A 70,876-nucleotide genomic window follows, 5' to 3' on the forward strand; every position below is an offset into this window, starting at 1 on the left:
AAGCTGTATGGCTTCTGTGCGCGGCTGGATCGGTCTGCCGACCGATCCAGGAGCACACATCGCTTCTGTATGCGGCTGGATCGGTCTACTGACTGATCCAGGAGCACACTGATCGGTCGGTAGACCGATCCAGTGGCTCTAACTCTTCGACTGGATCGGTCAGCTGACCGATCCAGTGGCACAACTCAACTCTGATTGATCGTAGATCGATGCGGGTTTCGATTTGAACGGAACCCAGATTTCAACACTATTTCGTGCCTCAATCACATTACATGTTCTAAGATGGCTAGGAAACACTCTAACAACCACAACTAACATTCTAACATCATAAAGAACAATGTTCTAAGCATAATAGAGTGCATGGTTAACTAATTCATAGCGATCAACATACTAAAGTGCAAATTGCTAAAACACTAAAGAGTACTAATGTTTAAACAAAGCTTGCTAGAGTTCCCTAAGATCTTCTTTCCAAGTTCCTGCCCACACACATCTTCGTAGCATTGCCCTCCAGTCTCCGCTAGTCCATCTTTCCTTTACCTTTATCTGCAGTATAAGGAAAAGAAAGTATCTATAAGCTTTCGCTTAGTAAGAAACCATCTACCTCACTAAAACATGCATTCGATGCAATATGCTTTTAAAACATGCTATTTGAAAGTGCACTGATTAGACTGAAACATGGCATGTTATCATACCTAGAAATCAAAGCTAGTCATGGTATACTATCATCTAAACATGTGTAATAAAAGCTGAACATGAACACCAAAGCATGGCATACAAAGCTAACCATAACTATCATGTGTAACAACAAGGAAAACTGAGCTGAACATGAATTAAACTAGTCTGGAACTGAATTCAAACTCAACTAACATAACTGATCTTTGTGAGTTTTGAAAAACTATAATATAATAGATTAAAATACATAATCATACTGCTAATGGGCCCGTCAACTGTACATGCTATGCGCGCATCCTTAACTAGACCCGGGGTTGCAAATCCCGAATTTAGTAAGGTTTACTAGGTTATCTAAACCTAGGGACCGACTATGGGAGCCCAGCCCAATGGATATCTAATCCTGTACAGTGCCCCTACTGGAAGTAAAATACTGGATCATAGCTAATTAATTTATCATGCTTTTACTAGGTTATCTGAACCTAGAGGCGACTATGGGTGCCCACCCATTGGACCGTAGTCCCATATATGCTGTGGCAAGGCTAACTAAACTATTTAAATGCTTCTATTGCATTTACTGAGCTATTAAAATGCCTAAGTTGCATTTTTCTGTGCTAAATAATTTAATCGAACACTTAGTATGCACTAATTCGCATCCTTATGCCGAAAGTCTACATATTACTAAACTAAAACATGGAATTCACACGAAAGCTACTTATACTGCAGGTGAGGGGTTTCTTACCTTCTGTTCGGATTTTCTTACGATTCTAATCGTTAGATTTCCGGAGGAGGCGATCCTTTCGACGATCTTCTCGCGTCTATGCGTTCCTCTCGCGGAGGGGAGCGTCCTCGTGTCGAAGTCGTCGCTGGAAAGTGTCCTTGGGCCGAACCTCAGCCTTCCTTGTGGTTGGCGCCGAGAGAGGGAGGGGAGAAGTGGGCGGCGGAATTAGGTTGGGGTGGAGAAAGCTACGATCCAAGAAAATAACTCTTCACCTAATTATTTCCTATTTATATTAAGTGATAATTCCGGCCCAACTCCAACTTAAATAAAATTATTTCCCTTTCCTTTCAGCACGGCCCTGCTGGGTTCACTTGGTTACCATGGTTCACCATAAGTCATAGGACCCAATAGGTCTCGGGTTCAATTCCCGCTTAAGCTATTTTCGTTTTCTATTTATTTTTGCTACTTCCGCTACTCTAAAAATTCCATAAAATATTCTAAAATTCCAGAAAAATCATAGAATATTTCTAAAATAGTTTTAAGAATTTTCGGGCGTTACACTCACTGGGACTTTCACCTGGCTTCACTCACTAGGATTTCCTTCTGCCTACCTTCACTCACTAGGACTTTCTTTCTGCCTTACTTCCCAGTTAGGACTTTCACCTGGCTTCACTCACCAGGATTTTCCCGTCAAGTATCCAGTCAACCTTGACCTACTTGGCTATCCTTTACAATCTCACCACATGAACAATTGCACCTGCAATCTCCATGTCTTGTCTTTATGTATTGTCAAACATCGAAACCACAACATCAAGACTCGAGCTTGACTTAATTCAAGCTCAGTCATCACAGTCAACCTTGACCTGGGGAATATTGCACCAACAATCTCCCCCTTTTTAATGTTTGATAATACCTTCTTTAAGTTATGCTAATCTCATAGCCTCAACCTTCTTCATGCCACTAGGTAATGAAGATGTAAGTTAAACCCTACATTCTCCCCCTAAGAGGGCAAACTCCCTCTTAGATAATGAAGGCATAACTTAAACCCTTCATTCTCCCCCTATTGGCACACATCAAAAAGAAACTCTCCCCCTGAAGAGTTACTCACCGTTGTTCACAACACGATTCAAATAAAGGTCTCATACCCTTTATTTTCATCAAATGCTCATCCTTGAGCATATACCACTTGGTATATTCACACACGATTCAAATGAAGGTCTCATACCCTTCATTGTCATCAAATGTTCATTCGTGAGCAAACACCAAATGAATAATGAAGATATCCACTTTTCATTACATTCAAATGTCCAACCTTGAGCATTTTCACTAAAAAAGGTTAACCACCTTCCAAGATGTATGAAAAATAAATTTTCATGTCCTTAAAGAGTAACCCCCCTAAAGACATGCACGTAACTTCTGTCATTGCACCAACAATGACTTGGAATCCCTAAACTTTAGGAAACCCAAATTTAGAAGTTTTGAGGTTCAAAAATTCAATATTGAAACCAAACCTCAACCTAAACTTTGACTTAGTCTTCCTTAACCAATCCATCATTGTTTTCATCATGAAAACTCCCCTTAAGTGTGTATAAATATGTTTTGAGAGGATAGGAATGGTTACCTAGACTAAAGATGGTCCAAAATACTGAAATCAGGCTTTACCAGCCAAAATCAGCATTCCCAATCGATTGGAGTTGGGTCCCAATCGATTGAACCTGCTTGAATCGATCCACTGATCGATTCAGGAGGGCTGGATTGATCGGTGGATCGATCCAGGAAGCTTCTGTTCATGAGAAGCTTGCTCTCAATCGATCGCCCGATCGATTGAGACCCTTCAATCGATCAGGTGATCGATTGAAGCTCTGAAAAAGCTGAAATTCCATTTAAGTCAATTTCAGAAACCCCTAGAAAAATCTACAAAATTTCAAAAATCATAAAAATCGTTGTAGACATTATTTAGGGCATATAGTATCATGGAAAAATAGTTTTCTAAGAAAATACTTCATATTTTCAAAGATTGACACAAACTTGAAAACTTGTAAACACTCTAGTGTTTTCTTCAAGTCTGTGCTCAACTATTCAATGATGATTACTATCAAAAGATAGTCTTCACCAAGGTTTTCCAAAAGCATTTTAAAATGATTTTCAAAACCAATATCCAACCATGTTCCTTGGGCTCAATGCACATGACTTGTACATTAGCTTTTCCAATGATTGAAAAACACATAACTATGTGTTTTGATGAACATAAAACTCAAAAGAAAGCACTAAATCGCATCTTGAGTTTTGTTCATCATCCTAACATCTCACTTGCATCTAATGTGTACAAAAACACATACAAGCCACCTTATAGTTCTTTGTGATATGTAAGTCTTGGTTTTGCCCTAATCTAGAGATCATGCATATCTACCTAGGCATTTTGAGGTTATGAACATTCACCAAGGATATTACTTGTTAATAAGTGTCATTAGTCCTTAATTGCAAGGAATAAACTAATGCATGATAATGTTATGACATACATCAAAGAAAAATAATTTTCAAAAGAAAATTTGCTATGACTATATGATGTATGTATGACATGACATGGTATTTTTTTTTAATATTTTTCATAATAAGGTATGAATGCCAAAGCAAATAAATATGATGTAATGACATATAAAAGGCAAACAATCATGGCAAGTTTTAGCATAAATAAAATACCTAGATTACCTATCTAAGTATCCTAAAACCTTGGCTAACTTAAAGTTTAAGTCCTAGATTGCCCTTAAGTCCTTTAAGATTACTACCAAAATATCAACTTGGTAGTTCTTATTATTGTCCCAATTGTGCCAATTTAATTTAGAAACACAATTCCTCAAGGTTTGACACATTTTATTCTTACAAGAGTAACCATTTAAAAATAAGGCCTAAATTGCCCATAACTTTCTAAGAAAATGTCAAAATCCTAAATTGGCATTTCTTTTACTCTTATTTTGTTGTGCCATTGAAAATACATCAAAACTTCTCAACTCATAGCACATATTACTCCAATTAAGAGTAAATAATGATCCTTTTCATTTTTAAAGATTAATAATCACCTTGAAAATGCTCCTTGAGTGTCAACTTCATCATGATTAGGTTAACTACCCATTCAATTTGAGTTGATACTCTCTAACCCATCTATGGGGTAGAGAAAATGCTCCTAGGAACCCAAAACCTATTGGTGCTCCTTGGATGCTCTAGGTACTCGCTAGGGATAACCTCCCTAGATACCTTCCTAGTGACTTTGTTTGGCTTCTTAGAAGCCTTGGTCACCTTTTCTAGGTCAACCCTAGGGATTTCTTCCCTTGTGACCTTTTCAGTGACTTTGTTAGACTTCCTAGAAGTCTTAATCACCTTAGTTGCAAAAATACTCCTAGGGATAACTTCCCTTGTACTTTTGACATGACCCTTAGACCTAGACTCAGTTCCATAGCTATATGGAACCCTATGGTAAGAAATTACATCCTTCTTAGCCTTAAGTTTGTATCCCAAACCTCTATGGCCATTGGATGACTTTTGTTGTCCTAAACTTAGGTTTTGCTCATTTTGTCCTTTTAGGATATTTTCCATCCTTTTTAGGGTCTTTTCCATTTTATCACGTCTTGACTTCAAGACTTGATTTTCTTCCCATAAATCCCTAGATTTTGATTTTTCATTAAATCCTTGAGCCTTTTTATTTTTAGGCTTATAACTAAAATCCTTAGAATTATTGCCTAAATTTTTAGCTATGTTCCTAGACCTAGGTATGGTATTTTTAGCATGAAGAGCTACATGTTTTTCTTTAATGCTATCATGCTTACTATTTTCATGGTAAATAGCATTAAAATGATATAAATTAGAACTGGCATGCTTTTTACCATTATTTAAAGGAGTATGCTCAATAAATGATACCTTTCGTTTTACCTTGGAGGCTCCCCCTTTACTCATGCTTCCTCCTTGAGCCTTGACCGCTTTCTTTCCCTTGGGACATTGACTCCGATAGCGTCCCTTTTGATTGCAAGATAAGCACACGATGTGCTCCTTGCTCTTCTTTGTTCCGAGAGCGGTCTCTTTGGGCTTCTCCTTGCCCTTGGGTGCCACTTGCCCCTTTTTCTTGACTAATTTGGGGCACTTGCTCTTATAATGCCCATGTTCCCTACACTCAAAACATACAATGTGATTTTTATTTTTAATTGAAACATTTATACCTTCATGTGTAGGAATGACATCTTCTCCTTTAGATCCGGAGGTAGATGCTTCCTGTTGATCCGAAAATGATACTCCTCCAGTAGATTTGACTTGACTTGTGGAGGTGGAAGTTTCTTCATCCTCTTCTTCTCTTGACCCGAATGTGGAGACTTCTCCTTCTTCTTGATCCGGTGTCACAGAAAGTTGCTCCCCTTAAATCCTAGAGGTGGGGGCTTCTTCATCTTCATCTTGTATATGGAACAAAGAGTATGCTCCCTCTTTGCCCTTTTCATTGTACTCCTTTGAAGATGAGGCTTCTTGGACTTCTTCTTGGGAAGTTGAGCATCTCTCAACTTCGGAGTCTTCCTCCTCTTGGTCTTGCTCCAATGAGTCGCCCTCTTTGGATTTATCTTGAATTGATACAGTGGAAGGTTCTTCATGAAGCAATGCTAATTTGCTCCATAGCTCTTTGGCATCTTCAAATTCTCCAATTTTCTCCAAGATGTTGCTCGGCAATAGATTGACCAAAAGTTTGGTCACTTTGTCATTGACCTCACATCTTTGGATTTGTTCTTGGCTCCACTTGCTCCTCTTGAGGATCTTGCCCTTTGAATTTCTTGGAGTTTCGAAGCCTTCCATTAGAGCAAACCATTGCTCTATCTCCATCATAAGAAAATTTTCGATTCTTGATTTCCACAAATCGAAGCTTGTTGAAATAAATGATGGAGGCACCCTTGTATCGAATCCAAGTCCGTCTTGGAATTCCATTTGAAGTTGTGCTTCTTGTGATGAAGTCTTCGACTTGTAGAATTGCTCCAACTTCTTCACCCTCTAGCTTGTTGACCCTTCCGGTGATGATTCCGGTGAAGAGCGACCTCGCTCTAATACCACTTGTTGGGACCGATTATGTAGCTAGAGGGGGGGTGAATAGCTCGGTGTGCTCGTCGTGCTCTTCGTTGCTTGTTTCTTCAAGATATGCAGCGGAAAATACAAAGAAGCAAAATACACAACGCTAACAAGAGGATTTACTTGGTATCCACCTCACAAGAGGTGACTAATCCAAGGATCCACACACTCACGCACCCTTCACTATGAAAACACTCCTTTATGGTAACTACCAAAGGTGGAGAAGCCCTACAAGTTCACACTACAAGAAGAAGAGGAAAGGGAATAAAATACAAGCAAAAGCTTACAAGTTTGCACAAGAAAACCCTAACCCTAGATTTCTTCTTCTTGCTATAGATCAGCCTCTTGACTTGGAATAACCTCCAAGAACTTCAAGAACTGGCGGTGAGAACTCTGTGGAGAAGTTCTGTGAAGAGAAGAATCGAAGCCGTGGAAGTTCTACCGAGAGAACAGCTCGCCAGCAGCTAAATACGACGCCAACGGTCGGATCCCGATCGATTGGATTGATCCCAATCGATCGGGAAGGTTTTAGATCGATCGGCTGATCGATCCAGAGCGCCTCTGTGCTCTCGGGAAATGCCTGGATCGATTGGCCGATCGATCCAGGGCTTATCGCGCGAAGTCGCGCCTCCCAATCGATCCATTGATCGATTGGGGGCTCTGGATCGATCGGCCGATCGATCCAGAGCTATTCTGTGCGATCGCGCACTTCTCCCAATCGATCCACTGATCGATTGGGAGGAGGCTTGTCACGAAGACTCGCCTAATCGATCGATTGATCGATTGGGCATGAGCCAATCGATCGGTTGATCGATCCAACCCATGTAAGACTTGCCAAATCAAGTCCAAACGTCCCTCAAACCACCATCCGGTCAACCATGACCTGTTGGTACATCATGCCTAGCATCTGGTCACCATTGACCTGCTAGGACTCCCTTACCAAGCGTCCAGTCAATCCCTTTGACCCATTTGAACTTCCACCAGATGTCTGGTCAACCTTGACCCATCTGGATTTCCTCGTGCCAAGTATCCGATCAATCCCTTTGACGTACTTGGATTTCCCAACACCAGATGTCCGATCATCCTTGATCCATCTAGATTTTCCTTGTGCCAAGTATCCGGTCAATCCCTTTGACCTACTTGGACTTCCCAACACCAGATGTCCGATCATCCTTGATTCATCTGAATTTTCCTTGCATGGCTTCACTCACCAGAATTTCCCTTCTGCCTAGCTTCACTCACTAGGACTTCATGTCTGCCTGGCTTCACTCACCAGGACTTCCAACTGCCTAGCTTCACTCACTAGGTCTTTCGCCCGGCTTCACTCACCAGGATTTTCTTCTGCCTAGCTTCATTCACTAGGACTTTCACCTGGCTTCACTCACCAGGATTTTCTTCTACCTAGCTTCACTCGCTAGGACTTTCTTTCTACCTAACTTCCCAGTTAGGACTTTCACCTGGCTTCATTCACCAGGATTTTCTTCTGCATAGCTTCACTCACTAAGACTTTCACCTGGCTTCACTCACCAGGATTTCCTTCTGTCTAGCTTCACTCACTAGGACTTTCTTTCTGCCTTACTTCCCAGTTAGGACTTTTACCTGACTTCACTCACCAGGATTTTCCCGTCAAGTATCCAGTCAACCTTGACCTACTTGGCTATCCTTTACAATCTCACCACATGAACAATTGCACCTGTAATCTCCATGTCTTGTCTTCATGTATTGTCAAATATCGAAACCACAATATCAAGACTCGAGCTTGACTTAATTCAAGCTCAGTCATCACGGTCAACCTTGACCTGGGGAATATTGCACCAACAGGGAAATATAGCTAGAGAGGGCTCGTCTTGCTGAGGTGTAGTTGTCATGAGGGAGGGAAAGCACGGTGAGGGAGGGTTGTAGGCCTTTGGCGAGGGGAATTGTGAGGGTGAGAGAGAGTTAGGGCTTTGATGAGGAGAATAGTGGCCTCGGTGAGGAAAAGATATATATAGATATATAGTATTTTTGGACCTTGAACAGACCTTGGGCCAACTCTGTGGTTCGAGGTATCCGGGTCTTCTGCTCCGGTTTCGCTAGCATTGGTCCGGATCTTCCGCTTCAGTGATTTCGGTCATCCGGAATAGGGCTCACCCGGGCCCAACTCCCGGCCTTCTCGAGCAAACTTCCGTTTCGGCTTCTCGTCCCTCGGAGAACGTCGCACACCTCCTTTTTATCCGCACGCGTATTCTTTTGCAGCACCTCATACCTCAGACACACCGAACCAGTCGGTTCTGTCCCATGCCATCCTTCTCGTTAGTTGTATCTTTCGCTCGACTTCTTGTGCTCCTAAGTTTCTGCACACTTAGACACAGGAGTTAAATACCAACAGGACCTAACCTCACTTGGTTGATCACATCAAAACTACCTTGAGGTACTAACACCTAATCGCAGTTAGGACTTTCCACCTGCCTAATCGCAGCTAGGACTTTCTTTTGCCTAAGATCACTTAGAACTTTTCTGTACACTTAGTCACACTTATTAGATCACAAGACAATTTAACTTTGAATCTCTTTGCCATTATCAAAATACAGGCTCGATCGTCTAGTGTTCCCTACACCAACAGTATCAAGATTCTTTATTTAAAGGAAACTTTAGAATATCTTCTCTTTTTTAAGACCTCTTTCCATGAGTAAATATCTTTATATATATATATATATATATATATATATATATATATAAATAAAGATTATCTCAAACTCTTGGCTCAAATATGTTTAAATCATATCTAGGTGTCAAACATTGATATTCATTTATATACTCATCATCACAACAATTATCAATATATTTAGTTTTGTGAATTTCAGTTTCATTCAAATCATTATAATTTATATTTTTTTCTCATTTTCTATAAATTCATTCCCATTACTTTGGTTTCTCTCAAATTCTTCACTTTCATCCTTCTTGTGCTTAACAAAATCTTTATTTGTATTTTATTCATTAGTTAAAGTTTGAACTAAGATTTTCGTTCTGTTCTGTAGTGATAAGATGAAAATCGGTAAAAAAAAATGGATGTGTTTTTCTTCTCCATAAGATTTAAGGATTTCTTGAGTTGATGTAACTGAAAATAGACGGTTCTTAATCATGCAATTTTTAAAAATGATCAATAGGAAACAACAGGTATGAATAAATTTTTCCACATCCTGGCAGCATCCCAAAGCAAATAGAAAGGCCGGATAAAATAGCAGGTGAGAATCTCACAAGGACGCAAACAGAGGCTCACTGACAGTGCTGCATATAAAATTGGAGTTAGAAACACGCCCCAGATAACCACGCTCGGCATGAATGCGGATTTTGTTCGCTTCCAACAGTTTAACAATTCTTTTAAACGTCTGTAAAAAAAAATAAGACAAAACCTTTCTCTATTTTTTCAACTAAGATTAATAGCACTATCATAATAATTATAAACTCAAATAAACAACTAATATAATTAAAAGAGTCTAACAGATTTAACTTGATTACAACCAAGGTGATTGTTAATCCAAGGCGGTTGCAAAACTCCACTAGAAATATCTCCCTCATGTAGGCGGAGAAGCCTCTTACAATTTATGAAAACTCAGAAAAGACTAGAAAATTGATTACAGCAGTTGCTACATATTTCCTAGGTCCAGAGGTCTTTTTATAACCCCTGGAAAAACTTATCTGTAACTTGAGGGTGCCTCCAGCGAGGCGCAGTGGATAAAGTTTTATCCACTGCAAAGGCTACTTTGATTGGCCGAAGATGACTTCCATACTCATGGAGGGCGTCTTCCATGCTTATGGACAACACCCTCCATGCTTATGGAGGGTGCCTTTCGCCTGAAGGTGGCGGAGGCACGGGCATGCCTCAAAGGCGCCTTCAACTCTTGTTGAGGGCGCCTCCAACAATCTTTACAGCTTCTCTCTGTTCCGTTGCTACTCCGATTGCCTGAGTGATTGAGGCCAACCGAAATAGGGCTCACTCGAACCTAATTTCTTGCATTCTCCTCGAGCAGACTTCCGTTCCGGCTTCTCGTCCCTCGAACGTCACGTACGTTCTCGTCCACCGGTGTACTCTTCCACAGCACTTCGTCCCTCGGATGCACCGAGCCCGTCAGCTCCCTTCTCGTGTCATCCTTCTCGCTAGCTACATCTTTCGCTTGACTTCTTGTGTTCTTAAGCTCCTGCACACTTAGACACAAGGATCAACACAAAATAGGACCTACCTTAACTTGGTTAATCACATCAAAACAACCACAGGGTCCAACACATGTATGAAGGAATTATAACACAAAATGACAAAAACAAAACATGATTAACAAAAAAAATGAAAAGCATGAGTGTTTACCGGTAAGGGAGCTTTATCGCGGCGAGGGAGAGTAGGGTACAACGGGGAAAATCAACAGGGGAAGTAACTTTTTGATTTGTAAATTTAAATTCAGAAAGAAAATTTGCAAATTAAAATTTAACTAGTTTTGTCTTTTAAAAGTTTTTCCTATCTGGAATTTATGTTTACCGACAATGGAACTTCGTCACGGTGAGGGAGGGAGCTGGGAGGTGCAAGGAAACCGTAGCTTCGTCGCGGCGAGTGAGGGAGGCTTGAGGGAGGGCATAGCGAGGGTCGACATTGCGGGGGAGCTTCGAGGAGCTTCGTCGCAGTGAGAGAGGGCTGAAAAACCTAGATCCACAGGAGGGTGGGGAGATATAGCTAGAGAGAGCTCGTCTTGCTGAGGTGTAGTTGTCATGAGGGAGGGAAAGCATGGTGAGGGAGGGCTTCAGGCCTTTATCGAGGAGAATTGTGAGGGTGAGAGAGAGTTAGGGCTTCGATGAGGAGAATAGCGACCTCGGTGAGGAAAAGATATATATAGATATATAGTATTTTTGGACCTTGAACAGACCTTGGGCCAACTCTTTGGTTGGAGGTATCCCGGTCTTCTGCTCCGGTTTCGCTAACATTGGTCCGGATTTTCCGCTTCAGTGATTTCGGCCATCCGGAATAGGGCTCACCCGAGCCCAACTCCCGACCTTCTCGAGCAAACTTCCGCTTCGGCTTCTCGGCCCTCGGAGAACGTCGCACACCTCCTTTTTATCCGCCCGCGTACTCTTTCGTAGCACCTCATACCTCGGACACACCGAGCCAGTCGGTTCTCTCTCATGCCGTCCTTCTCGCTAGTTGTATCTTTCGCTCAACTTCCTGTGCTCCTAAGTTTCTGCACACTTAGACACAGGGGTTAAATACCAACAGGACCTAACCTCACTTGGTTGATCACATCAAAACTACCTTGAGGTACTAACACCTAATCGCAGCTAGGACTTTCCACCTGCCTAACTGCAGCTAGGATTTTCTTTTACCTAAGATCACTTAGAACTTTTCTGTACACTTAGTCACACTTATTAGATCACAAGACAATTTAACTTTGAATCTCTTTGTCATTATCAAAATACAGGCTCGATCGTCTAGTGTTCCCTACACCAATAGTATCAAGATTCTTTATTTAAAGGAATATTTAGAATATCTTCTCTTTTTTAATACCTCTTTCCATGAGTAAATCTCTTTTATATATATATATATATAAATATATATAAAGATTATCTCAAACTCTTGGATCAAATATGTTCAAATCATATCTAGGGGTCAAACATTGATATTCATTTATATACTCATCATCACAACAATTATCAATATATTTAGTTTTGTGAATTTCATTTTCATTCAAATCATTATAATTTATATTTTTTTCTCATTTCCTATAAATGTTTCATTCTCATTACTTTGGTTTCTCTCAAATTCTTCACTTTCATCCTTCTTATTTTTAACAAAATTTTTATTTGTATTTTATTCATTAGTTAAAGTTTGAACTAAGATTTCCGTTATGTTCTGTAGTGATAAGATGAAAATCCGTAAAAAAATGGATGTGTTTTTCTTCTCCATAAGATTTAAGGATTCCTTGAGTTGATATAACTGAAAATAGACGATTCTTAATCATGCAATTTTTAAAAATGATCAATAGGAAACAACAGGTATGCATAAATTTTTCCACATCCTGGCAGCATCCCAAAGCAAATAGAAAGGCCGGATAAAATAGCAGGTGAGAATCTCACAAGGACGCAAACAGAGGCTCACTGACAGTGTTGCATATCCAATTGGAGTTAGAAACAAGCCCCAGATAACCACGCTCGGCATGAATGCGGATTTTGTTCGCTTCTAACAGTTTAACAATTCTTTTACCAGAACCTTAAAATTCTCAAATGCCATTGGCCCTTGTTCACGTGGACTTCCAGCCCCAGCTCCGTTCTTCTCCGACCGGCCCACACCTCCCGCGAACCAGCTTCACGTGGTGACTGTCTTCCGGTCCCACCGGGGCGGTGGCTCCTCGCTGACGGGGCCTGGATCGGACCGATATACGTTGGTCCCACCGAAGAACAAACTGTTAGCTGGGCTACGCCACGGTCACGAAAGAGCCACGTCAGCTTGATGAATAGCAAAAACCTCCTTCGTCTTTTCTCACCCATCGTGTGATTTTTTTATTAAAAAAATGTTCACCTCGTTTTTACCTTTTTCAATAAACTACTTAATAAATGTGATTTCACATCGAAACTTGTGTAAATTAATCTGGGGGATAGTTTGACGATAACAAAGACATCTGGTGTTGAAATCTGATTCAATATGTAAAAATTAAGGCGTGTAAAGGTAATTTTCCTGTTCACTTCGTAGTTACAAAGGTAAAATTTAGAACATTCGAGTTTGGAGGGAGATAAATGAAAATTTTCCTCGGTAGAGTGAGTCAGGCGATCGCTTTCGCTAGGCTTTAAAAACAGCAACCGAAGACGGACGAGGCGGATGGGGAGATTTTGGCTGCGAAGGTAAAGTTTTTGCTCATTTATATATATATTTTTTTGATCCGGAAATCATATAATCCCTACTGGCTTTTCTGTTTGGAAAGTTGGATCCTGTTGATCGATTTTTTTTTTGTTTTTTGTTTTTTGTTCCCGTCAATCGTCTGGGTTTGGGAATCTGTTGGCTGCAACATCCAAGGGTAATTGTTTGCGTTCGAGCGGGAATCCTCTCCGCGATCGATTTTGTTCTTGCGGAGCCTCGAGGTATGTACGGTGACTAGGGTTTTTCTTCACACGGTGCACTCGGTCTTGGTTAATGGAGCCAATCGGAGCCATTGGCTCCACTGTTTGGCTCAAATTTGGTAGGAATTTGATGGTTCTTAAATCTTAACAATCTTTTTTTTCCCTTGTAATTGTTTGTGCAATCACATTGGAGACAGGAAAAAAGGTAGCTGTTGCAAAGCGTAATGATAATCTTCCTCCCTTCGGCCTCTTTATGTTTTTAGTCATAGCGTTGCCCTCGATTGCGCCTGTTGCATTCAACCATGTCAGCATTTCTTTATACTTGGTAATTAGTAAACATAGTGAAATTTTGGGTGGCAAGAATGCTTTTTCAGACCACTATCATAGACTCATTCTGCTCTTGGTTCCTCTTTTGATTGCATGGATGCACTTATTTTTTTTCATAGTTCATTGGGGATTGAAGAGCTTAATGTACTGGTAAATCCTCTCTGCCTATCTGATAATTGTTATGTAGCCGTTCCCAGTCTTGAATTTAAATCCAAAATGTCTGTCCATTTGAAATATTCTTCTAATCAATCTTTCTGAAAAAGCTTTGTTTGGTTATTCTGATGTTACTGGGATCCCTGTTTCTTCCACAGTTTATGTCTTCAGCGATTAAATAACCTGATGAAATTGCATGGAGGGGAAAACTGAAGCAACTGAAAACGCAGATACTGGTAATCCGAATGAGGCTTCTCATATTAAAAACATAGAAAGTGATCAGCTACCACAACAAGACAATGGAAAAGCACTTGAAACATCAGGTCCAGAAGTCTCCCAAGACTCTGATTGGCCTGAGCAATTGTCTCTGCTGCAGTCACCTGAGATGAGTCTTCAAACTGTCTCTGGAAGAGAGTTTTGTGACAATATGGTAAATCGGGACCATTTTCAAAGGCCGTGTACAAACTCACGGCCTACTAACTTAGCACTTAAAGTGGGAGAGCTGACTTCGAAGAATTATAAGAGCCCTAACTTGTCCTTGGATGGTTGCTCAACTAGTGGAAAATCCTCCACCATGACACATTTATGGTCAAATTTTAAAATGGTTGCTGGCAAAGCAAAGGAAAAAACACTAAATGAGTATTTGCAATTGGGAAACAAGGATGCTGAAGGCAGAGCACATTTGGGTTCTATTGACTCTTCAAGGCCACTGACATGCATGCATGAATCAAAAACATTGAAGATAACAGAGAATGTTGGAGCAGCTGACAAACATGTGGTCGTAGATGATTCTCACAGTAGACTTTCTTTTCCCGGAAGCATCCAATCTAAGATCTTTTCTGCATCTGGATTTCAACAATTTTTTAATAGAAGTTTTATAAAGGGTAAGAGTCTTGCATCTAGACATCAAGAAAATAATGATGCATTTGTTGCCAATGTTCACGAACAAAATATTATGAGACTTAATACCGATAGCAAAGGAACATCTATTTCATCACATAAGCAAGGTGATGTGACAGATAGCATGTGCCTTTTAGGTGGTGGGATAGTGGCTCATCATGAAGGGATTAGTTTACGTGAGTGGCTTCAGCTTAAGTTGCAAAGGATAAACAGGGTTGAGAGGATGCAATTCTTTAATCAGATTCTGGATCTTGTAGATGCTTGCCATTGCCAAGGTCTAGCTTTACAACATTTACAACCATCATATTTTCTTGTTATGCCTCTAAATCAAGTCAAATACATAGGATCTTTTATCCCGCTAGGACAGAAGGATATGTTGTCAGTTTCTGTAGAAAAGGATGTTCACTATGCTAGTTGTCTGGGCAAAAGGAAAATGCACATTAAACAAAGCAAGGAGCCTGGCGATTGTTTGGAACTGAAGTATCAGAAACTTACTAATAACATCAATGCATGTTCCAGACATTCTGGTTTTAGGGGAAAAGATCAAAGCCAAGAAAAAGGTAATATTTCCAGATCAGAAAATTTCAGATCTTGTTTGGGTGGGCTGGCATTGGACAAGCTTTATACAATTCATAGAGCAAGTTCATGCACCATCAGCCAACAGTCAATGTCTGAATTTTTGAAGTTGGAGGAGGGATGGTATGCTAGTCCAGAGGAATTGCATGATCACATAACTTCTTTATCATCAAATATCTACAGTCTCGGGGTTCTATTTTTTGAGGTAAGGAGAATGGCACTATGAAATAATAATCTCATAGCTCATGTTTGGTTCCAACTAAATTTGTTGATCAAGAAATCATTTAGGATTTCTGTAGCAGATATGTCATCGTCACCATCTGTGGTTGGCTATATGAAACTTATTCATCCACGAGTTCTATGCAAGATAATATCATTAGTGATATTAAAATTCATTCACTCATATTTATCTCATTGACTAATTATTTTTTACCTCCCTTTACTCTTTAAACTGCTCATTATAATAGATTCATTTTTAATCTATTTGTTGTCTTTTAAGTATGTCCATATCATCTCAACCTATTTCTCTCATTTGATCATTTTTGAAGCTGCTCATTGGATCATTTTTGAAGCTATACTTAAATTATGATCGAATACTTGCATTTTCTAAAAAATCCTTGCAATAACTCCACATATCCTTCCTAGTTATATTAACTAATTATATTTGTTGTGTGTTGTTTCCTAATAGCACAAAACAGTATGGTGGGAAAGATAAACACACAAGACTCTACGAGCTCTTTCCTTTTCAACCATTCATTCTTTATCCTGTTAATTATTCCAACATCAATATCCTCTTTTTTTAATAATAGATCTGACATACCTAAAAGTCTAAAACTTGAACAATTTTTATTTTTGTCCATCTTAACAATTCCACCAATTCTTTCCTTATTACTGAAATTACATTTCATGTACGAGTTTTTGTTCTACTTATCTTAAAACTTTTATTCTAAATTTCTTCTCGATAATTAAAGCTTCAAATTTAATCTAATTACACTCTCTTCAATTAACATCTATCTTTTGCAAATAACATCACAAGGAGGCTTATATTAAATATAATTATTTAGTTGTTCTAATGTAAACCTACAACCATAGAAAATCATGTCACATGCCAAGTGGCTAACATTGATAAAACTACTTGCATACATATTTTCAAGTTTTATCACATTAATATAATTCTAGGTATTACTTTCTTTCCAAAACTCATCACAATATTAGTCTAGGGACTTTATCATAAGGGTTTTATATATCAATAAAAAAACACATGTAACTTATTCAAATTTTCTCTATATTTTCCATTAATTGTCTTATCAAATAAATAACATATATGCTTGATCTTCCAAATATGACACAAAATTGATTTTTAGAAATAATTGTTTCATCTCCTATTGCCCTAACAATAATTCTTTCTCAAAGTATCATAATTTGATTCATCAACTTGATGCCTTCATAATTAGAATGACATTGTGTATTGCCTTTATTCTTATATGTTGATAATTAAAAATTTACCCTTAATTGTTTGGGCATCTTCTTAATTTTTTTTCTTAACCAAATTTTATTTCAAATAGATGCTATACAGTGTAAACTAATATGGTTGGAATCTTTTGGGTTCTTTCTTGTTGGTTCACTTAAACATCAAGAATTAAAAGCCACAGGAAGCAGGAGTTTAGATTATTGGTTTCCAAAGAAAAAAGGCGAAAACTTAGGAGCTATTCTTAAATCATTCTTAGAAAAAGATAGCTAGGAGAGAATTAGTATGCACCAGGATAGCTGTTGTTTACGTACATTTTGGGTTTCTCTCTTGCTAGAGACCTTTTTCCCCTTAATTTAGACTTTTCTGGTTCTTAAAAAAAATCTATTTTTGTCAGTATCATATCATTGTGCCTGTAAATCAGGAGAATTTTGGAGCTTTTACCTCCTTTTCCCAGCTTATGAAATTACCTCTGATATTTGCTTTCTTTCAGCTCTTTTGCCACTCAGAAACATGGGAAGTTCATTGCTCTGCAATGTCAGATATCAGTGTTCGAATCCTTCCTTCAAATTTTCTATCAGAAAGGCCTAAGGAAGCTGGTTTCTGCCTTTGGTTGTTGCACCCAGACCCTTATTCTCGGCCAAAATTAAGGTGCTTTTTTCTGACTTTATAATTCATTCCAGGATTATGACCATTCATGTAACTAAGTAGACAAAAGAGGAGGAAGGACTGAAGTGAAGACCTTACCTTTTGTTTGGTGAGTGAACTTGGAGGTTATTATGGTAGCTCGGAAAGATCCAAGGAGTGGGCATGATGGATGAGAAACTGATGGCAACTCCACATGGAGTAAGATGGAAAGGGCATGAGTGTGTAGGGGCATATGTAGGTGAAAGAATGTGAGATATCCACAAGGCATGGTGCAGATGAGATTGTGTGCCATAAAATTGTGGTGAGATTTCATTGGGGGACACTACTTGTGGTAGCAATTACTGATGGAGGGCTTGTATAAGTAGCTCATTTGTTGCCTCTTGTCATTCCAACACAACTGAGGCAACAATGCCTCTCGTTTCCACCTATCACCAACTAGGACACCATCAAGAAGCTAGTTGGCTAGTTGGACTTAACCTGTGCAAGAGTTGAGATGGAAGATGGCTTTGCAGTAGGGGATGACATCATTAGAAGAAAGTAGAAAGAACATGTGGAGAAGGGTTGAAATAATGAGATATGGAGTAACAAAGAGTGTTGTGGAGGGAGGTTGCAGTGTCACATCAAGCCTACGACCGTACATCAAAGGGATCAAAGAAGAAATTCTATTAATCATAAGAGATCCATTATATCCGCACACAACTTACACATATTTTGCCCTCTACGTTTTAATCCATAATATCCTCCATGTTTATCTAGAATAAAATTAATTTGCCTACAACTGAACCTTACCTTATTCAATTAAAACATTCTGCCCAAGTTAAAAGCTTAGACTGTGCTCAAAATCATCTCTAATAACTAACTTCTATTAAAGTTGATTGCTAATCACTCATCATAACAGTTCAAGCTATAGGAAAAATACCTACTATGAGTTTATATTTCAATTTCTCCCTTTTCACATGTGGATGATCATACTTGATTCAATTCGTCCAAACCCAACATTGGAAATAATAAAATAATATTTTATGGGCAGGATTGTAATACAAGACTGTGCACTCTGAAGTCCTATAGATTTATTAAAATTGATTGGCTAACCGCTTATTATAAAAGCTTGAGCTTTTTTTGAAAGGATCAACCTATACTTTATATTTCTATTCAAATCCTACCCATGCCATCTGAAATCTTATAGAATTTTAAAAGGTCTAATTTCAAATAGGTAATCAAAGATTCATTTTGGCTTAACCAAAGACATGAATAGCAATTATTATTTAAAATTTGAATAAAATATGACTATACAATCTAACTATATAACAACAAATGTTTTGATATTGAACAATATTAACTTTTCAATTTGTTTCTATGTTATCCTAACTCAAATGACTATGCAATTATCCTCTTTTAGCATTTAAATATGCCAAGTGGGAGGAGATTAGTGGATGAATTTGGTCCAATGCTAGATTGGCAGGGTCCAACCTGTGTCTATCTGGTAGCATGTGCTGATACTACTGGTGGGTAGCGTTCCTTGCCATGCCAAATAGACCAAAACTTGTACTGAAAGCAGCAGATTTTATGCACACCATATGTAGGTATAGGAGGCTCACAGTTTCTTATGTTGCATGCTCTTGCTTTATTTTTTCAGCAATCCATGTATTACTTAGAAAATAGTTTTGTAAATAGGCAGCCAACTGCTTTGATTCTTAATTTTTGTTTGCCTTCTCATCTTTCATTTAGCTATGCAAGTCATGGTTGTTGATAGTAATACTTTATTCTATTTCTATGACTTTTAGTTTGACTTTTAGTTTTGTGTGTTTCATGAATTCTATGTTTTAGCTTCTTTCTATCACTGTGGTTATTGTTTTTTTAACAGAAATGAAATATTTTTCTTGGACAGGGATATTATTTTGAGTGACCTAGTAAAAGAAAATAGAGAATTGTTAACCATAGATCATTCTTTTGCCTTGACTGAAGAGGAAGATGCTGAGGCTGACTTGTTGTTGCATTTTCTCTTGTTGTCGAAAGAGAAGATGGAGAAGCAGGTGGGTGATCTTTTAGCAAACTTTGAATGTATAAGAACAGATCTTGAGAAGGTTGATGGAGGGTCTTTGTTGAAAGTTAAGTTCTCTTCTGGTGGCAAATATTTGCCGTCAAGCTTAAATTATATCCCTGAATCTTATTCTCATGATAAAACCATAAAACATGTGGACGAACTGACTAGATCACCCCTGTCATGTCTATACAAAGAAAGGTTTTTGAAGAACATTGACCAGCTTGAGAATGCATACTTTACCATGAGATCCAAAAAGGAGGCATCTGGACCCAATTCTGCAACCCGTACAGACACAGATGTTTTAAAGATGCGAGATAGAAATTTCCATGTCCAACACACTGCTGTTCAAGAGACAGAGGAGTTGGGAACATTTTTTGACGGTTTATACAAATTTGCTCAATATAATAAGTTTAAAGTATGTGGCAGCCTCAAGAATTCAGATAGTGTTCACTGTGCAAATGTGATTTGTTCTTTGAGCTTTGACCGTGATGAGGACTACTTTGCTACTGCTGGGGTATCAAAGAAAATAAAAATTTTTGAGTTTAGCTCTCTTTTGGATGACACAGTTGACATTCATTACCCATTGATTGAAATGACAAATAGATCCAAGCTCAGTTGTGTATGTTGGAATAACTATATTCGAAATTATTTGGCATCAACAGACTATGAAGGTGTAGTTCAGGTCTGTACTGCTACGTCACTATCATTTAATTCAGTTCATTACCTTTACAAATTTGAATGAAGTGTCATCTTGTTTTGCTTACACCTCTTCACGGGCTCTCACTGATAATGTAGTGATTCTATTAGTTCTTTTACAGTTTTCCCCTTTAACATGACCTAAATTGCAGGAAAACAAACCGTACAAATTGGTTATATTCATGGGCCAGATTAGCTATATGAGAACTGATCGTTAAGATAAGAATTTATAATATCATAAATTTGTCAAGTAAAAAAACTATTAAATTTAATCATAAGGAGAGATCCATTTTGTGGTTCATCTCTGATTGTAGCAAAAGGCGCCCCTCACAGCCCGCCTCTATGTGAAGGGAGGTAAATTATTAGGTTAGTTTATAGCCGACCGCCAAGTGGCTAGAGGGTGGGAGCAGTTTTTTTATGGTTCATCTCTGAGTTTGTATAACTGGTGGCTGACTAATATTTAGAAAATCCTCTCGTGTGAAAAACTTCTAAGTGTGATCTAAAATATTTTCTCAAGAAAATCATGTTGGACATTTGAAGGTAAATTGTTAATTTTGACTAGCTGATGCCTTACCCGAAAACTCAAGCTGATCCTTCAAATCATGTTGGACATTTTTTGAAGGTAAATTGCTAACTTTGTTCTATTGGATGATTCCAGTGATTGCTGCAGTGACAAATTGTTGCAAAAATATATATGTTCTTGGTATTAGGTTTATGAAGTTTTTAGTACTTATCATTTGGTTCCCTCATAGGAAGAGCATTAGAATATTAGAAGAAAAAGCAAATGTCTTGCTTCTTTCTCCTGAGATATAAGATTGGTTAGTCCAGATGCCATCTCATTTTCCTTTTTAATGACATTTTGTCCTCTTCGTGATTTGTTTTCTGAAAAATGCTTGCTTATAAATGAGTGATATTATGAGATTTCTGTCTTTTTTGTTAAGATTTTTTCGCAAGACAATGAAATTTATCTTGAATGGAATGTAGTTATGGGATGCAAGCACTGGCCAAGGTTTGACAAAGTTCATAGAGCATCAAAAAAGAGCTTGGTCAGTTGATTTCTCACAAGTAGATCCAGCTAAACTGGCTAGTGGAGGTGATGACTTTTCTGTGAAACTGTGGAGCACTAATGAGGTACATTCTTCTGAGTAGCCTAACGGAAGCAACTTTTCTTTTTTCTCAATAAAGCATGAATTTCAAGCAAATATCATTAATGAGGAAAGAGGGAATTATGCAATGATCAGCAAATGTCATTAAGATTATAGATTCAAGCTGCAAAAGAAAATCTGATCAAATGTTTCAAATTACATCTTCATTTAAGAAAAATAATTGGTTTTCACTATGCATCGTTAAGTGTTTATATGTCTCATCAAGCATTTTGCTAATTCCATTGCAATACATTGATCGGCAGAAAAATTGCATTGGCACCATCAGGAACGTAGCTAATGTCTGTTGTGTTCAGTTCTCTCCGTACTCCTCCCATCTGTTGTCTTTTGGCTGTGCCAATTACAGAATTTACTGTTTTGATCTGCGAAATACTAGAATTCCATGGTGTACACTGGCTGGACATGGAAAGGCTGTCAGCTATGTGAAGTTCATAGACGCAGAAACAATTGTTTCTGCATCAACTGACAACTCACTCAAAATTTGGGATCTGAAACAAACCAATGCAAGCAGATTGCAAGACAGTTCTTGCAAGCTGACCTTGAGTGGTCATACAAATGAGAAGGTAAAGAACACTAAGGGTGCGTTTGGTTCGTGCATTTTCTATTTTCATTTTCTGAAAAATGCGTGTTTTTGAAAAATGGTGTTTGGTTTACATTTTCTATGTCTGTTTTCTAAAAAATTAGATAGAATTTTCTGAAAAAATAAAGAATGTCTAAAAGTCATTTTCTATTTTCTAGAAAACGTGCGTTTTCTAGAAAATGAAAATGGAAAATGCATAAACCAAACGCACCCTAAACTTTTAGATCTTTTATTTTAAATTACGGTTGTCATCACTGACACTGTGGCTTCTGCAGAACTTTGTTGGTTTGTCGGTCTTGGATGGATACATAACATGTGGTTCTGAAACCAATGAAGTAAGTTATACTTGCACAGACTACCGTCTTCACTTACAGAAGTGTTCTTTTATGTTGTACAATGCTTTGTTTTTCCTGCCATGTTGGTTCATTTTTAGTTTTCACCCAAAAACCGTCAGACTTTTTTTTTACTATCTATGCCGTGTTATTTGATTGATGAAGGAATTTTTCTAATATCCGGACTTAATTTTCAATTTTTTGAAAATTGAGACCAAAATATGTGACCAAAAGGTCACGGGTTCGAATCCTGAAAACAGCCTCTTATAAAAAGCAGGGTAAGACTGCGTACAATGGATCTTTCCTCGGGACCTCGCATGGCGGAAGCTTTGTGTACCGGACTGCCGGACTTAATTTTCAACTTAGTTTTCAATATTGTGTAAGCTGGCAGCTGACTATCTGTCACATGATTGACGAGACTAGAAGCCGTAACTCTTGCTAACTTAGTTGGTCCATAAATATTACATACTTCAATCAGAGAAGGAAGAAGACGGTTTCTTGACTGTTCTTGTCCTGGTTCCCGGTTTTATCTCAGGATGCACTGTTGTTTGTTTTGCAGGTTTATGCTTACTACAAAACTTTCCCTATGCCAATGGTTTCTCACAAATTTGGTTCCATTGATCCGATCACCGCACTGGAGACCGATGATGATGGCGGACAGTTTGTCTCAAGTGTTTGTTGGAGAGGCAAATCAAATATGGTGGTCGCTACAAATTCCACTGGCAGCATGAAAGTGCTGCACCTGGTTTAAGCACGAAAAATGTCAGGCTTCACCAAAAAGTTCTGGCGGAACTGCTCATAATTCAGTCGGTCAGAATGCAAAAAATGATCTCTGCACAAGTATGATACGGCATGGGGACGACATTCAAAAAAGACCCAGACATCAGGTTTGTCCTGGTTTGAAGCCACATAAGCACACTGAAGTTACACGTACTTGTTGAACCATCAAGATCCAAGCAAAGCCCCGTTTCTTGTTTTAACAACCACGACAATCTGAAAGCTAACGACAATATCTCAAGTCGTCCAAGCGGACTGGAACCGAGTACAACTTGTGCCATTGCGGTAGCCTGATAAAACAGAAATTTTGGTATCCCATGTACACTTAAACGATGTTTACCAAGGTGGAAGCAACGAGACCTAGTGATTGCTGAAGCTGTATCACCTCCCAAAAGTCAGCATCATCATATTTGCTCATAGGCAAATCAGTTCCAGCTTGTTGGTGGTTCGTTTAGGAGACTGACTCAGTCTTTGATTATGCTCGGCCATTGACTACATTTCATTGGTTGATGAAAATTTTAAATAGATTATGAATAGAAGATACATATGTTGTATTGTTGATTATAATATTATCTTGTTGTTTAAACATCTCATTTTTGGTCGTTTTGTAATAATCTGATCCATCTGATGTACATAACAGGTTGTTTTAGATCAATCTGGTAGAAGTTCGATCATCAACTATAAATTTTGGCTTGTACTATGTTGAACATGCAATTAAATGTTCTAATACAATATTTCATTCATGCCTTTTCTCATACTTTGTCATTTATATTAATACTTTGTCATTTATATTAATGATTAGTAGTTATTCGTCATTTATCTTCATATTAACTTATGGACGGATTAGTGGGATGCTAAAGCTGGGCAAATTATCTTTTGCCATCTCATATAGCATATCCTTATAGTTTGAGACATTTAAACAATGTTCCATTTTTTTAATTTTTTTGTGGTGGTGATTTAATCTAGTGATTTAGTCCATCAAATCTAATCTGATCCAAGAATTTCCAAAAAACTTTAATTTTATAAACTAATATTATTAAATATTTATTTTTTAAAATTAAATTTTAACAAAATCTTAATTAGATAATAAAATACATTGTAAGTGCTAAACAACCAAAACATATATAATAGCTATCATCCGATCCAGATCCGATCCGATCGCCCGTTTCTGAATGGTTCGTCCCCGCTACCCGAAACGTACCTGCTTTCCTATTGCAACAAGTAGCGGTGGTTCCCGCGCGGGACCCACACGAATAATTTCATTGGCTGCTAACAGTGACTGTGGGTATGTAAAGTGAGATAAGAGAAGTATTTCTTCATCCCGCTATATTTTTTCTGCCCGCTTTTATTCGTTGCTTCTTGCGCCACCGCGCCTCTTCCTCTCCTCGCCGCCCCACCTCTCTTTCTAGGGTTCGGTTCCTCCGTAAATCCCCGCCTCACATTCGTCGCCGGAAACGTAGCCGGATGGAAGGACGCGGGTTCTGGCAGTACATGGTGGCCGGGTCCGTCGCGGGCATGGCGGAGCACATGGCGATGTTCCCTGTCGACACCCTCAAGACCCGGATGCAGACAGTGGCCCTGTCTTCCACTTCCTCGTGTTGCCCTCGTGGACAGCCTAACGTCGGCAGTTTGCTCGCCTCCATCGTCCGCTCCGAGGGCCCTTCCGGCCTCTACCGTGGCATCGCCGCCATTGGCCTCGGCGCCGGCCCCGCCCACGCCGCCTACTTTGCTGTCTATGAAATCTGCAAAGGCCGCCTCGGTGGCGATTGCCATGATGGCTATCACCATCCTCTCATTCATGCCGCCTCCGGGGTGGCCGCCACCGTCGCCAGCGACACCGTATTCACGCCTATGGACGTTGTCAAGCAGCGCCTTCAGCTACGCTCGAGCCCCTACAGCGGAGTGAGGGATTGCATAGTTAGGATGCTGAGGGACGAAGGGATCAAGTCGTTCTATGCCTCGTATCGGACAACTGTCCTTATGAACGCGCCATTCACCGCTGTTCACTTCAGCACATATGAGGCAGTGAAAAAAATTCTCTTTGAGATCTCTCCGGAGAATTCGAGTGAGGAAAAGCTTGTGGTTCATTTGACAGCAGGTGGCTCGGCAGGTGCTCTTGCTAGCGCTTTGACCACTCCGCTAGATGTGGTCAAGACAAGGCTGCAATGCCAAGTATGCTTCCTAACTTCGTTTCTGATATTCAATTCGAATTTTCATCTTCTCCTCATTAAAGGTTGAACCTTTATCTATCAAATTAATCCATATTATTGCTGAGCGCTTTTGAAAAATGTAGAATGCACCTCTCTGTTTACATTGGTGGTGAATATCAAATAACATTTTTTTTTATTTCCTTAAGAATTAAGATCCTCAACGTCCATGGAAAACCAGTGTTTTGATAAAAAAAAAAAAAACATACATTATGATTCTATTATATAAATAATCTTGATGTCCAGTAGCTTCCTAATCGTATCAAGGTTCATATAAAATCCAAAGTAAGTTTTTTAGCCCTCCTCTTACTTATTGGAGGAAAGATGTTTTATAATTCTAGAATCTACTGGACATGTTAATGCAATTTCAATTGCTGTTAATATTGCTTTTATGCAAGGGCCTGTAAACTCTTTATATATCTTGTTCAAAGGTAATGAAATGTCATGTTAAGTGGTTCCTAAACGTTATTATCCCCAGTTGGAGATCCCCTACCTAGATATGTTGAATTTGTATAAGTACCGATAAGTCTGTTTCTATAGACCTCCACATCATGAAAATGGAGAAGTACAATTAGTACCAAACTAGGTTTTTTTTTTTCTTTTTGAAATTTGATTTTACCACTGTTTTCTTATCCGAGCTTTATAGTCAGTACAACTATTTTTCTCCATTTGCGTAACTGCTAAGAATTGCCTTGGTTGCTTTACATATCCATCTCTTGATTGATTTGAGGGCATCCTTCTGCTTTCTAATGCTTACCAACATATGGGGTCTATGAATATTGAAGTTGTTTCTCTGTTCTCTGAGATTTGTCATCAGTCATCACCTTGAAATTTCTAAGGTGTGATTTATACCACTATGTAATAAGGTTTATGCACAAGTAACTTGAAAGTTGATTCACTGTAAACCCATATCCTATTTGTGTTTTTTATGCTACACTTCATCAACTTATCATACTAGCTGAAAAATCTTGGGCTCGTGCATTAACATTCTTCCTTGTAATTGTACAATATGTATCTTTGCATTGTAGTAACCATTGTGAGGTATCTTCCCTACATACTCAAGCAATGCATATACAACTTGACCAAGATGATTTTGAATTTAATAAGAGATCAGCTTGCTTATTCAATATTATTGGTGTCATATGGAGTGATCCGATTCCTACCAGTAAGCTACTCCACCTAAAATCAGCTTTGATGCGATCTATGCTAACTTATGCAGCACAACTCTTTTTGTCTGATTTGATTGGTTGCATAATTTATTCTACTTTTCTTGCTTAATCAAGTTCTGTGAAAAAACTATTTCATCTTGGGACATCAAATGTTGTGGTAATGGGAATTGGACATTTGGAATGACCTTTCTCGATTAAGCTAATTCCAGTCCACTGACTGTAGAAATGATAAGTTTCATGGGTGCAACTGTGCCTTAGTGGAACCAACTTGAAAAGTACACTCTTTCAGTATATTCTGTGTCTTGTACATGGAAATCCTATCTGCCACTTTCTAGTGTTTAATTCAATTTAAAGATGTTTCTGAACATTTAGGGAGGTTTTGGGATGCCTAAGCCCAGTTAGGCAGTGATCTTGAAGCTGAAAAAAATGATGCCTGAAGGGTGGGCGGAGACTTGGAAGGTGGCATGATCTTTTTCATTTTTATTCCAAACAAAATTGTAATGTGTTGGTTTTATTGATGGTTGCCGATCATTTTTTTTTTTTTCAAACTGGTAAGGACCTATTGTCCCAAAACAACCAATTAGGTGATGGTCCTTAAGCTGGACAAATGAAGCAGAGATCTTTCTTATTTTTTGTTTCTTGTTCTCCTAGATGGATGAGATCCAAAATTTTCCACTGGCAAACCTATTGTCATGACAAAGGCTCTCGCCAATCGGTAGGTCAGCTTGTCGTATTCAAATATTTAGGTTGCTCAATTCCATCCTATTTTCATTTAGCTTGTTTTATGACAACTATTCTCCGTTTTTATTATTTCTCCTTCATATTTAGAAAGCCGTTATGAGTTTTGAACAAACATCTGGTCTATGGAATTTGAAAGTTTACAAGAGAAAGATTGAGCCTGACTAATTAGTTGAAAACTATGTAATCTCTCGTACCAATTACTGAAACTTTTTGCATGATTCATTCCCTTCATTGTCTTACAGGGTGTATGTGGCGCGGATAAGTTTGGTAGTAGTTCAGTTCACATGGTCATGAAGAAAATAGTCGCAAAGGAAGGGCCTAGAGCCCTGTTGCAAGGTTTGAAACCCAGGGTGCTATTTCATACCCCAGCTGCTGCAATATGCTGGTCCACATACGAGGCTGTGAAAAGTTTCCTTCAGAAGAACACTCACGAGAGCTCTTCATCGTGACTTCGCTGCAGAAGCGCTCACCGCCGATCAAATGTTCGAACACTAATTTTGCCACTAAGAGAAATAGCTGCCCTGGAAGAATTATCATACATATTTATTTCACACCATAGTTTTGATCCTCGGAAAAGGAAGAGAATTGTGTCCATATCTGGATACGAGAGTGAGCAAGATTTCTGAATTTGGTGGCATTGTTTTTATGTTTGTTATGAGAACAATGATCATGCACAATTCTTAATACCCCCCAAGTAGATAGAACTGATGAACTTTTATTTTGTGTTTGAGAGAATTCATGTGAGTTTTAGGAAGCTCATGTTTGATTAATATCTTCATGATAACTGGCAGGTTTTGGATTCTATGTACTATATTCATTTAGATGATTTATATCTTTAATATGACTTGAATATTGAATAGTTGATGATCTTTGTTAATATTTTACCGTAAGTCTCTTCGGATGAGTTTAGTAGCTAGTAATACTTCTCAAAAGTTAATAATCATTCATGATTTACCTTTTTCGTATTTATCTTGAGACGGATTGACAGGGACATTGGAGAGGTGAACGTATTCATTTTTTGTCACAATTGTTAATATTTTTACCACATAGTCGACATCAAATAAATCTATTTTTTTTAAATAATAAATTTATGAATTAAACAATCAAAATTTTTAAATAAATCTACTAAATTTACAAAATAAATTTGAGGAGAAATAAGTAAATTACGGGGAAAGTCGCAAATTTATTATATCTCCTTTTATTCTCAGGTGTCAGATCCAAACACCATTCATTCTTTATCCATACGGCCCCATTAACAATGTTACGTTCGCAGTAGGGGACCACGAACCCTAATCCGGCGCACCTTAGAGCTTGGAGACGAAGGTCTTCCTCTTCTCCGCGTCGTCGTGCTCCGCCAATCCCACCGCAGCGCAGGCCTCCGGGAACGCCCCCATCCGTATCGACGCGTAGACCCCGCCGTCCCAGTTCCGCGCCGCCAGTTCCTTCGCCAGCCGCAACGCCGCCTCCACCGTCTCGGCCGCGCTGCCGTGCACCGAGTCGACGATCCCCCTCGCCTCCGCCTCCGCAGCCGAGAATTTCTTCGCCCGCAGGGTCACGTCTCTCAGCGTACGCAGATCGGCGATCTTCGCCCGCATCAGCGACATGAAGTAGTCCGGGAAGGGGAGCCCGATGTCAAGCTCGCTCATGTACAGGACGCCGCGATCCCCCCGCATCACGGCGTAGTCGTGGCTGATCGCGAGCATGAACCCGGCGGCGGCGGCGTGGCCGGTCACGGCGGCGACGGTGGGCATCGGGAGGGAGAGGAGGTCGGCCACCACCGGCTTGAAGAGGGCGACGAGGGAGGAGAGGCGCTGTCGGGAGGCAGAGGGGGTTCCCGCTTCGTTGGCCCAAGCGAGATCGAAGCCGTTGGAGAAGAAGCGCCCTTCGGCAGCGGTGACGAGGGAGTAGCCGCCGGGGGCGGCGGCCACTTGCGAACGGATCTCGGCGAGAGAGGATCGGAGAGAGGCGATCGTGTCGGCGTTAAGGCGGTGCTGGCCGTCACCGGTGATGGAGAGAAGGAAGACGCGGTCACGTCTCTCGAGGGAACACATCTCGTGGTCTACCCCGCGCGGCTGGCGACGGATGGGAGAAGTCTTTTTATATTATTACAACAATGTAATCGTTTATTGCAACTTTAATGCTTCCTTTACTAAGGGAGTGGACGGTGGATGATAGATAGATGAAGTAAATCTAAGGGCGTGGAAAAAAAGATCGAAAAGAAAAAAGAAATCTTTATGTTTTTCACATGTTTGTTTAATCAATTGATTAAGATAGTATATGTGATGTAAATTTGTAACATCATTTGTTTTAATATATGGTATAATTTTATAAATTAAAAAGTACAACATGTTATTTATATATATATATATGATATAATTTTATAAATTAAAAGGAGTGTATGTATATTTATTTTTTTTTGATTTTCTGTTTGATGTTGAGATGATCAATTTTATGAAGATTTTTTTTTTTTAAACTGAGTTACATTAAATCTGTCTCTGCCTACAAGTAAGATTTGATTAAAAAAAAATGTTTGTTGTGCAAAATTTGATAAAACCTATAATTATTAATGTTAAATTCGATAATACTTATAAACTGACAAATTTAATAATAAAAATTTAACATATGCTAAAGTACAAAATTTAATGTCCAACTTAATTATTTAGGAAAAAAGTGTTAATATTATATCATCATTTGACTATAATGCAAATATTAGTTAACTAAAATGAATTTTTTTTAAATGCGCCTATCTATCGACAATTGTTTTTTCCTTTAATGCTATTAGAGACCCTTAATACTTTAAATTAAAGCTATCAAAATAATTAAAAATAACTCAAAGATGCTTTTTGTTATTTTATTATTATTTTTAGTTGGCATAAGTTATCTAACTATTCTTGAAATATCAATTTAGTTATATAAAAATTTTCTATTAGCTACCAGATAAATTGAAAAACATTGACAATAAATAATACTAATCTAATTTATTTAAATCAATAATCTATTAAGAAAAATTTATTTATATGTAGTTTCCATGTTCAAAAAATTTTATTTTTGCTCTCTAACTAAATATAATGGACATCAATTTAGTTAATTACCTCTCATATTTGTTAAATATAAAAAGTCCAAAAATGAATATAATTCTTCTTAAATTCAGTACATTGAACTAGAATAACTAGAATCTAGTATATTTTACATCCAATTGAGTACGACTCTTTTTTTCCATCTCAGTTGAATGGAAAATATACTAGATTATCTTTAAATGATGTTCAATTGGATGGAAAATGTAATAGATTATCTTTAAATGATACTGAATTTAACCAAAATTATATTAAGTGAAAAAAAATCGTACTTAATTTGATGAAAAATATATTTAATTCTACTTTAAAGTGCTCGATCCGATGGTAAGAGGAGGCCCCCTGTTAGGACCTTCGGATGCGGCTAGAGAGGGGGGTGTGAATAGCCGACCCTAAATTCACGTTTCTTCCTCAAACGCGATGATATAACGAGGTTCGGAGATGATACTCCTACTCCTCGGCATGTCCGTAAGGTGGACGAATCCTATCAATCCGTCGGTGGATGAGACCCCGGAAAACCGACTAATAAAAACTCCTTCTGGGTGGAGAAACCTCGCCACAATCTCTCTTGCAACAGCAAGATCAGAGTACAAGAAATACAGCAAGAAGTCAAGAATAATATGAATGTAGAACACTAGTTTGCTCGCCTTCTCGTCGACTGTTGATGAAGCAGCAACTTCACGGATGCCAACCACAGCAGCAACTGTTCAGTTGGAAACCCAGCCGAGGGAAGCTCACACAAAGCTTCAGCAGTGGAGAGCTCAACAAAGCTCAGATCGCAAGAAGGAAGAACTAGTCTGCTTCCCTGTAGTGGCCCTCTTATATGAACCTGCGAAGAAGACAAAGAAGAAGCAGAAATCTAGCCGTTGTGACTCAACGGCTAGGTCTGGACCGATCAGGCTCCACCCTGATCGGTCCAGGGCGGATTTGATCGGTCAGGGGACCGATCAGGCCCTACGCTGATCGGTCCCCAGACCGATCCCAACTCTCACAGAGAGTTGGTTGCGATCCCTGATCGGTCTGTGGACCGATCAGGCCCTAGGCTGATCGGTCCCCAGACCGATCCCAACTCTCACAGAGAGTTGGTTGCCAGAGCCCTGATCGGTCTGTGGACCGATCAGGTCATTCCTTCTCCCAATCTGTTTGGTTACTGATCGGTCACCAGATCGATCAGATGACCCAGTGTATCACTGGATCGGTCAGCAGACCGATCCAATTTCCCAGCCTTAAACCCTAAAGCCTTCCTGATCTAGAGAACGAGCTACCGAGCCCTCTCTGACCTAGTCCGGAGAACGAGCTACCGAGCCCTCTCCGACTTCCACGTCCGGTCCAGAGAACGAGCTACCGAGCCCTCTCTGACCTAGTCCAGAGAACGAGCTACCGAGCCCTCTCCGACTTCGTCCGGTCCAGAGAACGAGCTACCGAGCCCTCTCTGACCTAGTCCGGAGAACGAGCTACCGAGCCCTCTCCGACTTCGTCCGGTCCAGAGAACGAGCTACCGAGCCCTCTCTGACCTAGTCCGGAGAACTAGCTACCGAGCCCTCTCCGACTTCCCATGCCAAGCTTCCATACTTGGACTTTTCCCCGTGCCAAGCTCCCTGCTTGGACTTTTCCCCGTGCCAAGCTTCCTGCTTGGACTTTTCCGTGCCAAGTCTCCATACTTGGACTTTTCCCGTATCAGGTCAACTCAAGTCGGGTCAACCAGGTCAACTTTGACCAAAGGTTGCACCCTCAATCCCCCAAGTTCCTATTCTTGTCAAACATCAAAATATAACTTCTCTATTCTTGTCAAACATCAAAATATACCTCGAGTCAGGTCAACTCGAGTCGGGTCACCCAGGTCAACCTTGACCTAAGGTTGCACCAACAATCTCCCCCTTTTTGATGTTTGACAAAAACCATAATTAAGTTAGGTTAACCCGATAACCTAACTTAGGTTTTCCAATAGTTCTCCAATGTTCTTCCTTGAATATTCTCTGAACATTCTCCCCAAACTTCAATGTTCTTCCTTGAACATTCTCTAGACATTCTCCCCCTTTTTGACACACATCAAAAAGAGTGAATCAAGGTCAAGAGTTTCTTCTTAATGAAAGTCCCATACCTTTCATTGAAACCCTTAATTTCCCCCTTGATACTAAAGTCAACAATCAACTTAGTGATAATCACTTATCAAACATCCTCAGAAATCTTGACGAGTAAAAACTCCCCCTAAAAGTCAACTTCCCCTTGACCAATAGGTAAAACTCCCCCTAAAGGTCAACTCCTCCTTGACCAATAGGTAAAACTCCCCCTAAAGGTCAACTCCTCCTTGACCATTGCACCAATAATGTCTTGGAGAGTTTCAACCCTTTAGAAATCTAAAACACCAACTTCCACAGCTGAAATTTCAGACAACACATTTTGGCACGCTCTGATCGGTCACCAGACCGATCAGGCCTCCACTGGATCGGTCACCAGACCGATCCACACTGCCCTGGATCGGTCCAGTGACCGATCCAGACTTCCCTGGACCGATCAGGATCCTCTCTGATCGGTCCACAAATCTCTGAAAAGAATTTCTGATTTTTCTCCCGAAATTCAGAAACCCCTAAAAAATTACAAAAAATTCCAAAAATTATAAAATTTTGAGGATACATTCCTCATAACATATATTATCATGGAAAAATAGTTTTATATGAAAATAACTTCCATTTTTTAATCTTGATACAAAGTTCGAAAGACTTTGAAATAGCTCAAGGTTAATCCATCTTTGTATCAACTTGCTCAATGATGAATGCTATCACTAGAAAAGCTTCATCAAGGTTTTTCAAATCAATTTTGAAATGATCTTAAACCATTCAATTTAGGACCACAATCTTAGGGCTAAATGTACATGACTTGTACACAAGTTTTCCCTATGATCCTCAAATTCGAATTAGGCTCATCTAGGTACAAGAACTATGCACCTTGATCCTAACTCATAATCCTAATATCTCACACACATCTAAGGTGTATCAAACACATCCAAGTCAATTTTGATGTGAGATATGGGTTTAGGTCATCTTAAGCTAAGTTCTCATGCATTTTCTAAACAACAATTAGATCTCCATATCAAATTGTGTTTTTATCCTTAAATCAATTTAATTAATCATAAATGCAAGAGATGATGACATGGCATAAAATAATATCATAAGTGGAAGCATGTGCCAATGTCATGATGTCATGTCATCAAGTATGAAACTTAAATAAGGCATGACATATAACTAACCTAAGTATTATCATGACATTTCAACTGATAATAGAATAAATATGATGTCATGACATGACATATGACAAACAATGTATGGCAAATAACATATAAAGGTATAGAAAATACCTAATTCTAGCCTTAGTTGTCATTTTTGATAATTTTGATCATTTTACCATAAATTCTATATTCTTAAGTGTAATAGACCTAAAATCATATACTAAAGATTTTTAGATCACTATGTGCCAATTAGATTTGTTGGTGCAACATCCCTCAGGTCAAGGTTGACCTGGTTGACCAAGCTGAGTCTTGGTTTGGGTTTAGATGTTTGACAATAAGATATTAATTGAAGAAGAGTCAAGTAGGTCAAGGATGACCGGATACTTGACTGGGAAGTCCTAACTGGGATGTTAGGCAGGAGGAAAATCCTGGTGAGTGAAGCCAGGTGAAAGACCTAGTGAGTGAAGCTAGGCAATTGGGAAGTCCTAGTGAGTGAAGCTAGGCAGGAGAAAAATCCTGGTGAGTGAAGCCAGGTGAAAGACCTAGTGAGTGAATCTAGGCAATTGGGAAAGTCCTGGTGAGTGAAGCCAGGCAAGAGAAATCCAGATGGGTCAAGGTTGACCAGACATCTGGTGAGAGTCCAAGTAGGTCAAAGGGATTGACCGGATACTTGGCACGAGGAAGAAAAGTCCAAGTAGGTCTTAGGGAGTGACCGGATACTTGGCAAGAAGAGAAAAGTCCAAGTGGGTCAAAGGGATTGACCAGACACTTGGTGAGAGAGTCCTAGCTGGCCAAGGGTGACCGGATGCTAGGTCTTATGTACCAACAAGTCATGGTTGACTAGATGTTGGTTTAGGGGGCTTTGGGCTTGGTTTTGGGCAAAAACCAAGGTTTGGATTGATCCGTGGATTGATCCAGCAGGTTTGGATTGATCCGTGGATTGATCCAGCAGGTTTGGATCGATCCGTGGATCGATCCGGTGAGTCCCCACGAACAGAACCTCTCTGGATCGATCCGTGGATCGATCCAGAGGTCCCAATCGATCAGTGGATCGATTGGGACGCTGCTGCTTCGCGCGATAAGTGCTGGATCGATCCGTGGATCGATCCAGAAGTTTTTCCAGAGCACAGAGGCGCTCTGGATCGATCTGTGGATCGATCCAAAGCCTCCCCAATCGATTGGGAGCAATCCAATCGATTGGGATTCGACCGTTGGCGTCGTTTATAGCTGTTGGCGTGCGATTTCTTCAGCAGAACTTCAACGATTCACTCCAGATCTCTCGCCAACTCCTCCACAGCGCTCTCAAAGATCAGATCGCCAGTTCTTGAAGGATCTTGGAAGCTTTCCAAGTCAAGAGGCGGATCAAAGGCAAGAAGAGAAGCTAGGGTTAGGGTTTTCTGTACTCATTGTAAGCTTTGCGCTTGTATTTTGTTTCCCTTTCCTTTCTTCTTGTACTGAGAGTCTTGTAGGGCTTCTCCGCCCTCGGTAGTTACCGAAAAGGAGTGTTTTCATAGTGGAGGGTGCGTGCGTGGTGTGGATCCTTGGACTAGTCACCTCTTGTGAGGTGGATACCAAGTAAACCAACCTTGTTAGCGTTGTGTGATTTGTTTCTTTGTATTTTCCGCTGCACATCTTAGAAGAAACAAGCAACGCCGAGCAAAGAGCACGCGACGAGCTATTCACCCCCCCCTCTAGCTACTTTTGGTCCTAACAAGTGGTATAAGAGCAAGGCCGCTCTTCACCGGAATCATCGCCGGAAGGGTCAAGCATATCAAGAAAAGCTAGAGGGTGAAGAAGTTGGAGCAAATTCTTCAAGTTCAAGACTTTATCAAGCTCAACTTCAAGATGCAATTCCAAGATGGGCTTGGATTTGACACAAGGGTGGCTCCACCATACACTTCTACGAGTTTCGATTCTTGGAAATCAAGAATCGAAAATTTTCTTATGATGGAGATAGAGCAATGGTTTGCTTTAATGGAAGGCTTCAAGGCTCCAAGAAATTCAAAGGGCAAAGTTCTAAAGAAAAGCAAATGGAGCCCGGAGCAAGTCCAAAGGTGCGAGGCCAATGACAAAGTGACCAAGCTTTTGGTCAATTTATTGCCAAGCACCATCCTTTGCAAAATTGGAGAGTTTGAAGATGCAAAGGAGCTATGGAGCAAATTGGCCAAGCTTCATGAAGAGATCCCCTCCACTGTACAAGATCATGAAGAATCCAGAGAGGGTGACTCTTTGGAGCAAGACCAAGAGGAGGACTCCGAGGTTGAGAGATGCTCAACCTCCGAAGAAGAGGAAATCCAAGAAGCTTCATCCTCAAGGGAATGCAACGAAGGGAACAAGGAGGGAGCATACTCCTTGTTTCATGTTCAAGATGATGAAGCCTCCACCTCTAGGATTGAGGGGGAGCAATCCTTGGTGACGCCGGATCAAGAAGAAGGAGAAGCTTCTACATCCGGGTCAAGAGACGAAGAGGAGGAAGAAGATTCTACCTCCACAAGTCAAGAAAAAACAAATGGAGGAGAATCAAGGTCCGATCAAGAGGAAGCCTCTACCTCCGGATCCAAAGGAAAAGATGCCACCCCTACAAGCAAAGGTATAAATATTTCAATTAATAATAAAAATCATATTATATGCTTTGAGTGTAGGGAACATGGGCACTACAAGAGCAAGTGCCCTAAATTGGCCAAGAAGAAGGGCCAAGTGGCACAAAAAGGTAAGGTGAAGCCCAAGGAGACCATCCCCGGAACAAAGAAGAGCAAGGAGCACATTGTGTGTTTCTCTTGCAATCAAAAGGGGCATTATCGGAGTCAATGCCCTAAGGGAAAGAAGATGGTCAAGGCTCAAGGAGGAAGCTCAAGTCAAGGGGGAGCCTCTAAGGTAAAAAGGAAGGTAACATTTATTGAGCCTACCCCTTTACATTATGGTAAAAAGCATGATAGTTCTAACTTTTATCATTTTAATGCGATTTACCATAAGAATAGGAAGCATGAGGGCTTTAAGGAAAAGCATGTAGCCCTACATGCTAAAACTACTACACCTAAGGCTAGGAGTGTAGGTAAAAGTCTAGGCAAGAACTCTAAGGATTGTAGCTACAAGCCTAGAAACAAAAATGCTCATGAACTTAATGGAAAACCAAAAACTAAGGACTTAGTGATGGAAAATCAAGTCTTGAGGTCAAGACTTGATAAAATGGAAAAGACCCTAAAAAGGATGGAAAATATCCTATTAGGGCAAAATGAGCATAACCTAGGTTTAGGGGTACAAAAGCCATCAAATGGCCATAGAGGTTTGGGATACAAACCAAAGGCTAAGAAGGATGTGCCCTCTTACCATAGAGTTCCATATAGTTATGGAACAAACCCTAGGTCTAGTGGTCAAGCCAAAAATACTCGGGAAGTCATCCCTAAGAGTATTTTTGCAATAAATGTGACTAAGGCTTCTAAGAAGTCTAAGAAAGTCACAAACAAGGTCACAAGGGAGGCTATCCCTAGAGTTGACCTAGAAAGTGTGACCAAGGCCTCCAAGAAGCCAAAAAAGGTCACTAGGAAGGTATCTAGGGAAGTTATCCCTAGTGAATACCTAGAGCATCCAAGGAGCACCAATAGGTGTTGGGTTCCTAGGAGCATCTTCTCTACCCCATAGATGGGTTAGAGAGTGTCAACTCCGATTAGAAGGGTAGTTAACCCAACTTTGAGGAAATTGACACTCAAGGAGCATTTTCAAGGTTTTTGTTAACCTTGGAAAATGAAATAGAATTATTATTTACTCCTTGAAAGAGTAAAATGTGCCTAATGGTGGAAAATTGATTTTATCTTAAAAAGGCATAAATTGGGAAAACCTAGAGAAATATCAAGTTGGGATTTTGGTATGTTCTTAGGAAATTTAAGGCAATCCGGGCCTTAATTTAAAAGTGCCACTCTTGAGGAAAAATGGAATATGCCAACATTTGAGGATAAGCTTAATTTCAATTGGCATAAATTAATCAAGAGAATTAGAAATGCCCATTTAGGTTTTGGCACTCTCTTGAAGCACTTTGGGCAATCTAGGGTTTAAGTTTTAGGATTAGCTAAGATTAACGATACTTAGATAGGTAATCTAGGTATATTTTATTTATGCTAAACCTTGCCATGATTGTTTGCTCATAATATGCCATGACATCATATTTTATCTTATGTGTATTTTGCATTCATGACTTATCATGAAAAATACAAAAATACCATGTCATGCCATACATACATCATGTAGTTATAGGAATCTTTCTTTTGAAAGCTATTTTATTTTGATGTATGCCATAACATTATCATGCATTATGTTTATTTCCTTAAAAATTAAGGACATATGGCATTAGTTAAACAAGTGGCATTTGTTTACAACAAGTGGAATAAACAAGTGACATTTGTTTAACAAGTAAATCAACAAGTAACATCCTTTGTGGATGTCTACCTCTCAAAATGCCTAGATAGATATGCATGATCCCTAGAATAGGGCAAAACCAAAATCTTACATCTCACAAAGACCTATAAGATGACTTGTATGTGTTTCAGTGCACATTAGATACAAGTGAGATGTTAGGATGATGAACAAAACTCAAGATGTTGATTTAGTGCATTCTTTTGAGTTTTAAGTTCATCAAAACACATAGTTATGTGTTTTCCCATCATTGGGAAAGCTAATGTACAAGTCATGTGCATTATGCCCAAGGAACATGATGGGATATTGGTTTTGAAAATATTTTTAAAATGTTTTTGGAAAACTTTAGTGAAGGCTATCTTTTGATAGTAATCACCATTGAATAGTTAGACACAAACTTGAAGAAAACGCTAAAGTTTTTGCAAGTTTTCAAGTTTGTGTCAATCTTTGAAAATATAAAGTATTTTCATAGAAAGCTATTTTTCCATGATTAAGTATGCCCTAAATAATGTCTACACGAAATTTCATGATTTTTGGATTTTTGTAGAATTTTCTAGGGGTCTCTGAAGTTGACTGAAATGGAATTTCAGCAACTATCAGAACTCCGATCGATCCTGAATCGATCCGTGGATCGATTCGGAAGGTAAATCTTGCGAGCAGAAGCTCGCTGGATCGATCGGTGGATCGATCCACACATACTGAATCGATCAGTGGATCGATTCGGTTGGTTCAATCGATTGGATCCCAACTCCAATCGATCCAAGTTGCTGATTTTGGCTGGGAAGGCCTGACTTCAGCATCTTTGAACCATGGTAAGTCTATGTAACCATTCCAAACCCTTAAAATACATTTGTATACATAAAAAGGGTATTTTCGTGTGAAAACAAGGATGGATTGGTTAAGGAAGGCTTCATTGAAGTTTAGGTTGAGGTTTGTTTCAAATTTTGAGTATTTGAACCTCAAAACTTCTAAATTTGGGTTTCCTAAAGGTTTAGGGATTCTAAGTCATTGTTGGTGCAATGACAGAAGTTACCACCATGTCTTTAGGGGGAGGGACTCTTTAAAGACATGAAAAATTATTTTTCATGAACCTTGGAAGGTGGTTAACCTTCTTTAAAGAAAATGCTCATGGACGAGCTTTTGAACTTGAAATGGGGAGTGGATATCCTCATTATTTCAAGTGGGAACTCAAGATGTTAGAAAATGCTCAAGGTTGGGTATTTGTCTACATTGAGGAAGAAGTTAAGGATAAATGAAGGGTATGGGACCTTCATTATCATGTTGGTTCAACGAGTGAAGTTGTAACCAATGATGAGCAACTCTTCAGGGGGAGAGTTTTCAACAAATGGATTTGTTGAAGTGTGCCCAAAGAGGGGGCATAGGTTGATGTGTGCCAATAGGGGGAGAATGAAAGAACGTGTGAAAGGGAGTAAGTTAGGCTTTCATTATCTAAGAGGGAGTTTTCCCTCTTAGGGGGAGAATGAAAAGCTTAACTTATGCTTTCATTACCTAGTGGCATGAAGAATGAGGCTATGGGATTAGCCTAACTTACATGTGGCATTGTAAGTGTTATTGTGGTATTGTCAAACATCAAAAAGGGGGAGATTGTTGGTGCAACATCCCTCAGGTCAAGGTTGACCTGGTTGACCAAGCTGAGTCTTGGTTTGGGTTTAGATGTTTGACAATAAGATATTGATTGAAGAAGAGTCAAGTAGGTCAAGGATGACCGGATACTTGACTGGGAAGTCCTAACTGGAATGTTAGGCAGGAGGAAAATCCTGGTGAGTGAAGCCAGGTGAAAGACCTAGTGAGTGAAGCTAGGCAATTGGGAAGTCCTAGTGAGTGAAGCTAGGCAGGAGAAAAATCCTGGTGAGTGAAGCCAGGTGAAAGACCTAGTGAGTGAATCTAGGCAATTGGGAAAGTCCTGGTGAGTGAAGCCAGGCAAGAGAAATCCAGATGGGTCAAGGTTGACCAGACATCTGGTGAGAGTCCAAGTAGGTCAAAGGGATTGACCGGATACTTGGCACGAGGAAGAAAAGTCCAAGTAGGTCTTAGGGAGTGACCGGATACTTGGCAAGAAGAGAAAAGTCCAAGTGGGTCAAAGGGATTGACCAGACACTTGGTGAGAGAGTCCTAGCTGGCCAAGGGTGACCGGATGCTAGGTCTTATGTACCAACAAGTCATGGTTGACTAGATGTTGGTTTAGGGGGCTTTGGGCTTGGTTTTGGGCAAAAACCAAGGTTTGGATTGATCCGTGGATTGATCCAGCAGGTTTGGATTGATCCGTGGATTGATCCAGCAGGTTTGGATCGATCCGTGGATCGATCCGGTGAGTCCCCACGAACAGAACCTCTCTGGATCGATCCGTGGATCGATCCAGAGGTCCCAATCGATCAGTGGATCGATTGGGACGCTGCTGCTTCGCGCGATAAGTGCTGGATCGATCCGTGGATCGATCCAGAAGTTTTTCCAGAGCACAGAGGCGCTCTGGATCGATCTGTGGATCGATCCAAAGCCTCCCCAATCGATTGGGAGCAATCCAATCGATTGGGATTCGACCGTTGGCGTCGTTTATAGCTGTTGGCGTGCGATTTCTTCAGCAGAACTTCAACGATTCACTCCAGATCTCTCGCCAACTCCTCCACAGCGCTCTCAAAGATCAGATCGCCAGTTCTTGAAGGATCTTGGAAGCTTTCCAAGTCAAGAGGCGGATCAAAGGCAAGAAGAGAAGCTAGGGTTAGGGTTTTCTGTACTCATTGTAAGCTTTGCGCTTGTATTTTGTTTCCCTTTCCTTTCTTCTTGTACTGAGAGTCTTGTAGGGCTTCTCCGCCCTCGGTAGTTACCGAAAAGGAGTGTTTTCATAGTGGAGGGTGCGTGCGTGGTGTGGATCCTTGGACTAGTCACCTCTTGTGAGGTGGATACCAAGTAAACCAACCTTGTTAGCGTTGTGTGATTTGTTTCTTTGTATTTTCCGCTGCACATCTTAGAAGAAACAAGCAACGCCGAGCAACGAGCACGCGACGAGCTATTCACCCCCCCCCCCCTCTAGCTACTTTTGGTCCTTACAAGATTGACCCTAGAAAACTCCTCAAATGTGGTTGACACATCCTAATCACCTTAGGAATAATTTTTAATTTCATTTTCAAGGCTTGATTACACCTTGAAAATTCCTAAAATGCCACCTTTTGCCATGAGTAGGTTAACTACCTATCCAATTAAGGTTGGCACACCCTAAACCATCTAGCGTGAAGGAATCACGCTCCTAGGAACCCAATACCTATTTGAGCTCATTGGGTTTACTAAATATTCACTAGGGATGACTTCCCTAGCAACCCTCCTAATGACCCTCATAGGCTTTAAAGCCTTGGTCATTTGGGACTCATCAAGATCAACTATAGGGGTGACTCCCCTTGTGACCTTGGTGATGGTCTTCCTAGCCCTAGGTCTTGTTCCATAATCGAATGGAACATTATGATACGTGGGCTTGACCACTTGAGACTTAGGTTTGTGACCCAAACCTCTCATGTCCTTGGGCTTTGATTTTTGACCCTTAGACCCTAGAGTTGACTTCTCCAAATTCTTAAGAGCCTTTTCTAAAGTGCCAAGTCTTGACCTCAAGACTTGATTGTCCTTCTTTAATACCTCAAGCTTTAATTTTCCATTTTTCTTTGAGGTATTCCTAGGCATATGTCTAGTTGTTTTGGGATTCCTATCTAGGTTTTCCTTATCCTTAGATGAGTTAACTCTAGGGTTGGCATTTCTAGCATTGTCCTTATTTAGGCTAACATGTTTGGCACCTAAGCACATGTATCGATTTTTATGGTTATCATGCTTATCATTATTGACAATTGCAATAAAACTACTAGCATGTGTCTTATTAGAATTGCAAGAATGTGCCTTAAAGGATACCTTAGGGTTTGCCTTAGCTCCCCCCATAGATGTGCTTTGTCTCTTGTCCTTGTGAGGTTGCCTCCCCCTTGGACATTGGCTCCTATAATGTCCCCTTTGCTTGCATTGGAAGCACACCACGTGCTCCTTGTCCTTACGTATCGGGACTCCGGCTTCCTTGACCTTTGGCGCCGGTGGAGTCTTCCTAATCCTCTTTGGACATTTACTCTTGTAATGCCCATAATCCCTACACTCAAAGCACATTATATGTAATTTACTTAAGATTAAGTTGTTTGAGTTACCTAGGGCTGAGGATGGATATAAGTGTAGGTCCCTTTAGAGGCCGGCAAGAGGGGAGGGGTGAATTGCCCTACAAAATAAAACCAAAAACCCTTCTCGGATATTCAACTAACTTAAAAGAACTTGTAATTAAAAAGGCAGAGACTAATTAAAACAGAAAGTAGACACAGAGGAATTACTTGGTTTGCAATCAGAGGATTGCTAATCCAAGGCAAAGAACACTACAACAAAATCGCTCATAGACATCAGTGGAACAACAACAGTTTTAGGCTAAAACCGATGTCTTTGAGTATTTTACACCGGTTTTTCTAAAAACCGGTGTCTATGAGCGCAGATTTTAGCTCATAGACATCGGTTTTTTAGGCGATGTCTATGAGCGCCCTTTTTTTGGTTAATAGACACCGATTTTAACATCGGTTTTTAAAATCCGATGTTAATGAACCCAAATAATATTTTAATTTTTCCCCACAAGCCAAAATCTGCACACTGTGAATTCCCTCCAAACCTAAATCTTTATCCCGCCCTTCCTCCGCACGACATCTCTCTCGCGATAACCTAAACCTCCGACCATCCGACCATCTCTCTCAGCCTAAACCTAAACCTCCGACCATCTCTCTCAACCTCATCTCCCTCTTCCCCCCTTCCTAGATCCTCTCCCGATCAGGATCAAGACACGACGAACTTGCTTCTCCGTCCAACCACACCGCATCTCCTCCAACTCCTCCATTTGGTTGAGAAGAGGAGGCCTTGGTAGTGTACAGCATTCCCACCCGCGCGTCCAGAGCCACCGGCACCACCTCCTCCGCCACCTCCGCGAACAGCGGGCTGAACCGCAGCAGGTACGGCTCCCGGCACGTCGTCCCCTCTGGGCACACCGCCAGACCCCCCTCCACCGCCAACAGCCGCCGCATCGTCGCCGCGTCTCGTCCCCTATCCAGCGCCGAGCACAGCATCACCGGGTCCAACAGCGTCCGGTGCATGCACACGTACACCACCCCCTTCTTCTCCCCGTTCGCTTTCCCATCTCCGGCCCTCCGGAATCGGATTCCGGTGACGGCGGCGATGAAGATGGATATTTTATAAGGGAAAACGATCCCCATCGCGATCCTGAACACGGCCAAAGGGATTGCCACGGGTATCCACATGAAGAACGCCATCATCTTGCATGGCGTCGGGAGAAAAGCCAGTCTTCCGTCATGGAACACAAGTGGCTTCGGGTACTTGTTTCTCGGCATTTTGCTGCTCTCACTCCTTGATTCCTCCTCTCTCACGACATAAATTTTCTGAAAAAATAAAACAATCACTTTTAACTCATATCTTTGATCGACTAACGTGGAATCGAAAGAAATGCAGGTCCAACCTTGGCCGAGAGTTGGTGGTGGTGGACGTTGGAGAGGTTCACAATGGCCACACCGGCCTTGACCATGTCCCTGAGAGCTCTCTGTTTGTCAGGCCAAGAGATGACCCCCGTGAAGTAGCAGCCCTTCACCACCTGCAGCTCCGCCCCCACCACCTCCCCCACCTCTAAGTACTCCTTCAAGAATCCCTCCACCATGAGCCTCGGCAAGGTGGTGAGCACAACAGCTCGCCTCCCTTTCAGCACCTCGCATGCATGCAGATGGAGGTTCTCCAAGAAAATTTTCGGCAGCACAGTCCTAGCGATCAGCCTCAGGTCCCCCGTCCTCAGCCCGCAGAAGGTCACGAAGGCCATGATCCTCATCCCAAACTCGTGCTTCCCCAAGAGACACAAGGCAGGGGAGAGCGCGAGGAGGAGGAATTAGTATAACCAATCCTCTCGTTTTAGAGTAATATGATTATAACTTTCTTTTTGTTTGAGGTTCACATCCTTACTGTATAAATAATTTTTTGATGATATTGTATATTTATGACTTATCTGATTATTTCTTTCAACTTGCTACTGTGGACCAGGTATGTTCCTTCTCATTTGCACCTTATGGTCTTTGAGTTGGTAAAAAACTCTCTGCGTGCGGTTCAAGAATGTTTTATGAATTCTGATAAGAATGCCCCTCCTGTTAGAATTATTGTCACTGATGGGATTGAAGATGTTACAATAAAGGTACGATACCAATAAATACTTAATCTTCAATTATTGTTATTCTGCTTGGTAAGCAAGATTGCAATACTTCAAGAATAAGAAAGGATTAGTTAAAAATTCATGCTGTCTTGGCAAGTTGCAGAATTTGAATTTAACACAGAATACTAGGTACTCTAGAAAATAGAAACTAGATGTAGTGAAGATGAAAAATATGAATTTAAATTATATTTTCTTTGGGAATTCTTGATAGTTACTGATGTCTTGCAGGCATTTTTTATTTCTTGAAAAGTGTTGATACTGCAGAACCACCAGATGTAGATTTGCAAGACAGAGAACAATTATACATTGAAGAACATAATTGGACTAACTCCTCACTCTTTAAAGTGGTTAATCAGATTTATCAGAAAACTATTACAAATGAAAGTTAGGGAAATTCTCAAATATTTCATGAATTTGGGGCTCATTGCTACTGGTTATTTTTAAACCAGACAATGATTATGTGAAATCCAAGAGTCTTCCACTTTGTCTATATCTAACTATATGCATACAAGAATACGTCAGAGCCTGTTGAAAATCTTTTACTGCCAACATGTATATCAGCATCTGCTGTTGATACAAGTATAACACCCGGATAAATGCAAAAATTTTCTAATTTTTGTAATTTATCTTCTTCTTAATATCATTAAATTATATCTTATGGCATTTCTCTGTTTGTTAATACTCATGGTTCGAGGAATTTCTTGTTACATATCAATCATCTAGTTTTTCTAGCTTTGGAATACTGATCTTGATATGCTATCAATTATTTCATATATCAGATGAAGGGGATGGCATACCAAGAAGTGGTCTTCCAAAGATTTTCACATATCTCTATAGCACTGCTAAAAATCCACTCGAGGAAAACGATGAAGGAAGCTCAGATGGAGTAATTATGGCTGGTTATGGTTATGGGCTTCCAATTAGTCGTCTCTATGCTCGCTATTTTGGTGGTGATTTACAAATTATCTCTATGGAAGGATATGGTAAATCCAATTCTTTCTTTATGCAATACTTAATCTCAAGTTCAATTTGTCCTGCTTGAATTCCAATATGGCTCCTTCATTGCCTATTATGTTGCCAATACTTATTCGTGATTTACAAACTTGTGCTTGCTATGATTTTTTGATACAAACCGGATGCTATGCTTTTGTTACAATGATTTTTTTTATACAAACCGAATGCTATGCTTTTGTTACAAACCATATACTAGTTGGAGACTAAATGATTGCCTAAGAAGAAAGGAATTAGAGATTAGGAGATGCAGTGAGTAGAGTGGCTGGATAAGCTATCTTAAATGGTAACCTTAGGATTAAAGGATTGATACTCGAATTTAACCTAACCTATTAAGATAAATGGGTAATCAATACTAATCCTTATTTTGATTGTTTAAATGTTGGGCTCCTGTTTCATAGCAAAAGGTTCATTTTGTGACTCTAAACTAAGTTTTTTTTATTGTTTAAGTGTATTTTCTGAATTTTGAGAACCAATTTTTTTTTGTACATCTACCATCAAGTATGACCCTACTTAACCAGATATACACTTTTAGACCCCCATCTTCATGCACATGGCTAACTGTAACCCGCGAGGTCTTCTGACTTTGTGTTTTTCAGTTCAGGGTCTACTAGTTTACTTATCTCTTCTGGGTTTTGAAGATACTTTGTGGCCTGTATAACATAGAAGAACAATGAGCCGTGGATATATAGCATGAATCTACTAATATGAATCACAAACTGTTGGATCAAGAAGGATATATCTTGAGACTAGCGAACCCAAAGGGCAAACAATGTTATGTCTTTTCCAACTAATGAATCTCCAAAGGGAAGATAATGTTGAAAGAAACTTGTGATTTGCAGCGAGGCTATGGTTTCCTCAGTTGGGATGTGATAAGGTAGCTAAATAGAGGTAATACAACCTTTAACTTACCCTGACTATTGTATGAACTGATTAGAGGGCTCGTTGAGAATTAAGCTTCTAAACTACATGGAACAAATGATTATCGGAAGTTTGTAGGAAATAAGAACAAATTTGGGTTTATGCCCTCAGTATCTGTTACAAGAAGCTGATGCTGTTTTTGAGTATCAAATATTTTCAAATATGCATCTTACCCAATTTATCAGACACCCTCTTTCCTTGCAATATGGAGGTCTTCCACTGATTATTTCCAGTAAAACTACTCCAAAAGCAAAGATGTTAGCTTGAATTTCCATTTCTTGTTGCTCTCGAGGAACATGGGCGGCCGATTTAACCCTAAGAAAGGCATGGCGTTTGAGGGTTCTATCTTCGACGCCAGGCCGATTTTTGAGTCCTATGGCGTAGCTCACGGATAGGCAGGTCGATTGCTCGATTTTTGAGTTGGCCATCATTATCATCTCCCTGTTGCTGGAGAAGGGACTTCATCATGTCCGGGAGGTGAGTCAGAGCTTCACTTTGTCTGATATGTGTTTGGGTATTTTTCTTGACAGGAAAGTTGCTCAGGAATTTATTTTTTTTACTATAATTTTTAAAGGAAAATTATGAAGTGTTTGTCTCAATCTTGATCTATGTATGTATGTATTGGGAAAAAAAATCTAAACTATCTTGATCAGGATGAACTTGGTTTGCGAATACAAAAAGTTGTTTTGCTTTGTTGTTTCTTTGGGAGTTATCAGTAACATCAAGAAATTAAATGAAGCGAAAGCGGTTTCTTTACGAGTTATCAGTCATGTTTCACGAGGAAGCATGGTTTTATAAATTCTCAGTTTATATCTTAAAGATTAATCATTTTTCAGTTTCTGGAATGTCTGGGGCTGTAAGTGAGAAATTGTCCTGATAATTTCATACTTCAGATCCTTGAATGGCTTATCTTTTTCCTAGCTTGGAATTATGCTACTCCATCTTGTCTTGCATTAGCATCATTTTCTCATATGACTGACAGTTACATCTTCTTTGACTTCGTTGTCAGTGGTTTATCAAGAGGCAAAAGAGAACTCTTTTTGAAGTTCTTGAGAAGGTGAAAGCCGGTAAAACCAGAAAGTTCATACCTAAATTGGAGCACTCTTTCGACGTGCATGGTATCCGGAATAGATGAATTACTGTAACTCTGTGATCCATGTGGTTTTCGTAGAGTTGATGATTCTCGGCTTCATCTCCTTGCTGTTGACATTTAGTCAGGACCAGATCGCGAAAATCTACGTGCCAAAGGCAGTTGCAGATTCTATGCTGCCATGTCGCCCTGATGTAGAGTCAACTGGCAGAAATAAAAGGCGGCTGCTCGCGCTGGTGCTGACGGAGTCACACCTGAAGCGCAGGATTTTAGCTGCTGGTGATTCAGTGGTTGAATGCCCCCCAGTGAGTAGTGCACAGCAACTTCCAATTCTCTGATTGTTTGGTTGAAAATAATCTATTGTAAACAAAATCTAAGAAGCTTTCACTAACATGTTCAGTTGCGATCACTTGTAGGAAAAGGAGCAACTGATTACTGCCACAGGCTTGCACCAGTTGCACATTCTGATCTTCTTTTTGGCTGAGTTTCATGTGGTAAATAGTGCTCTTATAATGGTCCTTGGAAGAGCAAAGGTGAATCTGCAGTGACAGAGTAGTGGATTACATTATGTATCATTCTGAATAATTCCATAGCATTGCCTGAGGATGATTTAGTTTAGCTGTTGCAGTATCCACTTTGCATTGATAATCTTCTCTTGGGCAGATACACAGATGGAAGGACTGGGAAAAGGATACGACATCGGCTGAGTATGCCTTCACGACTGGTATATATATGTTCACTATTCTTTGTTTTTTTGTCCCAGATTTGCATCCTTGGATCCTAGTTTGAGTGGTAAAAGTGCAGAACCAGTATATCGTGATGCAAAAGGTTTGAGTTCTCTGACACAGCATTGAATTTGAAATTTTTTCATGTACATTTGGAAGCCCAGATTCTACCGGTTTTGTAGTTTTATATTTGCATGTTTCTGACTGCTGAGTGACTGAATTATTTTCTGCAGGGAAAGCTATTTCAAAGGAAGAGCTACTGAAACCAAAGGAGGAAGAGAAACCAAAGGTATTTTTCACACACTTCATCTTTGATTTGGTGGTCATGTTTACCATACGTGTCAGTTAATTCCCAAGAGCTATATTTTTTTGTTTCACTTTTATTGTTAGCTATATGAGCACAACATGCTATGCTTTTGATTTATTATTACAGCTATTTATCAGAAAGGAGAATTATTGGTACACTTTTGATTGTTTAATTATAGGCTCTCTTAGTTGGAAGCAAGTGTAGTGCTGATTGTGTAGGAGTGATTTGTAACCCTTATTATTATTTATTAGTTTTTGCACAATTTTTATGTTGGATCCATTGCTGTCTAGTTGATTTTTATTTGCTCTTTTTGTTTCTTTAAGTTCACTTCCATTTGCAATCTCTTCATATATTAGTGACTAATGGTTGGTTGCTGTTCCTGGATTTGTTATAGCGCTATTGGTTGTTTCTACTAAAGAAAGTTAACTTTTATCAGGAATATTCTTCTGTGATCTTCCTACACAATTGGGAGACTTTGTAAAACCAAAGTAACTAATTTATTAGGTTGAAATGATAGATAGATGAGTGATCTCAGTCTTGGCATGACTAACATTTTTTTTTTTTTATGTTCAAAACCTTTCATTTTGTTTTGTATGGTTCTCTCTAAGAGCATGGACCTAGTTATCTTTTGACAGCTGAATATGATTCTTTTACTTCATTTGTAACTGCAAATTCAACTTTCTGATACCTTGTGAATCACTGAAGATCCTTATTGCAAGCATTGAAGTAAGCATTGATGTGGTTGAGATAAATGATGAATAGGTCTCTTTTTAAGCATTCAAATTAGTCATCTTGTTACCTGGTGCTCTTACTACTTTTTCAACTATGATTTTTGGTCTTGATTTACTAATATAGTATTTATGTGTTTTTACAGTTTACAAATCTCAAGTACTCCAGAGTTGAAATTGATGAAGTGCGGTTCGAGTGGGCTGAATGCATGCTAGATTACATTTGAGACAGTTGTACCTTGATGTGTTAACAGAATGTTATACTTTGATTTTGATATCTATTAGCTAGCTTTTGATGTAAAAAGAATGTTTGGGTATTTTATGGATATTGTTGTAAGAAGATTATTTATATAATTTGTGAATATTTGTGTATTTTATGGATATTATTGAATGAAGAATATTTGTACAATTTGTGAATATTTGTGTATTTTTTTTTGTTATTGTCGGTTTTAAAATCAAATCTGTGCTGTTAAAAAAATATACATATTACATCGGTTTTCCACCGATGTAAAACCGGTGTTATAAAGTAATATTACACCGGTCATTTACCGCTGCCAAAACTGGTGTTATTAACATACAATATTACATCGGTTTTACACCGTTGATGAAACGGTGTCGTTAAGTGATACTACACCGGTTAATAACCGATTTGAAGACCGGTGTCGTTAAATGATACTACACCGGTTTTAACCCGATGTCTAAAATGGCAGACTTTTAACATCGGCTTCATAGACATTGGTCGAAAATCAAATAGACACCGGTGGAAAACCGATGTCTATGAGCGATTTTGTTGTAGTGGAAGGCGCACTAATTGATTCTCCTCTGGGCGGAGTAGCCTCTTACAGCGTTGAAAGCACAGAAAGAAATAACACAAATGAAAGCACTGGATTACAAGTAGTTACTTTTAAGCTTCTGGACCAAGGCTATATTTATAGTCTTGGTCCGGGCGCCTGGAAGGGTTCCGGGCGCCCTGGGGGGATAAATTTTATCCCCCAACGGTCGGATCGAGTCAAAACTCGATCCTTTTGAAAAGTCGATTCCGGGCGCCCGGAGCCCTAAGGTCAACATAAGTTGACTTTTCGACTCCGGTTCAGCTCGTCTCGATCCAGCTCATCTTGGTCCGGGTCTGTTCGCTCCGGCTCCGTTTGCTTGGGTGATCTCGGCCTTCAGGAATAGGGCTCACCCAAACCCATGTTCCGGCCTTCTCCTCGAGCAGCCCTCCTTCCCGGTTTCTCGTCCCTCGAACGCCGCGCACGTTCTTCTCGTCCGTCAGTGTACCCTTCCGCGGTCACCTCGTCCCTCGGACGCACCGAGCCCGTCGGCTCTCTCCCCGTGCCGTCCTTCTCGTTAGCCGCGTCTTCCGCTCGACTTCCTGTGTTCCTAAGCTCCTGCACACTTAGACACAAGGGTTAAACAAACGCAGGACCTAACTTAGCTTGTTTGATCACATCAAAACACCTTGGGGTTCCAACAATCTCCCCCTTTTTGATGTGAGCAACCCAAGTTAAGTTAGGGTAACCATATGCAATAAAAATGATTTATATTCCAATAAGTCCAAATATTTTTCAATTGAAAAATTATAGTACCTCCCTCTAGACTTAACATACTTCTCCCCCTTTGATCACATAAAAATTTGGGGTTAATGTAAAACATGTAAAGACACTCTTCAGAATTTTTCTTTCGAAAGAGAAACATTTAAGTAAAATATTTTTGAGATAAAACAGTCATAAGTGTTTTTAAAAAAAAATTATAAGTTTTGAAACTTATCTCAACATTCAAAAAAAAATTTCTAATTTAAAAAATTCTGAGATAACTTAAAAAAAATTCTAAGTCAATTTTCATAAAAATTTATAAGATAAAAAAATTTCTAAGTTAAAAAAAAAATTAAATTTTTTATTTTTCTAACATAAATTGAATAACTCTTTTAAAGCATTAAGTAATTTAAATTAATACTTTTTCAGTTAGTCAATTAAACTCTTCATTTCGATACTTGGCTCCCAGGTCGTGGCGAGGCACTAGGCCTTCTTGGTTATTGGAGCAACAACCACTTCCTTAGACAAAGCCTCATAAAGAAATTAGTTGTTTAATTTCCTTGCTGAAAATGCTAAGTCTAATTTTTAATTTTAAATTAAATAGGTTTTTGGAACCCAATAGAGGTTCCTACCTACAGGATTAACCAAGTATTTCCTAGGTATATAGATTTTTGATATATTTCTAATTTGATTTTGATGAAATCTATAATACCAATTTAAACCTCCATAATTTCTAAAAGTAGAAATATTTGAACCATTAAATTTTTTCAATCTTTCTATTTCTTCTTTTAGTTTTTCATTTTCAATTTTCAATTTTTCAAAATCCTCTATAAGACATGATTTTGCCAAAATTCTTTTTGTTTCTAAAATTTCATTTTCTAATTTGACATTTTTATTTTCTAATTTATACATGGATTTAGTCATAGCTTTGATACCAAAGTAAAGTTCATCAGGGGGTAAGAGGCATACCTCACTTACCATATCAGACTTGAAGCCTGAATCTCCCCCTGCTTCGCTACTTCCATCTGAGGTCGCTCCCCCTTCATCGATGCTGGGTTCTGATGTACTTTGTCCTTCGTGGCTTGCCATCAGTGCAATCCCCGCATATTCTTGAGCTTCTGATTCAGATGAAGAAGTGTCATCCCAAGTTGCTTTTAGGTTGTGTTTCTTGGGTGTCTTCATTTTGATCTTCTTGAGTTCTGGCCTTCCTTAGGTGTCCCTCCTTCGACACACTGGTAGCACCGCACCTTTCTTCTACCTTTTGATTCTTTTTTCCGCATTTTAAATTTATTAGATCTAAAAACTTTTGAAAGTTTCTTACCATGTACGCTTCTTGATCGCCTTCGAGTCCGACTCGGGTTCATCCTTATTGGTTGCATGCACCATAGTCTTGGTTGTGTCCTTTGATATCTCTGCACATCTAGTTTCGTGTAATTCAAGGGTAGAGAACAACTCTTCTAAAGTACTTACCTCCGTGTCTTTTGAGATGTAGTAAGCATCGACGATTGATGTCCATTCGGAGTTCTTGGAAACGCTTGAGCGTGAGCGTATAGTGTCCCGGTTTGTTACTGTTTCACCAAGGTTTTGAGACCAATAATCAGTTTCTTTACCTTTGCGTGTAGACCGCTACTTTCTCACCTTTCTCCAGACGGATGTTCATCAGTTTATTACGGAGGATGTCCCTTCTAGCGAGCTTTGCTTGACGTGCCTTCGTGGAGTTCCAAGAACTTCTCCCAAAGTTCTTTAGCAGATAAATAGTTTCGGATGCGGTTGACCTCTTGAGGCGGTAACACGCTCAGCAGTGATGTTCCGCACGACTGTTTGCTACCGACTCATTCTGCTCCTTCTTTGTCCAATCGCTCTCTTCTTTTCTTTTCCATCTTTATCTATTGAGCTACAAAACCATATTTCATAATAAATCGAATTTCAAAATCTGTTTTAGGAATACCTCCATACGACGCCTCCAGGTTCCCTCGAATTTTGGTGGGACGATACTTGGTCCGCCATCTTGTTGCTTCGATCGGCGGTTAGTCCTCCCAGTGCCTTGCTCGATACCACTTGTAGGTCCCTTCGGAGGTCGGCAAGAGGGAGGGTGAATTGCCCTACAAAATAAAACCAAAAACCCTTCTCGAATATTCAACTAACTTAAAAGAACTTGTAATTAAAAAGGCAGAGATTAATTAAAATAGAAAGTAGACACAGAGGAATTACTTGGTTTGCAATCAGAGGATTGCTAATCCAAGGCAAAGAAGGCGCACTAATTGATTCTCCTCTAGGCGATTACAGCGTTGAAAGCACGGAAAGAAATAACACAAATGAAAGCAATGGATTACAAGTAGTTACTTTAAGCTTCGGACCAAGGCTATATTTATAGTCTTGGTCCGGCGCCTGGAAGGGTTCCGCCACGGGAGATATTATATCCTCCATCGGTCGGATCGAGTCAAACTCGATCCTGCTGAAAGTCGATTCCGGCGCCGGAAGGGTTCCGGCGCCGGTTCCGGCGCCTGAATGATTCCGGGCGCCCGGACCTCTTAAGTCAACTTTTGACTTTTTGTGGTCCGGTTCCACTGCTTCGGTTTAGCTCGTTTCGGTCCGGGTATGTTCGCTCCGGCTCCGTTAGCTTGGGTGATCTCGGCCTTCCGAAATAGGGCTCACCCGAACCCATGTTCCGGCCTTCTCCTCGAGCAGCCTTCCTTCCCGGTTTCTCGTCCCTCGAACGTCGCGCACGTTCTTCTCGTCCGCCGGTGTACTCTTCCGCGGTCACCTCGTCCCTCGGACGCACCGAGCTCGTCGGCTCTCTCCCCGTGCCGTCCTTCTCGTTAGCCGCGTCTTCCGCTCGACTTCCTGTGTTCCTAAGCTCCTGCACACTTAGACACAAGGGTTAAACAAACGCAGGACCTAACTTAGCTTGTTTGATCACATCAAAACACCTTGGGGTTCCAACAATAAGCTCTCTCCTTCATCCCTTCCAGAGGTAGAGGCTTCTTCTTCTTTCTCCAATCTTGAAGAAGAACTCTCCTCCTCTTCTTCCTTAGATGTTGAGTAGCCCTCAACTTCTAATTCCATATCTCCATGATATGAGCTACTTGGCTCACTTGACTCCTCTTCATGACTTGAATTGGAGCTCTCCTCATGGAACTTAGCCAAGTTGTTCCACAACTCCTTGGCATTGTTGTATCCACCTATCTTACACAAGATATCATTAGGTAATGAAAATTCAAAGATTTTCGTTATCTCGTCGTTGATTATGGATTGGCGGATTTATTCCTTCGTCCACTTCTTCTTCTCGAGAGGTTCTCCTTCTTTATCCACCGGAGGAATAAAACCTACTTGTACACAATTCCAATTTACTAGGTTAGTCATAAGAAAATACTTCATTCTTACCTTCCAATACGCAAAGTCGTCGCGATCATAGAAGGGTGGAATCGTGACGTCTTCTCCAAGTTAATCCATTCTCTAGCTCGTGCTCCCCCGGGTGTTAATCCGGATGAAGAGCGACCTCGCTCTGATACCACTTGTTAGGACCTTCGGATGCGGCTAGAGAGGGGGGGTGTGAATAGCCGACCCTAAATTCACGTTTCTTCCTCAAACGCGACGATATAACGAGGTTCGGAGATTATACTCCTACTCCTCGGCATGTCCATAAGGTGGACGAATCCTATCAATCCGTCGGTGGATGAGACCCCGGAAAACTGGCTAATAAAAACTCCTTCTGGGTGGAGAAACCTCGCCACAATCTCTCTTGCAACAGCAAGATCATAGTACAAGAAATACAGCAAGAAGTCAAGAACAATATGAATGTAGAACACTAGTTTGCTTGCCTTCTCGTCGACTATTGATGAAGCAGCAACTTCACGGATGCCAACCACAGCAGCAACTGTTTAGTTGGAAACCCAGCCGAGGGAAGCTCACACAAAGCTTCAGCAGTGGAGAGCTCAACAAAGCTCAGATCGCAAGAAGGAAGAACTAGTCTGCTTCCCTGTAGTGGCCCTCTTATATGAACCTGCGAAGAAGACAAAGAAGAAGCAGAAATCTAGCCGTTGTGACTCAACGGCTAGGTCTGGACCGATCAGGCTCCATCCTGATCGGTCCAGGGCGGATTTGATCGGTCAGGGGACCGATCAGGCTCTACACTGATCGGTCCCCAGACCGATCCCAACTCTCACAGAGAGTTGGTTGCGATCCCTGATCGGTCTGTGGACCGATCAGGCCCTAGTCTAATCGGTCCCCAGACCGATCCCAACTCTCACAGAGAGTTAGTTGCCAGAGCCCTGATCGGTCTGTGGACCGATCAGGCCATTCCTTCTCCCAATCTGTTTGGTTACTAATCGGTCACCAGATCGATCAGATGACCCAGTGTATCACTGGATCGGTCAGCAGACCGATCCAATTTCCCAGCCTTAAACCCTAAAGCCTTCCTGATCTAGAGAACGAGCTACCGAGCCCTCTCTGACCTAGTCCGGAGAACGAGCTACCGAGCCCTCTCCGACTTCCACGTCCGGTCCAGAGAACGAGCTACCGAGCCCTCTCTGACCTAGTCCAGAGAACGAGCTACCGAGCTCTCTCCGACTTCGTCCGGTCCAAAGAACGAGCTACCGAGCCCTCTCTGACCTAGTCCGGAGAACGAGCTACCGAGCCCTCTCCGACTTCGTCCGGTCCAGAGAACGAGCTACCGAGCCCTCTCTGACCTAGTCCGGAGAACTAGCTACCGAGCCCTCTCCGACTTCCCATGCCAAGCTTCCATACTTGGACTTTTCCCCGTGCCAAGCTCCCTGCTTGGACTTTTCCCGTGCCAAGCTTCCTGCTTGGACTTTTCCGTGCCAAGTCTCCATACTTAGACTTTTCCCGTATCAGGTCAACTCAAGTCGGGTCAACCAGGCCAACTTTGACCAAAGGTTGCACCCTCAATCCCCCAAGTTCCTATTCTTGTCAAACATCAAAATATAACTTCTCTATTCTTGTCAAACATCAAAATATACCTCGAGTCAGGTCAACTCGAGTCGGGTCACCCAGGTCAACCTTGACCTAAGGTTGCACCAACAATCTCCCCCTTTTTGATGTTTGACAAAAACCATAATTAAGTTAGGTTAACCCGATAACCTAACTTAGGTTTTCCAATAGTTCTCCAATGTTCTTCCTTGAACATTCTCTGAACATTCTCCCCAAACTCCAATGTTCTTCCTTGAACATTCTCTAGACATTCTCCCCCTTTTTGACACACATCAAAAAGAGTGAATCAAGGTCAAGAGTTTCTTCTTAATGAAAGTCTCATACCTTTCATTGAAACCCTTAATTTCCCCCTTGATACTAAAGTCAACAATCAACTTAGTGATAATCAACAATCAACTGGAGATCTTACTTGAGCGTCGGAGGGCCATCGTCGGGGAACCCCTCCCCGGCTCGGCGTTGTGCTTGCAGGTCCATGTCGGCGGAAGATCTACGCTTGCAGAGTCTTCGACCAGTCAACGGGAGCGCCACATCCCCAGCGTCTATCAACTTAGCTTTCGGACAAGAACAAATTTGGCGGCGCCTGTGGGAACACACTTGAATCCGAGCCAAGGAGATAGAAGAAGCTGGATGTCAGCACATTGTGATGCTCTCTCAAGAGGAGCTCGACGCGCTCATACAGGCGCGAGCGGCCAAGATAATAGAGCAGCAACAGAAGGCGCTAGCCGATCGGCTGGCGCAACAAGCAACCTCAGCATCTGGAGGCTGAGCGGCGCACGAAGACCGGCCGGAATAGTTCTCCATATAGGGCCAAAACACGGGTCCGACCGGCATGCAAGCAGAGGCGCCGCCCGCCCCGATTCCATTCCATCGGGCCTTGTTCGAGACTCCATCTGAAATCGCGCAAGCAAATCAAGACTAGTCTTCCTCTGACGAAGCTCTCGCTCGGGACACGAGAAAGGGCAAGGGGCCCCGAGCTGACTCCTCCCCTGAATGGATCAACCGCCAATTCTCCGAGGCAATTCTGCAGGATCTTCTGCCAAGGAACTACGCACCCTTGGCAATCGGTGAATACAATGGGTCGACTGATCTGGACGACCACCTCGATAAGTTCGATAACGGCGCAACCCTTCATCAATACACAGATGGGGTTAAGTACCGAGTCTTCCTCACCATGTTATCCGGCTCGGCATAACGTTAGTTTCGAAGATTATCGGATGGATCGATTCAGAGCTTCAAAGATTTCTGAACGACCTTTCTCCACCACTTCGCGAGCAGCAGATGCTATCAGAAGACCAGCGTCAGTCTGTTCTCTATGAAGCAAGGGTCGAGAGAGACTTTGCGGGCCTACATTCAACCCTTTAACCAAGCGACCATGGATATCCCCATGGTCTCGTCTGAAAGTATGATGTATGCCTTCACCCAAGGGCTCATTGATGAGAATTTCTTCCGCTCGCTCATTAGAAAGCCGCCCCGTGATTACGACCATATGCTGAGGAAGGCTAGCGAGTATATCAATGTGGAGGAAACTCAAGCGGTTCGAAGGAAAGAAGCACCATCAGAGCCATCGGTGCACACCGAGCGAAGGTCGTCGGTCAGCCACCAGCCTCCGAGAGGGCCCCGAGCCGATGTGGCACGATCGCATCAGAAAACGAGGTCGCATGTCGTCCAACACGTGGCCGCCGAACGACCAAGGCCCAAGGGAAAGGTATGGATACCTATGTTTTGTGCCTTCCATCAATCGGCAACCCACAACACCCACGATTGTCGCGGAGTCCCTGCAGTCGCTTAGCCGACTCCTAGAAGTTATCACCGCCGATCGTCTTCCCCTGAACTGCGATATAGGTGGCCGAATGCCGACGGTGAGAGGAGACCAGACAGTCTCCCGAGCGGCAGCATCATCATCAAGCAAGGAGTGATGACCATGCCCAAGCCTCACACGAGCGAATCAGGCACTCCGCTTGAGAGGAGGAAAATCGAAGCAACGCCGCTCGCAGTGAGATTAACATCATAGCTGGTGACCAACCAGCGGAAACTCCAACCGAGCCCGGAAGTCATATGCTCGGTGATTGGAGATCCATGCTGTAGGATGCAACCAAGATAGGGCGAACGGGCCTGAAATCAACTTTGGCCCCTGGGATCTTGATGGGATTGAAGTGTCGCACGACGATGCCCTCATCATCCGTGCGGTAATCGCCAACTACACTATTCATCACATATTTATTGACACAGGGAGCTCGGTTAACATTATCTTCAAGAAGGCCTTTGAACAGCTCCAGATCGACTGGGCCGAGTTGCTACTGATGACAACCCCTTTGTATGGGTTCACCGGCAATGAGGTCCAGCCGATCGGTCAGACAAGGTTGGCCATATCACTCGGAGAGGAGCCGCTCAGAAGGACCAGGACTACCACTTTCATCATCGTGGACACCTCATCAGCCTATAACGTCATTCTGGGTCGACTACCCTTAATGAATTCCGGACGGTAGTCTCTACCTATTGCAAGAAGATCAAGTTCCCCGTGGAGGATCGGGTCGGAGAAGTTAAAGGAGATCAACTGGCTGCTCGACGCTGCTACGTCGTGATGGTGAAGGTGGAGGCTAAGTCCGCTCGGAAAGTTCCCTGACTCGAGGTAAACGTCATTGTTAGAGTGTATACTAAAAGCCTAGCTTTTGGTATAAACATTTATCTAGAAATAAGAATCACATTGGTTAAATGTCTACATTTATGATAAATGTAGTTGTTCAATTAATTTATATTGTAGATAACATGGTGTGTGGTGTCACACACAGAGGATCATGTTATCAGTACCTTATAAATTATAAACAGTAACTCACGACCATAATGGAAAGGAACAAACCATTGGAAGGTCGTAGTGTAATTAGGTATTAGTTTATCTTAACTATATAATTACACCAGTACACTTAGAGTGTATTGAGTAGGATCATTTGAGGTCGTTTCTTTTATACTGGCTTTATAAAGAAACAAAGATCTCGGTTATTATGGAAGTGTGTACTCTTAATCCTAATATAATAACAAACACATATATTTGATATTTATTTCTTTAATTTATCAATGGGTGAGATTTAGTTCGATAAATCAATAAGCCCGATAAGTTGGGAAATGATATCACTTATAGTGTGTGTTGTTGATTTTAGAAGGAAACTGTGTCCTAGTAATCTAGGTTGAGAATGTCCCCAAGAGGAACTCATAAGGATTGTCATGTTAAACCCTGCAGGTGGACTTAGTCCGACATGATGATGAAGTTGAGTGGTACTACTCTTGGAGCTAGATATTAATTAAGTGAGTTGTCAGTGACTTACTTAATTAGTGGACATTTGATATCTTAAACACAGGGAGACTAACATACTCATAATAAGAAGGAGCCCAAAATGTAATTTGGGATTGGTGCGGTAGTTCAATAATAATTCTCTAGTGGATTGAATTATTATTGATAAAATTAAATTGTGTGTTCGGGGCGAACACGGGATGCTTAATTTTATCGGGAGACCAAAACCAATTCCTCCTCTCGGTCCCTATCGTAACCTCTTATTTATAGAGTACTATACCCACCTATACCCACCTTCATACTCATGTTATAGGGGCCGGCCAAGCTAGCTTGTGGATCAAGCTAGGGCCGGCCAAACCATTGGTTCATGGGTGGCCGGCCCTAGCTTGAACCCAAGCTTAGGTGGCCGGCCCTATTTAATTTAAAAGGAATTTTAATTTAAAAATTTTCTTATGTGAAAGATATAATTTATTGAAGAGATTAAAAATTAAATTATCTCTTTTATAAGTCTCTACAAAAGATTAAAGAAAGAGATTAAATCTCTTTCCTTATTTGTAGATTGGAAAGGATATTTTATTTCTCTTCTTTATAAATTATTCACATGTTGAAAATTAAAATTATAGAAATTTCTTTTTATAAACCAATCATAAAAGGGATAAAAATTATTGGAGAAATTTTTTATAAAATTTCTGGAGACAAATTAGGAAGTTTTAATTAATTAAAACTCTCCTTGTTTTGATTTTTAAGGTGGCCGGCCATTGTTTTTAAAAGAAGAAAAATTGTTTTAATTAAAATAATTTTTCTTTACATGGCAAAAGAATTAAGGAAATTTTTTAATTAAATTTCCTTATTTGCCGAGACCAAGGATTATAAAAGAGGGGGTAGAGGTGCCTTCAAGGAAAAACTCTATTCTTTTTCTTCCTCTCTTTTCTTCCTAGGTGTGGCCGGCCCTTCCCTTTCTTTTCTTCTCCATCTTGTGGCCGAACCTCTTCATGCTCTTGGAGTTTTAATTGGTGGCCGGATTCTAGCTTGGAGAAGAAGGAGAGAAAGTTTGCATCCCTTGGAGCTTGATTGGTGGAAAAAGTTCTTCATCCTTTCGAAGTTTTTGCTTGGCCGAAACTTGAAGGAAGAAGAAGAAGGTGCTAGGTGGTTCTCGTCTCGGAAGATCATTGCCCACACAATGTCCGAGATTAGAAGAGGAATACGGTAGAAGATCAAGAGGTTTTTCTACAAGGTATAACTAGTAATTTTTCTTTCCGCATCATGCTAGTTATTTATGGAAATAATACCAAATACAAGAGGCTTACGTTCTAGAATTTCGAATATGTTTTTCGATGTTGTGTTCTTTTGTTTTTCTTTTCCTTGTGATTTGATTGTTCTCTTTGGTTAACCTAAAGTTATTTTAGGAAATTAAATATTAGATTTCTATAAAAGGTTTTGTCTAGTCGGTGGTGGTTGCTCCCATATCCAAGAAGGTCATGTGCCTCGCCACGTCAGTACTGGGAACCAATTATGGAAATTAATATTTAATGGAATTAATAACTTAAGGAGACTTGGGTCGAACGTGTTAAGTTTCGCAGGAGATCCAAGTCAAAACCTAAAAGAACAAATAGATTAAGTTTTGGATCAAACGTGTTAAGTTCCGCAGGCGATCCAAAATTTAATTTAAAAGAACACATGGTAGCTAGGAAAAGGTTCAGACCTTTGTACAAAATTTTTGTACAGTGGAACCTCTAGGTTTTCCGAGTAGCAACCAACAGTCATAGCCGAGAAACCTCCTACTTTAGTTTATGAAGAAAAAGAAGAGGTGCAGATACACCTTGGCCGGTCGGAGGCAACGACTTTCATAGCGGTCGACCTACAAGCTGAGCAGAAGGCTGAGCTGATTAGATGCCTTCAGTAAAATCATGATGTCTTCGCCTGGTCCACCCATGAACTACCCGGTATTTCTCCGAGCGTAGCACAGCATGAGCTCCACGTCCGATCGGACGCTAGGCAGGTGAAGCAGAGGAAAAGGGACTTCAGCGTCGAGCAGAATCAGATCATCCGAGCTGAAGTAGAGAAGCTATTGGAGGCCGACCACATCAGAGAGGTCGAGTTCCCGAGATGGCTTGCGAATGTGGTGTTGGTCTCGAAGCCCGGCAACAAGTGGAGGGTCTACATCGACTTTCGAGACCTTAATAAGGTCTGCCCGAAGGACTTCTATCCACTACCGAGGATCGACCAAATGGTGGACTCCACAGCTGGGTGCGAGCTAATATGCATGATGGACGCGTATTAGGGGTATCATCAAGTGCCACTCGTCCGTGAGGATCAAGAGAAGGTGAGCTTCATCATAGCGGACGACACCTACTGCTACAACGTGATGCCGTTCGAACTAAAGAATGCTGGGGCTACCTACCAAAGGCTCATGAATAAGGTGTTCCGGTAGCAGATCGGACGAAACATGGAGGTATATGTCGACGATATACTCATTAAGTCCCTCCGAGCTGTCGACCTCTGTGCAGACATAGAGGAAACTTGCAAGACGCTCCGCGCAATGGAATTTGTTGGAGCAATCCCAATGGTCCGTGGGACCATGTGTTTTAGTGTTTGGGCAAAGAGTTTAAGTTAGGTTCACCCTTGTTATTTGATATGTGTATGTGAGTGTGCAGGTATACAGGATACAAATGTGACTCAGGTTGATGGCTTCGGATCCGGTGAAGGATGGAGCATCCGAGGGGCCGTGGATAAGGCAATGAGGACAAGGGCCGAGGGAAGCGACTTCGAGGCATACACGAAGGATGACATTGGGGACGAGTCGCAGGCTTGTATGCATCCGAGGGACGAGAGCTAAAGGAAGTAGGCTTGAAGGCAAGATGTCAAGGCTGCAAAGAACCGTCAAGTGAGCCATAAGGGTGAAAGTACGAGTGCACGAGAGATTATACTCGGAGTAAAATCCTAGTTTTAGGATTTTACTGTAATGTTACTGTAGCAGTACTGCAGCAGTACTATAACGTTACTGTAGCAGTCGACTGGTGTAGTCGATTGGTTCAGTCGACTAGTAGAGAACAGAATGTTTCTGTTCGCTCGGTCAGTGTGGAGCAGTCGACTGCTAATTTTAGCAGCCGACTGATATTGAGCCGTTGGGATGTAACTGTCGAATTTCCACAGAGGGCAGTCGACTGCATGTTTTGGCAGTCGACTGGCAGGTGGGGTTTTCAACCCGTGACCTATATAACCAAGGCTTGGAAGCTTGGTTATCCCTGATGAAATTAGTGGTGGTAAATCCTAATTAGTAGTATACTTGTTCTCAAGTATTTATGAGTGTTGTGGTGAGGTTTCTCCACTCACAAGGAGCTACTTGAGATAGCCGGAGTTTTCCGGGGGCTAATCCACCGACGGATCGGGATCGTCCACCTCAAGGACATGCCGTGGAGTAGGAGCCCTAATCTCCGAACTACGTTAAACAACGTGTTAGTTGTTTCCTTGTTTCTTTCCTTTAGTGTTTAGCTTGTTTGTTTTTGTATTATTCCGCTGCACAAGCTAACAATAGTGTAGGAAGCTATCGATTTGGGGGTGTCGTCTATCCAACCCCCCTTCAAGCCGGCCACCGATCCCTTACAAGTGGTATCAGAGCAAGGCCGCTCTCCATTGGACTAACCGCCAAGGAAGAAAAGATGACCGAGTTAATTGAACCGCCAAAGCTTGAAGGTAGAGGCTATGGGACATCACATATTGGATGATGAAGATGGAGGTCTTCTTCCACACGGATTGGGACACCATGATGGTGGTCAAAGAGCCGTTCGAAGTCCTGAAGGACAAGAAAGGGAAGAAGCTCTGACCACGACGTTGGACGTAGGAGCAAACCTCACGGTCAAAGGCAAACGACAAGGTAATATCTATATTAATTGATATTTTGCCTAATGACGTGATGAGCTGTGTAGGTAAATATGAGAACTCCCATGATTTGTGGAATACGATAAAGAAGGTTCAATGGGAAGAACCTATGCCTACACAAGAAGAAGAAGAGCCCAAGGAGATGGACTTAATGGATTAAGATGAGGAGGAGCAACCAGAAGGTGACGAGCACTCAACTTCCGAAGAGGAGAAGAATAAAGAAATGTCATCCACTAGTGTGGATGAGGATACATCCTCAAAGGTTGAAGAAGAATCCAAGACAAGTGAAGAAGAAGAAAAAGTCTTGGAAATCAACCTAGTGAGCACCTCCACCGAAGCAAAATCAAAAGATCACATTGTGTGCTTCGGGTGCAATGAAAGGAGACACTACAAAAGTATATGTCCTATTGGTAAGAATAAAGTATCTCCTAAACTCAATTCAATTCATTTTGAATCTAATTTGAGTTGTAGGAAAAAGAAAGAGAAAAAGCACATAGTGTGCTTCACGTGTGGTGAGCGGGGTCAATACCACACAAGATGCTCAAGGAAGGGAGAGTTTAAAAAGTTAGAGCATTTGAAGAAATGGGAGAAGAAGAGAAGCAAGAGTCAAGGGGGAATTTTTGAAGGTCTGTGGAATTTTTGGTGCATTTTTGAAGTTGGTCAAATAAGGTTGATTTTTTCCGAAATAGCATACCAGTCGACTGCTACAGTTAGCAGTCGATTAGTAACAGTGTTTTTGAGCACAGAATGTCTCTGTAAGCTTATTTCGATAAGGGCAGTCGACTGGTACTTCTTGCAGTCGACTGATACCAGTCTGAAAGTATTTTCAGCACTGGATTTTGACCGGGTCAGCTCGTATAGTTGTATAGGATCCATGGGGGATAAATACATGAGTTTATGGTCAGTTGGATGATAAGTTTTGAACAATGGGATATTGTTCAAAAGCTTTTTGGATGTTAGGTAAAGGGGGAGAAGTAATGTTTAGTTGGGAAAACCTTAGTGCCTTTACGTAGGGGGAGTCTTGGGATAGGTTCTTAAAAATCCCTGTGGAAAAATTTCTAGCTCAATAGGGAGCATAGGTGTAGGGGGAGCCTTGGGATAGGTTTCGATGCATGTTTGTATTTTTATTTCGGTGTTGTAAGTCCAAGTGTGTAGCCTTAGCATCGTAAGTCCATTCGACAGTATAAGTCCAAGTGTGTAGCCTTGGCAACGTAAGTCCATTCGGCGATGTAAGTCCAAGTGTGTAGCCTTGGCAACGTAAGTCCATTTGTTTTAGCATGTTTATTTGCTATTATGCTTTCCCTAACTTAAACGTATTGTCAAACATCAAAAAGGGGGAGATTGTTGGAGCAATCCTAATGGTCCGTGGGACAATGTGTTTTGGTGTTTGGGCAAAGGGTTTAAGTTAGGTTCACCCTTGTTATTTGATATGTGTATGTGAGTGTGCAGGTATGCAGGATACACATGTGACTCAGGTTGATGACTTCAGGTCCGGTGAAGGATGGAGCATCCGAGGGACTGTGGACAAGGCAGCGAGGACAAGGGCCGAGGGAAGCGACTTCGAGGCATACATGAAGGATAGCATTGGGGACGAGCCGCGGGCTTGTATGCATCCGAGGGACGAGAGCCAAAGGAAGTAGGCTAGAAGGCAAGAGGTCAAGGCTGCAAAGAAGCGTCAAGTGAGCCATAAGGGTGAGGGTACGAGTGCATGAGAGATTGTACTCAGAGTAAAATCCTAGTTTTAGGGTTTTACTGTAGCGTTACTGCAGTAGTACTGTAGCATTACTGTAGCAGTCGACTGCATGTTTTAGCAGTCGACTGGTTCAGTCGACTGACAACGAACAAATGTTTCTGTTCGCTCGATCAGTGTGGAGCAGTCGACTGCTAGTTTTAGCAGTCGACTGATATCGAGCCGTTAGGATGTAACGGTCGAATTTCCACAGAGGACAGTTGACTGCATGTTTTGGCAGTCGACTGATAGACAAGGTTTTCAACCCACGACCTATATAACCAAGGCTTGGAAGTTTGGTTATCCCTGACGAAATTAGTGGTGGTAAACCCTAATTAGTAGTCTACTTGTTCTCAAGTGTTTGTGAGTGTTGTGGTGAGGTTTCTCCACCCACAAGGAGCTACTTGAGATAGCCGGAGTTTGCCGGGGGCTAATCCACTGACGGATCGGGATCGTCCACCTCAAGGACACGCCGTGGAGTAGGAGCCCTAATCTCCGAACCACGTTAAACAATGTGTTAGCGGTTTCCTTGTTTCTTCCTTTAGTGTTTAGCTTGTTTGTTTTTGTATTATTCTGCTGCGTAAGCTAACAATAGTGTAGGAAGCTATCGATTTGGGGGTGTCGTCTATCCCACCCTCCTTCAAGCCGGTCATCGATCTCTTATAGAATTAAGATGAACCCGAGCAAATGTCTGTTCGGCGCAAAGGGTGGAAAATTCCTCGGCTATATCGTCACCGAGCGGGGCATCGAGGTGAACCCTAGTAAGGTGAGGGCGTTGCAAGATATGCCGCCAAGGAATTTGAAGGAAACTCAGCGCCTCACTGGTCGGATAACTCCTTATCTCAATTCATCTCCAAGTTTGCCGACCGTAGCCTCCCTTTCTTCAAGATATTGTGCCGAGCTACCAAGTTCCAATGGGACGAAGAGTGCGACAGGGTGTTTGAAGAACTAAAAGCATATCTGAATTCTCTGCCTGTATTAGCTAAGCTGGCTGCCGGCGAGCCGCTTCGCATTTATTTGTCCTCGACCAAGCACGCTGTCGGCTCAGCATTGGTGCGGTCGAATGGCGAAGAACAACGAGTGTATTTCCTGAGCCATATTTTAAAAGATACTGAATCTCACTACATTGGTCTCGAGAAACTTGCCTTTGCTTTGGTGCTCGCCGCTCGGAGGCTTCGCCCATATTTCCTCACACACACAATCGTGGTAATGACCAACAGTCCTTTGGGAAGAGTTCTCCTCAATCCAGAGGCGTCCGGGCGGCTGATCAAATGGACAACGGAGCTTAGTGAATTCGATATACAGTATCAGCCCCAAACGACCATCAAGGCACAATCCTTGTCAGACTTTGTCACGGAAGTATAGAATCTCGTGCCAAAAGCCACTTGGAGGATATATGTGGGCGGATCATCCACTCGGCAAGGAAGCGGAGTCGGTGTCCTACTGATCTCCCCTAGGAAGAGTGGATGCATTTGTCCATTCGACTAGAATATCGTGCAACCAACAACGAGGTCGAGTACGAGGCACTCATAGCAGGTCTGCATGCCGCTCGGTATGTCGGGGCGATCAAGGTCATGATTCACTCGGATTCCCAGTTAGATGCTCAGCAACTCATGGGGGCATTCGAGATAAGCAACACTCGACTCAAGCTCTATGCCGAGGCGTTTGAAAAGCTAAAGGCCAACTTCTGAGAGGTGGTTGTTCAAAAGATACCCCGAGCGGAAAATCAGGTGGCGGACGAGTTGGCTAAGCTAGCCAGCTCCATATCTCTAATTGTTATATCGCAGCCGATCGGGCAGGTATCTCTGGTGACACACATCGATCGAATGGAAGGACTTACCTTCCCAAATGATTGGAGGATAGCACTGATAGATCTCCTGCGATCGGGAATTACGCCGTCCGATCGGGAGGAAGCCCATCTGTTGAGAAGAAGGACAGGAAGATTCACGCTAATTGGGGATCAACTATACAAGAAAGCTTTCTCCCGACCTCTGCTCAAATGCGTTGGGCCAGAAGACATCGACTTCATTCTACGAGAAGTGCATCAAGGAACTTACGGAGGACACCCAGGCGGTCAGTCATTGGCTAAAAAGATACTGCTGGCCAGATATTTTTGGCCAACCCTCCAAGCAGATGTCGCTCGGATAGTGTCCACTTACTTGTCCTGCCAGAAGTACCACAGCCTCTCGCACCGACCCGGGGAGGAGATGAAGGCGGTCGCAGTATCCTGCTCGTTCGACCAGTGGGGCATAGATATAGTAGGGTCCTTCCCCATGGCTACCGACCAACGAAAATTCCTACTCGTCGCAGTAGACTACTTCTCCAAATTGATCGAGACCGAGCCGCTCGCGAGAATAACCGAGCAGATGGTTAAGAAATTCATCTGCAACACATCATATGTCGGTTCGGAATCTCGTGTCAGCTCATCTCTGACAACGGAAGACAGTTTGTCGGACGACATATCAGAGAATGGTGCGAGGGGTATGGGATTCAGCAGGTCTTCACTTTCGTAGCATATCCCTAAAGGAACGAACAAGCTGAAGTTGTCAATTGAGAGATCCTACGAATTCTTCGAGTTCAGCTCGACCACATCAGAGGCAGCTGGGGCAGACGAGCTTCCTAGCGTGCTATGGGCAATCCGCATGACTCCTAAGGAGGAGACGGGAGTGACCCCTTTCCACTTGATTTATGGAGGAGAAGCAGTCGTCCCAGTTGAAGTCAGAGTTGAATCTGATCGGGTGCAGCAGTATAGCGGGGACAATGCCGAGCGGAGACTCCTGGAGCTGGACTTGGTGGATGAGGTGCGCACCAAAGCAGTCGTCCGGCTGACGGCCTACCGACAGAGGATGCGCCAAAACTACAACAGGCGGGTAATACCTAGATCTTTTCAGGTCGGCGACTTTGTATGAAAGAAAGTGAAGCCAGTCGGCGACATCACCAAGCTGGAGGCTCCTTGGGTCGGATCCTTTAAGGTCGTGGAAAAGCTCCGGTCAGGTGCTTATTACCTAGAGGACGAGGACGGTCGGAGGCTAGAGCGTCCATGGAGTGCAAACCACCTCCAGCCATACCGAGCTGGATGAAAGGTGTGCTGATGTAACTGATGCCATGTAATCTCCGTTTTTTCTGCGTCCTTCGGCTGCAGGATTAAAATCTAAAGCAAGTATTTACAAAGTTATTAGCGAGCGGCCAGCCCACCTTGAAGACTGTTGAGCGGCGACGTTAAACTCCATAGTCGAACGACGACTATAAATATCCGCTCTGAAGACCGTCGAGCGGTGACGTTAAATCCTAGAGTCGAACGACGACTATAAATATTCCCTCTGAAGACCATCGAGCGGCGATGTTAAACCCTCAGAGTCGAACGACGACTATAAATATCCGCTCTGAAGATTGTCAAGCGGCGACGTTAAACCCCAGAGTCGAACGACGACTATAAATATCCGCTTTGAAGACCATCGAGCGGCGACGTTAAACCCCAGAGTCGAACGACGACTATAAATATCCGCTCTGAAGACCGTCAAGTGACGACGTTAAACCCAGAGTCGAACGGCGACTATAAATATCCGATTTGAAGATCGTCAAGCGACGACGTTAAATCCCAGAGTCGAACGGCGACTATAAATATCCGCTTTGAAGACCGTCGAGCAACGACGTTAAATCCCAGAGTCGAACGACGACTATAAATATCCGCTTTGAAGATCGTCGAGCGGCGACGTTAAACCCCAGAGTCAAACGACGACTATAAAACCCCCAACTTGAAAACCATCGAGCGGCGACATTAAGCTCTGGCCTTAGAAAATCATCTAGCGGAGATGCTAAAACCAAAGTCGAGCGGCGACTTTAAACCCTCAAGGTTATCCTAGCCAATATTTCGAGTAAGGAAAATGCAGTAGTGGTGGCCGATCGGAACTACACAGCTAAATACTTAGCAAGCAGGTGGCATATGAAGAGGGCACAAAATGATTTCATTAATAAACGCTACTGAACGGCAGGAATACAACCAAGGCTTACAAAAAACACTCTACCGACCCCTTGCTCACTCAGTATAGTCAAAGGCCTCATTGGGAATAGCCTCAAGAAGCTGGACTCGGTTGACATCCTTGTTGGAGAAAGCTTCAGGAAGGTGGTCGTTCGCCTTTAGCTGGACGAGCGTGGCATCGATGGCTAGTTCGAACGAGTGGACAATCCGGTCGATCATCTTTTCCAGAAATTGGTCCGAGCGCAAGTATTGTTGCTTCAAGGCAGCAAAGCGACTCGATTCGGCTTCTTGATAGGTCTTCAGGGCGACACGGGAAGCCTCTAATTCCTCTTCAAGATGCTTCACTTGGCCCTAAAGTTCAGTCTCCTTAGCCGAACGACTTTCCCACTCGGCCACCAGGAAGTCCTTCACCTTCTTCAGCTTCTCAGCCAGCTGTCGAGCGTCCTGGTTCTTTTTCTCCAGATTGGCAATGGCTCGTTGCTTCCTTTTAGAAGCCAGCTCGAGTTTATGATCATATGTCTTCAATTGCGCCTTGATCTGGCCCGTCCTACTGGCCTGTTCGGCCAGCTTCTGCTGTTCTTCAGCGAGAAGTCGTTGGGTCTTCTCTAGTTCGGCCTTCAGACGAGCGGGCGATGGTCCCTGGGAGGAGGAGCCTTCCCCAGAAAGTTTGAGCTTCTTCAGCTCGTCCTCCACTTGTGCTAGTTGCTGGCACATAGAAATATTCTCCACCCAAAACTGCAAACAAACATTAGCGCCGATCGGAGGTAAAGCATAAATTGATGAAGTTGAGAATACTAACCCCGGTGGACATTTCCAGATGGTTGTCCGCAAGCGCGCCAAGAGGCTTTAGCGCCGCTCGAGCCCTTGCCTCCTCCCAGATGCGGACGAGTCGGCCGCGAATGTAGACTTGGTGTTGGGGAGAGCTGGGTTGGTCGCCCGACGCCCAAAGGTCCTCTGTCGGCAGGTGGAGGGTAGCCGTGATGGAACGACGCCTGCTCGGAGCCGATTGAGCAGAGGCCAACGGGCCGGAAGCTTGGGCAGGAGGTACCGACAGGATGGCGGACCGTGTCACCTTCCGTTTGGAGGGCGGTAAGGAAGTGAGCGGCTAAACGGCGAGAGGCTCCGATAGCTCCACCAAAGATGAAGTTCGCTCGGAGGAAGTAGCCCCCACCGTTGTGGGAGCAATTGGAGACTGGGTGCCTCCCTCGGCAGAGGATTGGACAACCGAAGTGGCAGAACGGGAAGGCGCGCCCGTTTAACGTCTCTTATGGGAGAGTGACACTTCATCGCCTGAAGACCCTGAACCCTCAGCAGGAATGACGGGTGGCGCGCCGCGAACCGATCTTGGTTCGGTCACCCCTCCTACACTGGGTGTCCGCTCAGCGATCTCGTTGCTAGCAGTTGCTGTTTCCCCAGCTGTGCTTTCCTGTGAGCCAACGGGAGGTAGGCTGAGTCGCTCCATCTCCTTGGCGGGCACTACTTTGATTTCGGCCTGCTTAGCCTTCATTATACCAGCTACCCGGACACACATCATGATGTCGGCTGCAAAAGAAAAACAAAGTCAGTTAGACCCAAAGGAAGAAGGTTAAGAAATTTCATACCTATGCTGCTCCGGAGATTCACTCGGTTCAGACTCAACCCAAACATGTACATCACGCCCTCTAGCAACAACTTGTTGATGTTGAACTTCAGCCCGACCAACATATTGGCAGCATGAAGGTAATCCGGTTGAGTCTTATATCTCTTCAGCTCTGGCGGGGGTGGCAGGGCGGTCTGCCATTGAGTTCGGAAGTGGGGCCGCTCGGGAAGTCTCAAATAGAAAAAGTACTCCTTCCAGTGTTTGTTGGAGGAGGACATCTTGTCGAAGAAGATCAAACCAATACGAGATTGGAACAGATAGGTCCCCAGCTCGGACTATTTGAGGTAGTAGAAGTAGTGGAAAACTCGAGGGGTCAGTGGGATGTTGTGCACTTGGAACAACACCACCACGCCGCACAGCAGGTGGAAGGAATTGGGGACGAGCTGGGCGAACGGGATTTGAAAATAATTACAAACTTCGGTTACGAACGGATGAATGGGAAACTAGAGACCGACCACAAACTGGTCTCGAAAGAAGCAGATAGTGCTGGTCGGCGGGCTGTGTGGCCGATCGGAAGGTCCGGCCAGAATAATCTCGTGGTCGGGAGGGATGTCGAAGGCGTTTATAAGGTTCGCCGCGTCGCCCGCATCAAACCTAGTTTCCATGGTGGTGTACCAAAGACCAGGGGCGGGGTCGACTGGCTGAGAGGCACTGGCCATGGTCGGAAAACCAAGAAGCAAAAGAAGTCGCTAAAGAGATCGCCGGAAAACAGAAAGCAAGATCGATAGGAGGTACACCGGATAAAATGACGGAACGCTGGAAAGCGCTAAAGGG

General features: G+C 41.7%; 5 protein-coding genes and 1 long non-coding RNA gene across 11 annotated transcripts; 3 read left to right on the forward strand and 3 right to left on the reverse strand.

The window, feature by feature from the left end:
- The first annotated feature begins 13,208 nt into the window (after positions 1-13,208).
- Positions 13,209-23,977, forward strand: LOC121983980 (protein SUPPRESSOR OF PHYA-105 1-like). 6 transcript variants are annotated; one of them, XM_042536713.1, is made up of 10 exons: positions 13,353-13,579; positions 13,756-13,883; positions 14,005-14,035; positions 14,197-15,719; positions 17,476-17,633; positions 19,519-20,356; positions 21,355-21,501; positions 21,779-22,096; positions 22,389-22,448; positions 23,005-23,977. In XM_042536713.1, the coding sequence occupies exons 4-10, from the start codon at positions 14,235-14,237 to the stop codon at positions 23,194-23,196; spliced, it is 3,198 nt and encodes a 1,065-aa protein (XP_042392647.1). In that variant the 5' UTR covers positions 13,353-13,579; positions 13,756-13,883; positions 14,005-14,035; positions 14,197-14,234; the 3' UTR covers positions 23,197-23,977. The 6 variants fall into 6 exon arrangements, 5 of the variants coding, with proteins under 5 accessions (XP_042392646.1, XP_042392649.1, XP_042392650.1 ...); XM_042536712.1 differs by lacking the exons at positions 13,353-13,579; positions 13,756-13,883; positions 14,005-14,035 and adding an exon at positions 13,209-13,342; XM_042536711.1 differs by lacking the exons at positions 13,756-13,883; positions 14,005-14,035.
- Positions 23,978-24,556: 579 nt separating this feature from the next.
- Positions 24,557-28,196, forward strand: LOC121983981 (mitoferrin-like). The gene is made up of 2 exons (XM_042536717.1): positions 24,557-25,394; positions 27,582-28,196. Exons 1-2 carry the CDS (start codon positions 24,687-24,689, stop codon positions 27,786-27,788), a joined length of 915 nt encoding a protein of 304 aa, XP_042392651.1. The 5' UTR covers positions 24,557-24,686; the 3' UTR covers positions 27,789-28,196.
- Positions 28,197-28,502: 306 nt separating this feature from the next.
- On the reverse strand, positions 28,503-29,508 carry LOC121983982 (enoyl-CoA delta isomerase 2, peroxisomal-like). Its single transcript, XM_042536718.1, has one exon. The coding sequence runs from the start codon at positions 29,388-29,390 to the stop codon at positions 28,644-28,646; it is 747 nt and encodes a 248-aa protein (XP_042392652.1). The 5' UTR covers positions 29,391-29,508; the 3' UTR covers positions 28,503-28,643.
- A 314-nt stretch (positions 29,509-29,822) lies between these two features.
- LOC121987986 (glycerol-3-phosphate acyltransferase 1-like) lies at positions 29,823-43,942 on the reverse strand. The gene is made up of 3 exons (XM_042541687.1): positions 43,592-43,942; positions 42,991-43,514; positions 29,823-29,838 (listed from the first exon to the last, which is right to left on the reverse strand). The coding sequence occupies exons 1-3, from the start codon at positions 43,940-43,942 to the stop codon at positions 29,823-29,825; spliced, it is 891 nt and encodes a 296-aa protein (XP_042397621.1).
- Positions 43,943-45,943: 2,001 nt separating this feature from the next.
- On the reverse strand, positions 45,944-46,556 carry LOC121987221. Its single transcript, XR_006113444.1, has 2 exons — positions 46,432-46,556; positions 45,944-45,990 (listed from the first exon to the last, which is right to left on the reverse strand). It is a non-coding gene; the product is annotated as an uncharacterized LOC121987221 (long non-coding RNA).
- A 965-nt stretch (positions 46,557-47,521) lies between these two features.
- Positions 47,522-48,177, forward strand: LOC121987987 (MLO-like protein 7). The gene is made up of 3 exons (XM_042541688.1): positions 47,522-47,653; positions 47,765-47,881; positions 48,012-48,177. Exons 1-3 carry the CDS (start codon positions 47,522-47,524, stop codon positions 48,135-48,137), a joined length of 375 nt encoding a protein of 124 aa, XP_042397622.1. The 3' UTR covers positions 48,138-48,177.
- The last annotated feature ends 22,699 nt before the right edge of the window (positions 48,178-70,876 follow it).

The sequence above is a fragment of the Zingiber officinale genome, chromosome 5B, assembly GCF_018446385.1.
Source record: "Zingiber officinale cultivar Zhangliang chromosome 5B, Zo_v1.1, whole genome shotgun sequence".
Classification (NCBI taxonomy): Eukaryota; Viridiplantae; Streptophyta; class Magnoliopsida; order Zingiberales; family Zingiberaceae; genus Zingiber; species Zingiber officinale.

Coding starts and splice junctions, on each gene's coding strand:
- LOC121987986 (XM_042541687.1), bottom strand. CDS start 43,942: ATGGCCTTCGTGACCTTCTGCGGGCTGAGGACGGGGGACCTGAGGCTG. Junction 43,515..43,591: donor ACCACCAACTCTCGGCCAAG/GTTGGACCTGCA, acceptor TTATTTTTTCAG/AAAATTTATGTCGTGAGAGA.
- LOC121983980 (XM_042536712.1), top strand. CDS start 14,235: ATGGAGGGGAAAACTGAAGCAACTGAAAACGCAGATACTGGTAATCCG. Junction 17,634..19,518: donor TATTCTCGGCCAAAATTAAG/GTGCTTTTTTCT, acceptor TTTCTTGGACAG/GGATATTATTTTGAGTGACC. Junction 22,449..23,004: donor GTGGTTCTGAAACCAATGAA/GTAAGTTATACT, acceptor TTTGTTTTGCAG/GTTTATGCTTACTACAAAAC.
- LOC121983981 (XM_042536717.1), top strand. CDS start 24,687: ATGGAAGGACGCGGGTTCTGGCAGTACATGGTGGCCGGGTCCGTCGCG. Junction 25,395..27,581: donor AGACAAGGCTGCAATGCCAA/GTATGCTTCCTA, acceptor ATTGTCTTACAG/GGTGTATGTGGCGCGGATAA.
- LOC121983982 (XM_042536718.1), bottom strand. CDS start 29,390: ATGTGTTCCCTCGAGAGACGTGACCGCGTCTTCCTTCTCTCCATCACC.
- LOC121987987 (XM_042541688.1), top strand. CDS start 47,522: ATGCTGCCATGTCGCCCTGATGTAGAGTCAACTGGCAGAAATAAAAGG. Junction 47,654..47,764: donor CAGTGGTTGAATGCCCCCCA/GTGAGTAGTGCA, acceptor GATCACTTGTAG/GAAAAGGAGCAACTGATTAC. Junction 47,882..48,011: donor TGGTCCTTGGAAGAGCAAAG/GTGAATCTGCAG, acceptor TCTCTTGGGCAG/ATACACAGATGGAAGGACTG.